The sequence below is a fragment of the Nelumbo lutea genome, chromosome 1, assembly GCF_056320005.1.
Source record: "Nelumbo lutea isolate HS-2025 chromosome 1, American lotus-T2T, whole genome shotgun sequence".
In the NCBI taxonomy this organism is placed as follows: Eukaryota; Viridiplantae; Streptophyta; class Magnoliopsida; order Proteales; family Nelumbonaceae; genus Nelumbo; species Nelumbo lutea.
In genome coordinates, this window is record NC_142684.1 from 211,122,950 (window position 1) to 211,195,038 (window position 72,089).

Genomic DNA, 72,089 nt, shown 5'->3' on the forward strand with positions numbered 1-72,089 from the left:
TTTGTTTTATAGTTTTATTTTTTACATTAATTTTAAATTTAACCTATGAACCGCTGCTCGAGTTAAATGGTTTAATGCCTCGACCATCCGGGCCTATGCCATTCTTAAAACCATGGTTGCCAATGCTAGGGGAGGCAAGATAAAGACCAACAAAGTTTGGAAAAGGTTAAAATGGAAATATTGAGAGAAAGGGAAAAAAATGTTGTTTGCAAAAAATGTAGGAGTGATTTTAGTTATAATAGTAGCAAAGGTGGTATTGGCAATCTGACTTGACACATAGCTAGTCATTTCAGAAAAAAATTAATGAAAATCAATCATAAATTGAGCATCGGATTTTTAGTAATTTTAGATATTCACAAGAAAAAATAAGGCAAGAACTAGCAAAATATATTTTACATGGTAAAAATTATTTTATTAGTTAAAGACCCTAGGCATGGAAGACTTTTCCAACAATCTATAAATCCCCAATTTAAAAACTTTTGTAGAAATATTATTAAAGCATATGCTTTAATTTTTTTATTTATATAAATAAAATTTAACTTCTATTTTTTCAAGTCTTAATTTTATAATTTCACTTACACTAATATTTCGACTTATAAATATAATATTAGTTATATTTATCACAAGCAATGTTTAGGAAATTAGACCAGACCACTAGTTGGACCGGTTGAATTGTGAAAGGTCATGATTGGTTAGGCCACACCCCAAGAACAAGAATTGCTAAAAGCCGGTTGATTGACCAGTTTAACCACAAAACCAATGAATCGATCCTGATTTTAACCCCTCGGGCCATCAAATAATTAAAAATATTTAAAAATTAAACTTGTTAGCATATTTAGAGAAGAGTGAACCTTTAATCCGTTAAGTGGCAATTTTACAGTAAGTACTAATTTTCTCTCAGATGTTACATTAAACAATTTGTGATCTCCAAAAAGTCATTAGACCTTGGAGGTCCATTAACTGCAAATAAATGCCACCTGAGTGTGATTGACTTTTATACTCTCACATAGTATGTAGTATAGATTAATGTTTCCAAAAACCACATGGAAATGAAGCCACTTTTTGTCTAATGGCAAATCCAACCATACAAAGCACGAGAAGTAGGATTGAAACAGTAAGGAACATTGACGCTATTAGCTATTGATTGTTAATTTGTTATTGCTTTTACGATTATCAAGAATGATTTTACTATTCAAGCAACACTAGCTATTAAGTAGGGGTGATCTTAAAAAAACCAAACCAAATTGACGAGACCAAATAAAAAAAAAATCTGATTAAATAAATCGGTCGGTTTGATATTTTTGAAAAAAAAAAATCAAAGGTACCAGTTTAGTTTTTATTAAGCAATATAAAATTCGATAGTTAACTGAATTTATTTTTTATATATATTTTATAAATTTTGATTAAGCAATATATATATATATATATTATATTTTTCATATATATTTTATATGCATTTCTAGTATTTTTATTATATATTCATATATTTATTTAAAATATATATTATAAATATCAAAGAATTGAAAAATTGACGAACCGAACTAGCAATTAATCGAACCATTACAGGGTCTACAATCTGGTTCTGAAATCTAGTTTTACAAAATATATTTATATATTATATTATTGTTTTATGAAAATGGTTTGTAAAAGGTTTTAACCTCGGGATCCATTCGAGTAGGAGTGTGACACTACACCTTGCAGTCAGGGGAGAGGTCCTTCATTGTTAGGCATTGTTCTGACGATTATGAGCCAAGAGGTTAAGTATAAGAGACCATTACAAGGTCGATTATCCGATGCACTTTATCTTACATAAGTCCATTGTCCTTGGGTCTTTATAAGGTGGTTGAATAAGGATTATTTAGGTGTAAATGTTGGGCCTAAGCTAAGCCCATGCAGATTGGCTTAAGGATTTACTGCCCCAAGTAGTGAATTCGGCCCAATCTCTTTCAAAGGTGGGGCCGAACCCTCATGGACTTGTGTGAGACCTTTGTGGGGTCCCACACCATACAATATCATGCCCAATGTGACCATGCTACAGTTAGGAACGTGAGCCTTTAAGATAAATGGGTTTTAAGGCCCATTACTAATATGATTAGTTAAGTGGTCACATGACAACTTTTGGGTCAAAACTGGGTATGGATCTGGGTATGGAGCACTTATCCTTTTAAGGGGATAATGTTTATCAATTAAGAAAAGAAAACCTCTTATTCAAATCATATTTGGATTATTTTCGAATCAAATTAGGAGTTTGCTCCATATAGAGATAAAGAGAAGTGGGCGAACCAGTCTTGGACTTCCACTCCACATTCTTGCTCTCTCTTCTTCTCTCTTGTCTCTCAAGAAACCCTATTTCGACCTAAGCTTTCAAGAATTGATTTTTATCAATTTCATTCTGTGTTTTTGCAAGAAAAACATTAAAGAAATTTAGGATCACTCATCTTGCTCTATCCAAGCCAGTTGGATAGCAAATTTGCTGAAACCAGAGTTGTTGAATCAGTTTTGCCCGTACACTGTGCCATCTTCAGTTGGAGGCTGATTTTGGAACCGATATTGGGCATGAACTTCTACTTTGGGAGCTACAATTTGTGGTCTCTGTATTAGGTATAATCTCTTTTCAATTTATTTTCAAATCTAGTCCGGCTCATCGATTAAAAAAATTTAATTTTCAAATTCATCGGGAAGTCGACTGTCAAAAATGTTAGAAATTTTTTTTAATTTTGCCCAGCCATCTAGTATGGTTCATCCATCCATATGATGGATTCTAAGCCCTTCCAACAGAACATTATTTTATTGAGATTGGATTTATTCTTCACAAATTTGGTCCTCACATTGTCCTCACAACATTTGAAGCGGTACATTGAGAACATCTCCAAACTCATATTTTCATTTAAGGGAAGATGTTCCTAGTGCATGGCTGGAATGGTTGTGAGGACTAAGTGAGGACCAAATTCGTGAGGAAAAATTCTAGATTGTATTTTGTCCTCCTTCAAATCAAGTTTTAAAACTATGCCCGGATTTAGAGAAAAAAAAAAGAAAAGAAAGAAACTATGCCCAAAGGTTAAACCAATTTTTATTCCACGTCAATGGGTCATAGTTCAATAATTTGAATTAATGTATCAACTCATGATATTATATTATAAACAAATTAAAAAATAATAATAATAGAAAAGCCTACAACTGATTAAATGGATCAAATGGATTGATGGTTGAACCATCCACTTTAATGGTTGTTAATTGAGTCAATAGTTTTTCTTGTAATATAGCATCTTAGAGGTCTAGGCTAAGTTTGGAATTACTTTATTTTTATTTTTTCTACAATTATAATTTCAATTGCTAAAAATGTCAAGGAGTACATCATGTGGAGAAATCCAAACATATTCATATTGAATTCCCCTAAACCTTGTAACCAAAGTATGAGAAATCAAACTTAAATATCTATGCACATGAAAGAAACATAAATCACCAAAACAAGCAGCAACGTTCTTAATGTCAAATATAACTAGTTGAGCAGCCCATGAAGAAGAGAGCAATGTCTCTCGCAAGGCAGTAATCACGTTGAGATTGTCATTTATCACATAGATTTTTTTATGATAAAACACCGAGCAATGCTTTAAAGCAAAGAGAATAGCCCATGCTCCCACACCTTCAACATCACAAAGATGAGATGGAGTAACTCCCGCCTTGATGAACCTATTATTCACGCTTATTATTCACCCACATAGCAGAACTGAATTCTTCTTTGATAGCAGCATCAGTGTAAATAATGGCATCCACTTCAGCATGGACACAGTTTGATTCCATACTCCTACACTCGTGTTGAATCCCCACATCCTCATGTGTTGTTGTTGGTTGAATATTACCCCTTGGAAAATGCATTTGTTATGAGCGTCTCAGATCTTCTACAACACAATAATCATGAAAATTAGGTCAGACATCATCTCCTTATCATGACCTCATGCACCAATCACGAAATTCTGAAACCATTGAGCAATAGTTATATTTGAAAGTTGATCTGGTCTCCATGATAAAGAAAACTCAAACCAAATAGTTCTAGAAAATGAACAATACCAAAATAAATGCTTTGGTGATTCAATGTAACACCCAAAAGGGCATAATGCTTCAGGCCCTACACCAAAAAGCTTATCCTGTGTACGCAGTCCTCCATATAAGATTTTCCATGAAAATAATAAAAACTTTGGGTAAATCTTCAATTTCCAGAACCTCCTCCAAAACGCACCATCTTGAGAGTTGATTGAAATAGAGCATAAATATTTGTAGGCAGATTTTACGGAAAAAATACCCTTACACTCTAACATCCACAACCAGCCATCATCATCACTTGATCTAGTAGATATAGGGACTTAAGAATTTTTCGAATTGATATTGGATCAAAAAATCTGTGAAGAAGATCCAATCTCCACTGTTGATTAGGGTCAAGAAGATACCAAACTCTACAAATGCCATCCAAAACATTAATAGGTGGGGTTACTTTATTTTTAAGTGCTAGTTTATTTAAATAAGCATTTATTTTGGACATTACCACACCATTAAGTACTTATTTGTGTTTGGGAAATAAACGACTTTTATCCCACCATATCATTTTAAAAATACTCATGAACACTCATGAACACTTATTATTAGGATAAGCACTCATTTATAAGCACTCCCAAACATTTGGCTTATTCAAATTAAAATTATAAGTGAGTCATTGGGTCACTATTTTGACCAGTCAGATCCCCGATGGATTCAATTTAAAATGTTTCGGCTATACTTATATCATTTTATTTATTTTCAAGCTGTAAAGGAAACCCAAGTGGTTGATGCTTGAGAGCTTTGTTTGTGAATACATGGGTACTTTGGTCAGCAAAAGCTGTTGCTATTTTATCATTTAACTTGTAGCAAATGTTGTCAAGTGGGCCGTGAATGGCAAGTGGCAACCAGTCAAGTTTAGATTTTCAATTTTGAGGGCCATGGTGGCTGTCCAAAAAGATATGATTGCATTTTGATTTGACATTGGAAATTTTGATGAATTAAAACTTAATAGCTGTTTTCTTTTGGGGGAATAGGGGTCTGAAAGATTTCAACTATTTGGTTGGATGGAATCTCATTCTCATTCTCATTCTTAGTAGAATGGCATTCTTCTATTTGAGGGAATGACTATTCCCTCTTTTTTTTGGGAATGAAATCTCATTGCAGGTGATTTCAATCCTCATTTTAATTCCTATATGAACTAAGGAGACTGGGGGAATAGATCATTCCGGTTTCTGATTCCAAGTGATTGTGATTTTGATTCCAATTCTAATTCTAACTATGAACCAAATGGACCCTTATAAGACTGTGTTTCTCAGTAAGATGGACCTAAGAATTTTAGGCTAGATTTTCTAACCTTTCTCTCTCTTGCTCTACCTTTTCTTTTAAGCCCAACACAACCTTATAGTGAAATGTTTTCATCCCTTCTAAGTTATTTAAATGTAAATGATTGTGAAAGGCAGTATTGTTAGAAAACTTAGAATGGTTCTGACTGTCCGCTTTAACCATTACACTCGTTTAAATAAAATGCAAAAAATAAAGGATAAAGAAAAGAAAAATAAGCTTAAAAAATAAATCTTGCGGGATATGAGAGGCAATTTATACATTTATTTGTGCTTGGTTTTATTGGCAATTGATTCCCAATTCTAAAGGTCTAACTGTCTGGTTCAATCCCTTTTTCACATCACCAATACAAAGATAAATGTGTTTAGGCAAAAAAAAAAAAAAGAACAAATCATCTATTTTGATCCATCTGTTCAAGCAAATATAGATGCATTGTCAAAATGTATTTACAAAAGTGTTTAGGCAAAACCTATGGTGTGCAGGAAATACACTGTAAAGCAATAAAACATGGATCAATAATAAAACAATATGTTATAGTTGACATCTTTAATATTGTTGAAGCTTTAATGGTAATCATACCTTATGAAATGTGAAAGGATATCTTGTGAAATGTGAATCAATAAAAGGTAAATAAAGCATATGACCCCTTTAACATAGTTGATTGGAATCTTGATTTAATATGTTGCAAGCATTCATTAATGTGCTTTTTTTTTTAAACAGGAAAATGAGATAGGATTAGCTTAACGCTTTAGCTGTTAAGCAAGCTGTGAAACCAATGATAAGACTTCTAATCTTAAAATACATGGGGTCTACAAGCATTCAATCGACACATGTATTTTATCACTGATATGGAATCTTATCAACAATTAAAGCATTTAGCTAATCTGAATTCCATGAAAAGGGGGCTGGGGGAGGGGGGTGGGGGTAGCACTTTTTTGGCTTCGCAATAGACATGATACTACTCCACATCACCTTTGATCTTCTCAGGCAAAGTTCTCCAGTCCTCAATGATCGGATTCAGTTTCCACTGGAGCTCCAAATAGTAATGTGATTATTGTTGAAATTGAGAGCAACATTGTGGGCTTCCCAAGCAGCCCATGATTCTGCTAAAATAATGGTAGCTGAGCTAATACTATAAACCTTTAAATCAAGAATCTTGCCCATATGGCCCCTATAGCCACACTAAAGATAGAGCCTGATCCATTAATACAAGAAGCATTAAGATTGATTTTAATAGCCTCCAAGCAAGCTCAATCTTCTAATTGGAATCCATGATTCATTAATGCACTATATAAGAGCTATAATTCTAGTGGTGGAGTCCCAAGTCTTGCTAAATCCAGTCAAGCTTAGAAATTTCTAATAATCAACTTCTTGCAATCACTTGACACCCATCTACATAGGATGTGTAAGATCAAGTCTATGAAGCCACGAATTTGGATTAGCCGAACGCACAGGCTGTGTGGAACCAATGGTAATGTCCCATCCCAATGATAAAATATATGGGGCCTATTGTGAGAAATTAAATAATCATTGCAATCATCTAACCCTTGGGCTTTCCTTGAGAATGACCACTAGGCCAATTAGCCAAATGCAACCTACTCTGCTCCACTTTGATTCCCTTTCCCTCGCAATGTTTGTATGTATTTCCAAAATATTCAAGGTTAGATGTTGAAAATCAGCTGATGACCCGTAGCCATTTGACAGAATTTGTTCCTCACAAATGGGCACCTCACAGGCACATCTACCATGCATTAGGAACATCTCCCATGAATAATAATTAATAAATACAAGAGATGTTCTCAATACATGATAGGATATGTATGTGAGGCGTCATGTGTGAGGAGCAGATCCAGTCTCGGTAGTCAGAGGCATGAGATCAAACCTGCAGGCTCTTTGTAGCAACGTTAGTGGACCTCACGTGAACCCATGATGTAATTCATAATACCAAAAAAAATGAAAATATAAATCTAACAGCTTATTTTAATGGATAATTTCTGTATTATGAGAGCTTATATCAAAACAGACGGAACATAACATACCCAAAACATGTATCTACCCTGAAAAACCCTATTTATATTTTGCCATTTTGTGACTAAGGTCTCTAGGAAGGTCCATGACACAAAGTTTGGTGCTTCTTTTGTAATCTTCTTGGAAGTGGTTGAGAGATTGGATTTGTAGATGAAAAGAGAGGGCCCTCATATGATAGGGTACTTTTCACCAGTTCCAGTTGGTTGGTTTCAGCCGGGGCATACGATAATACAAGCCGGGACCTGAGATACCAATTTGGCAGGAAAGTTCTTAGTGTTTTACTTGAAGGGTGTTAGGTATAGTGGCATTGTGTTGATATTGCATTTTCGTTTGATCAATACAAATCCTTGTTGCTACAACATTTCAATTAGAAAAATAAAAAATGCATCTATAGCAATTTGTATTGATAAACTCAAAGGGAGTATTCTTTTTTCGGATTTTTTGAGGGAGGAAAGTTGGTCAATGGGATTTTGTTTCCCATTCACTAAAAATCCTATGTTCTTTTTTTAGATTTATATGGGGATCAGGGAAAGTTTATTTTCTTGGTTATCACTTATCTATGGGAAAGTTGTCAAAATTTGAATGGGACAAAAGTACGCCTTTTAATTATGGATTTTTATAGCTAAAATGGTTATTGCCTTATTTACATGAGAAATAAAAGAATTTGGGTAAATGCACTTACCCGGCTAAGTGTTTTCCAAAAAATACTTACCCAGATAACTGCATTTACCCAAATAAATAATTTATCGAATAAATAATTTACCGAAAAACAAATAAGACCAAAACATTTTTGAAACATTTCATCATATAAATTAATCACTTTCTCACAAGATCAATCCAAAATAAAATGACAATATAACACCATTATACGAAATACCCCACAATTGGGTTAAGAGATTCTCTAAAAACAAAACTCTATACACCCTCTACAATTATGGAAATCCAATGCATTAAAATCATTTCCCATAAATTTAATATACATTTATGGAAGATATTCTAAACGTGTGGCTGAATATTATGTGTATGAAACTTTTGCTTGAGCGAGATAGGGAGGTTATGCATCAAAACCATATTTTATAATTTATATACTTTAACTCGTGCATTGAGTGGGGCTTTGGTGCCCATCAAATGTTGGGTTTCACGCCGTATCCAGAACTTGCGAGATGTCCCCATCCAGCACTTAAATGAGGTCATTTATTTGTGGTCACTTTTCTTCATATACACTTGAATGCATGAGGTGTTAGAATGTCAAAGCCAAAACAGTTATTACACGCTCCAGCCCATGAACACGTGCAACTCTTCAACCACCCCATTCAATACTCAACAGAACAAGCCATGTAGTATGTAGGGAGGATTCAAAATCTCCTTTGTCATGGATTCATGTATAGTTCATTGAACCAACTAAGGACATATGCTTCTGAGTTCTGACAATCTATTCCTATTCCCAAGCGCGTTACTTCTTATATTATATTTCTCTTTTTTCTGGCCTGTCCTTTCCTGATCCATTCCTCCAAGTTTCCAAGCTTCTTTCCCATTCACATACTATTGTTTGTATTTTATTTATAATTAGGAAACCCAATTTGTAACACAAATGACTTTGAAATCATCTCTATGACATTAGTGGTGACAGAAATGGGTTATATAGGTGTTTTGTATTGGTCGTTTTTTAAAAGTGTTTTTTGTGCAAGTATTTTGTTCTTTCCCTTAGCCCACAACCACTCCCTATTTACATAAGGGCTTTTCTCTTCTATTTATTTTCTTTCTATTTCTTAAACATATTATCAAATTCTATGGTGCATGATCTACTCCTGCTCGAGATGAGCTCAGATCTACTATCCACTAGATATTCTCACATCTCTACCCACACGAGACATGACAATTGCACATTGGGAATATCTCCCTTATCATTCATGAGGAGATATATTCAATACATAGTGGTGGTACACTATGAATATAGATGTGAATATTACTTGAGTAACAGATCCCAGGTCGCTTGAGACATTGGAGAGTGTCCAACTTAGGACACGTTTGGGAGGGTTGAGCTGAGGATAAGTTTTGCTTCAGCTGATTTGAAAAAGTTTCTTTGTTCAGCTGCATAAATAACATAAGCAATGTTCACAATTGTGTTGAGTGTATAACATGTCAATAGACCTATTCATGGGCCGGGCTGGGCTTTTACTTTTTATTAACAGAAAAATGTTAGGCCCGAACCCAAGTCCGGCCCGACCTAATAAAAGAAATTTTAATTTTTCCTTATTCAAATGAAGATTATCTATTTTATTTCAGATGTTTTTTCCCCTATTTAAATGAACAATGGGCTTACAAGTGAATCAACAACTTTTAAAATCAAAAAAAAAAAATTATTCAAATGGACATCACATGGGGTTTTTACTTAGGTTTAACTATAGGTCAGGTCGGGTCGGGCTCGAACCGGGCTATTTTGGCAAAACCCGAGCCCAGCTCAAATTTTATACGGGCCGGGATTTTTGGCCCAAGGTTAAGCCCATGGGCCAAAAAGCCTATTCTAGACCATCTGGGGGCCAGGCCGGGCTGACCCATCAGGCCACCCGGCCCATGAACAGGTCTACATGTCAATAACATTGGCAAGGCGTTTCAGATAAGCTACAGAAAAAGGCTGAAACGAACAACCCTTCAATTAGCGCCCTTTTTTTGCAAGGTGGACCCCATACAAAAAACTATGAAATATTGAACTACACAATGTGCATTCATTTAGCCTAAAAGTCGACTTTCCCATAAAGCTATTTATATATCTTCTTCACAGTCGCTGAAAGCAGTTGAACAATCAAAGCTGAAACCTCACAACTGGGCTATTAGCTGACAGACATCCAATTTGACTATAGATTTTTCATCAAACATTGCTTATAGCAACTTCGCAAGATTTTTAAAATCGAATCGGACTGAGAACTATTCTGAAGTCAAGTTTCCGAGTCGAACGGTCCGATCATCCTGTCTTAAAGGATGGCCTGTTCTGACAGAAAAAAACAAAAACGGTTAAAAACCATTATCCGACAGTTCAATCACCCAAGTTAATAGCTTATTACCCAAATCATCGGTTTTTAATCAAAAAGTGATTTGTGTAAAACTATGACCATTCCCGGTTTATCCGGTCTGCTCCAGTTCTAAAAACAATGGCTTCTAGGCCACACGGAAGGCCGGTGCTGAAGAGCCGGTGCTGAAGAGCCCCTACCTGTTGATGAAACGGGGGCTCTTTGGACTGGCACGAGGCCACGAGTTCACTTTCTAGTCCATGTATACCTTCCTGTACGCACTATTAATTAATCTTCCATTCAATAATACTATTGACCTGTGAGCCAGGTGGCAAACAAGTGAGTCTGCTTAGACTGATACCTGAGCAGCTGAGCTGTCTTCTTTCCACACACTGACTTGCCTTGCTCAACTACTCGTACTACTAACACGGGGAGTTTATGGTGAGAAACAGTTTCCTTTTGGGAAGATGGATACGCGGCCAACCTGGAGGATTCCCAGTTTGATGAACAATCTACAACCGTCACATCATAATCACCCCAAACAAGTCGTGCGGGGAAGAACTGTTAACGAAAAGCTTGCTCCTGTATATATGTAGCGTTTTTTTCTTTTTTCTTTTTTTGATTCACAGTTTTCTTATTCTCTGGTTCACAGGTTCATGTCTTCAATTCCAAGCTTGTGCGTTTCATGAAAACAGATTTGCCATGTCGTCTGTGCGGAGAGCAGATTAATTGATGACTCGAAAGGCTTCACATGTTTGCCACATCACCACCCTCTTCCTCACATAACAAGTTTCAATCCCATCTCACGAAACCTAGAGCCCTGGTGGGCAAGGCACCATAAAATTGACAAATTGAAAGAAGCTTGATAGATATCACATATTCCACATGGACATTCAACAAGTCATCTAAGATATTAATTTTGCATTTAATGAAGATCTTGTTTTATATATGTGTAGTACAAGTACGTATAATACAAAGTAAAGAAAGTAAGGGTCCGTTTGGTTTGCAGTCGGAATTGGAATTGGAATCGGAATCAAAATTTTTCGGAATCAGAATTGGAATGGTCCATTCCCATAATTTGTTTGGTTCAGAAATGAATGAGAATGGGAATTAAAATCAGTAAGAATGGAATTTCATTCCCAAGGGAAGGGCAGGGAATGGTCATTTCCTCAAATGGGGGAATGTCATTCCAGCAGGAACGGGAATGGGATTCCGATTCTGCCCAACCAAACAGTTGGAATCGGAATAGTCCATTCTGATTCCGATTCCAGATCCCTATTCCCACGAACCAAATGGAGCCTAACTCTCACTCAACTTTCTTAAGACAAATCCTATAAAACCTCATTATTCTTAAGAGACCCCAACCAATGGTCCCACTCCCAAGTAGATATATGCCCCACTGCATCAAGATTATGCTTATTGCTATCTTGGATGGGTCGAGGGCAATAAGGTAATTACACTTTCAAGATGAGGGGTGGTTGATGAGTCTGAGATCCATTATGGCCGAGGGCTTGTAGGTCAGAGGCCCCAGGTGCTAACTCGAGGCAGTGACAACAACGGTCAAGTTAGTGAAGGTGTGATGGGATGTGGATGAGGCCTGAGTAAGGTAGTTCAAACGAGGTCACAAGGAAAGTAATTGAACTCCAAGTAGCTAAGAATCTAGATGCGTCATCTTAAGGGGCCATCCCCTATTTATACTTGAGACTACCTGGAGGTAGGTACATGCGGATGGCCAAGATGCAGTCTGGCCTTGTGCGCGCGGCTAACCGAGGTCACCGCGTGTGGTCTCACCACAAGGCCCGCGTCACACGCAGGCTTCTGCTTCGCACGACATCCCCATTGGGTCCACATTGTATGCCACCCTCTGCCACGCATGGGTGTGTTATTGGTCTACCATGTGCGCCTATATCATTTGCCCCACACTCTTGAGGCCACAACGATCGTTTGTGAAGTTACCTTGGCCTCGGCCAAAAAGAGTGTGTTGTCTTCGTTGGGAGGCACTAAGTAGCTCATATTGGCGAGGGCCTTGGCCTCAGCCATGACTACGCTAGGGGTAATCCTTTGCTCGAGAACACAAAGGTGTCGGCTTCAACTTCGAAGGGCTTTTATTGGCTATGGCGATGGCTACTTCAACGGCTGCATCTTGGCTTTGGATGGGCTGAAGGGTGGGGGGCTACTAGAGGTCTCGGCCTTGGCCTCAGGAGGTTTCCTTTGGTCACCTCAAGGATAGTTGCTCCTCAGACTGTGGAAGAGTTGGCACGTGGGGGGCATTGGCCTCGACTGCCTAGAGATTGGTGTTGTGTGGGGCTTGGGTGCGAAGCCTGCGTGCCCCCTAGTCACCTGCTCTACTAGTGTGTTGATGAGTTCACGCACGAGTCTGGCGTCAACTTTGGTTGGTGGCTTTCATGTGTGGTACGGGTGACAAATGGGTCTGTCATGGCCATACGCAGGACGGGTGCTACTGTGGCTAAGCTAGGAAGACTGTGCAGGAGACGGGCTCCTCATGCTGGGTGTTGACCGTGTGCGTTATGGATCTTCGTGTCGATGGATCGCAACTGTATGCAAGACAGGTCGCCTGTTGATCTCTAGGTCGATGGGTAAGTGTCATGTCCGAGATGGGGCATCAGGTCATGCTTGTACGCACAATGGGTCATCGGTGTTGTTTTGTCTTCCTGAGGTGAGCGACATATGTCAAGCATTGGCTCGGACCGCTGGGGCAATCGCCTCGTGGCCATTGGATGGAAGGCGATCTGGGCCATCCATTTTCCTTTAAACAGAGGACTTAATGGGGACCACCTTCACCGTTTTCTTCCAAGAGACTTAAACTTCAGAGACCTCAACCTTCTTCTTTGCCTTCCCTTAGCTTTTTAGACTTTGGCTTTTAGGTAACGAACTTCAACCCATGACGATGTCTTACTCAGGTTCAGGTCCTGAGTGCTATGACCTCCCTGACCTCTCGGGAGCGAGCTCCTTCCACACCCCAACATCGGCCAGTAGTGGTGAAGGTTGTTCTATCGAGCTCGAGGTCTCTGCTTTGATGTCCGAGATCGAAGTGCTGAGGGAGAGGGCTGCCCTTGTAGGTGCTGAGTGTAGCCAAATGGGCAATGATTCTTCCTATGAAAGTGTTGGATCCCCAAGGCCAAGAGAAGCCGAGGAGGCTAAGGGGTTGCCTGAAGTAATCGAGAACAAGGAGGTTCCTCCCAATCCGAGGATGGTGGTTGAGTACACGACTCGAGGGGTGTCAGTGGGGCGCCATCCCTACTTTGAGTGGGACAACATCCTCAACATTGGGCAAGTGAAGGTCCTTGCTAAGAAGTACCATATCCCTAAAAACTATAGGCTTAGGGTTCTAGACACCAGTGATCAGTCGTGGACACCGAAGGAGGGTGATATCTATGTCTACTAACATTACCTAGACTTCAACTTCCTCCCCTCATCACCGAGCTACTGAGGTGGTATGATATCTCAATAAGTCAGCTAGCCCCCAATTCCATTTGGACTATAATGGCAGTGCTGGTGATGGCTCAACTCCAAGACGTTGAGTTGACCGAGAAGATCTTCCAAGACATGTTTGTGCCAAGGCCACACCCTTGAGAGGCAAGCATAGGAATGGCAACGGGGCGGGTTTGTGGTGGGGCACCCCCTCCCCGAACCCGCCTTGTCCCTTATGGTGGGGCGGGTTCAGGGCGGGGCATCCATTCCCCATTGGGTACGAGGAATCCCCAAATTTTCCCCACTTCAAGGAAACTACTTAAAAAATATCTATTTTATGGACAATTTATACATAGGATATAGGAATTTTGGGGTATTTTATAATTGAATTATAATACTTTAGGGATAATTCAAAAACAAAATTATGGGATACTAGGATTTTAAAAATTGAGGGAAAACTTAGAGATATTTTAAATATCAATATTAAACCTAGATATATTTTACTAATTTACCTTCAGGTTTGGGGTGGGTTCAGGGAATTATATACAAAACCCGCCCCCGCCTCGTACCCAGTTCGGGGAAAAATTATTTTCCCCACCCCCGCCTCGTCCTTGTTTAGGGTTGGGGAAAACTTGCCCCATTCGGGGTGGGGCCCCAGTTTTACGGAAAAAATTGCCATCCCTAGGCAGGCATATATTATTTCCAAGATTGTCGCGACCAAGTGGTCAACAACCCTATGTTCGTGCACAACTAGAAAAAATTCTTCTTTATTTCCTACCTCGATAGTTGGTCGTTCATGTCAGGTTGGGGGGAGCTGCTCCTAGCTACCAAGAAGGCATTCCCCTATCTTTGGGACGATGAAGTCGAGGTGATTACTTGCATTCGAGTGTCGGGGAAGATCCAAGCCAAGCCCCTGGTGGAGAAGGAGTTACCTTTAGTGATGGTTGGCTTCAGCCCCGCCTGCCTTGATAGGAGAATTCCTACTGTCGGCCTTAATACATCGACTTTGCTCTCCTTTTTCTCTATGTACGAGTACTGATGTGTTCTTTGTCTCTTGCAAAGATGCTTGTTGACGCCAAGCAGATGCTTCTAGAGAAGGCCAAGTGCTTAAGGAGGACACCGAGAGACAACCCATTGCAAAGACAGGCACCGAGGGAAACAGTGCCAATCGAGAGGACACCTCGCCTGCTTGTGCCTTCTGGTGTCGGGGCGGACCGAGGGAAAAGGCTGGTCGAGGGAGATCAACACCAAGAGTTTGGCCAAAAGAGGACAGCTGATCCACCTCAACCCCCCGTGGGGAAGAGGTTGGCACACAAGGACCTCCCAGCCGAGGGCGGCAATAAAGGAGGAAATAAAGTTGGTAACAAACCGAGGGGGCCCCAACCGAGGGCTCCAATAGGGGGTCTCATCCTTTGAGCCCTCACCCTTCACCCGAGCCGCAGGGTGAGGAGTAATTGATGATGCGGTGAACATTTCGCCCCCAGTGGAATGTTAAGGAGGGAGACTACCTCGATAAAAGGGGCGTCGGGAGGGCCCTGGTGACTGGGATGATCCCTCAAGGAGATCATCTTGCAATGACAAACCAAGGCCTGTAGGACCTCTGTGATGGTGCTCTGGACCATGTAGTCGAGGTATGCTGCATTCTTGTATCATCTTTTTAGTGAAACTTTGTCCTTTTTTCCTCTAAGTTATTGACGAAGGTGTTATTGTTGTAAACATCCCAGTACCTCATCAGCTTATGTGACAAGGTTGAAAGTTCTTCTACAATAATTGAATAACTTTGAGAAGAAGATGGGGAAGCTCGAGGTGTGGGTTTCTAAGGCCGAGAGCGACCGCGATTCAACTATCTTGGCCATGAACGAGAGAAAGAGATGAGGAAGGTCCTCGATGAGGACCTTAAGGTGGAGAAGGCTCTTACTACATAGATGAAAGAGGCCTTGAAGAAAGTTGATGACATGCTTAAGCAGTTTGAGCTAAAACGTGTTCAGTTGAACAAGGCTCTGGTTGTTGCACAGGCACAAGTGGTGGAGGCTGAGGAGAAGGACAAAGACGTCATCGAGTTTTGAAAGATGATGATTGAGTATAAGATGGCACTCACTGACTATGGGGCTGAGTCTTACTTGGAAGGCATCAAGGACACCAAGCATCAAGTGTTGCAGTTGATGCATGACTTTCTAGTCCACTAGTTGGGGTTCCCTATCGAGGCCTCTTCTATTGAAGTGCCTGTTGCTGAGGTACCTATCATTGAGGTCCCAACTACTGACATCCCTCCTTCCACCGAGGTTCCTGCTCTCACCGAGGATGTCGCATAAGTTGTTCCTTTTTTCCTCCCTTTTGTTTTTGTTTGAAACATTTTGTAAGAGGTTTGGCCTCCCCCAACCAAGGCCAATTTTTGTAAAGCTAAACAAATATACTCAATGGAAGTATTTTTTTCCGTAACTTGTGCCTTTATTGTTTATGTTCTTCTCTCTCTCTCTCTCTCTCTCTCTCTCTCTCTCTCTCTCTCTCTCTCTCTCTCTCTCTCTCTTTTCACTTAGGGGCTGATGCCCCCTTTCGAGGGGTCACAAGCAGTGAAGGAGTTGTCGAAGTGGCTTCGTACTTTGACGTTCGCTTAGGAAACTAGGTTAATGGAGTTTAGCCAAGGCCAAGTTATGCTGCCGAGGGGCTCGGGGCCCTTTTCCTTAGCGAGAAGGAAAGGGAGGCGAGGGCCTAGCTTGACTTTCCTTGGAGGGTAGTTGGGGTTTGAGCCTTCGAGCGGTTGAGGCAATGGAAGCATGCCTGGCCGAGGTCATGGGGTGCTTCCTGCTTGGAGAAGTACTTAGTTTTATTTTTAGTGCATTTGTTCAAGGTGGGCTGACGTCTTCAATCGAGGTCCCTACCATTCCTTGCCTTAGCAAGAAGGTCAAGTAGGTGTGGCTTACTATTCCAAGTGGCTTATGGGAAGGGGCCGTGGAGGTCCATGCCCCACTTTGAAAAGGGACACAGACTGCTAAGGGCTAAGAGAGTTGAAGAACAAGATCAAATCCCTCATCCATTGTGGCCACCTTAAGGAATACGTGGGTGGCAAGGTCAGCGCCTCATCCTCGGAGCAGCAACAGTAGGTGCAATAGTTAGCCGACATCATCATCGGGGGCGCGGGCTCAGGTGGTGCCTCGGCCTCGGCCTGAAAAGCTTATGCCAGGCAGTTGAACATCCAAGGGTCGAATCCCAAGAAGCCAAAGCAGAGTGAAGCCCTCACTTATACAGATGAGGACTTCAATGGGATCTCCATGCCCCATGATGACACGTTAGTAGTATCAGTCATCGTCATAAACTTCATGGTGAAGAGGATATTGGTTGATAGTGGCTTCTCACCTGACATCCTCTTCTATGATGTCTTTGAGAAGATGAAGCTAGCACCCGAGCGCCTCCTACCACCCGACGTTCCACTTGTCGGCTTCTTCGGGAATGTTATCAGATCGAAGGAAAAAATCACCCTATCTGTCATAGTAGGGACAAAATCTTGGCAGGTGATGAGGATGAATGAGTTCTTGGTTGTAAAGATCAGCTCCTCCTACAATGATTATCGGGTGGCCGACCCTCCACACCCTCAAGTTCCCCACCAAACACAGCGTTGGAATCATTTGGGGTGATCAACAAACTGCCCGCCAATTCTAGGTGGCGGCACTAAAGGGCAAAAAGAATGAAGCTCTACCGTTAGAGGGCCTTGACCTCAGAGAGGAACCAGCAAGCCAAGGCCAACCGGCCGAGGACCTTATTTTGGTACCCTTGGACGAGGCCGAGCCTGAGAAAATGGTGCACGTCAGGTCCAACATTCGTCCAAATAGCCTTTCCGAGCTAGTAAGTTTCCTTAAAACTAATGCCGACATCTTTGCTTGGTTTGCCGCTGACATGCCTAGAATTGATCCTTCAGTCATTACTCATAAGTTGAGTGTGGACTCGAACTGTAGGCCAATTTGGTAGAAGAAGAGGAACTTTTCACTGAAACGTTAGAAAGATATCAAAGGGGAAGTGGATAAAATACTCGACGCTTGCTTCATCCGGGAGTATATTACCTTAACTGGTTGTCTAACATGGTTATGGTAAAGAAGGCTAACGGGAAGTAGTGGATCTAAATTGGCTTTACAAACCTCAACCAAGTTGCCCCAAAGATAGTTTTCCTTTGCTGAGAATCGACCACCTTGTCGATGCCATTGTAGGGTACGAGCTACTCAACTTCATGGATGCCTTCTTCGGTATGATCAGATCAAGATGCACCCCGAAGACAAGGAGAAGACCTTGTTTATCACCGAACATGGCACATACTGTTACAAGGTCAGGCCCTTCGGCCTCAAAAACATCGAGGCCACCTACCAACGGCTAGTGAACAAGGTCTTCAAGCACCAAACGGGAAGAAACATCGAAGCCTATGTGGATGACATGGTTGTGAAGAGCCTAAAGGCCGGCCAACACACCTCAAATTTTGTTGAGACCTTCGACACCTTTTGAAAATACAACATGAAGCTCAACCCAAGCAAGTATACCTTCAGCATCATTGCCAGCAAGATTTTGGGCTTTGTCGTCACATAGAGGGGTATAAAGGCCAACCCAAAGAAGATTTAGGCCATCCTTGACATGACCCCACCTTGGTTGATCAAGGAAACATAGAGGCTTATAGGCCGACCGTTACCTGCCTTTCTTCCGAGCCATCAAGAAATTAAAAGACTTCTAGTGGACGGAAGAGTGACAGCATGCCTTTGAAGAGCTGAAGTCCTACCTCACCTCGCCTCCCCTAGTTACTCAACCACTCCCAGGAAACTTGTTGTACCTATACCTCTTGTCTAGAGATGAAGTGATTAGCTCTATTTTGGTAAGAAAAAATGGAGTGTAGAGGCCTATCTACTATGTCAGAAAGGTCATCTACGATGCCGTGACCCACTACCCCGAAGTTGAGAAATTGGCCTTGGTTTAGTGGTCTCAGTTAGGAAACTTAGGTCGTATTTCCAAGCTTACAACATCACAGTCTTAACCAACCAACCCCTCAAGCCTGTTCTTGCAAAGTTTAAGACTTTGAAACGATTGACCAAGTGGGCTGCCGAGTTGTCCAAGTTCGATTTATAGTATTGGCCGAGGCCTACAACTAGACCATAGAAGAGATGGAGGGCTCTCGTCTAACTAAAGGACCTCAGCTGACCTGGAAGATGTTCATTGACAGATTCTCCAACTCCAAGGAGAGTGGAGCATGTCTCATACTCCTCACCTTGGACAACACCGAAGTAGAGTAGGCATTAAGATTTGACTTCTCGGCCTCAAATGACGAAGCCGAGTATAAAGCCCTACTCGCAAGCCTGCAACTTCCCAAGGACCTCAACTCCCAAAACATTGAAGTCTCTAGCAATTACAAGTTAACAGCAAGTACGAAGCCAGAGAACAAAGCATGACCGAATACCTGGCCAAGATGCAAGAACACGCCCACCACTTCCAATGCTTCACTTTGTTGCTAGTCTCATGGTCCGAGAACATGAGGGCCGATGCCCTATGCAAGCTGTCAAGCACCTCGGGCGTAGCCCTCGACTGCACGGTCCACATCGAGAAGTTAGCACACCCCAACATTTAAGAAGTCCAAGTGCTCCTTGTGCAAGACGAGCCCTGTTGGAAGGACCCGATTATTGCATATTTGCTGCATCAGCAATTGCCTAAAAACAAAATTGAAGCTAGGAGAGTCCGGTGGCAGGCATCCCACTACACCCTCCTCAAAGGAAAGTTGTATCGAATATCTTTTACCCTACCCTACATCCAATGCCTCCATCAGGAAGAGGGCAAGTATGTGCTCCGAGAGATCCATGAGGGCATTTGCAACAACCACCTCAAAGGTAGAGCGTTGGCCCAAAAACCAGCCACAATTCAACATCTCCCATCAACCAGCCACAATTCTCCCAGCCCTCAGCAATCTGTGGCCCTTTGCCAAGTGGGGCATGTGAGTAATGATCGAAGGGACAATTCTGGGCATGTCAGCGGCTGACCAAGCAAAGACATCGACATTAGCTTTGAGGAAACTTACTAGATCAAAAAGGCTGTCTAGAGGAAGGTTGGACCCAACGCGCACCATTTTCTCAGGCTTAGCCTCGTCCAGGGGTACCAAGACGAGGCCATCGGCAGGTTGGCCTCAACTCGCTAGTTCCTCCCTAAGGTCAAGGCCCTCTAACGGTAGAGCTTCCTTCTTCTTGCCCTTTAGTGGTGCCACATAGCACTCGCAGGTAGTTTGTTGATCCACTCGGACGATTCCAATGCCGTATTCGGTGTGGAACTTGAGGGCAAGGTATTAGGAGGAAATGGTTTTCTTGAGTGCATGGAGGGTCGGTCGCCCAATGATGGCATTGTAGGGGGTTGCCAATCTTCACGACCAGGAACTCATTCATCCTCGTCACTTGCCAAGGTTTTGTCCCTACTATGATAGGTAGGGTAATTTTTTCCTCCGGTCTAACATCATTCCCGGAGAATCCGATGAGTGGCACGTCAGTTGGCAGGAGGCGCTCGGGCGCCAACTTCATCTTCTCAAAGGCGTCATAGAAGAGGATGTTGGTTGAGGAGCCACTATCAACCAATATCTTCTTTACCATGAAGTTTGTGATGACAGCTAATACTACTAGCGCGTCGTCATGGGGGACCGAGATCCCATTCAAGTCATCTATATAAGTGATGGCTTCACTCTGCTTTGGCTTTGTGGGAGCCGACCCTTGGATGTTCAGTTGCTTGGCACAAGCTTTTCAAGCAGAGGTCGTGCCCTCGATGATGACATCGATAACACTAGCTAACTGCTGCGACTGTTGTTGTTGTTGCGAGGACGAGGCACTGGCCTCACAACCCACATATTCCTTGAGGTGGCCATAGTGGATGAGGGCCTTAATCTCATTCTTCAAGTCGTAGCAGTCTTCGATGTCGTGGCTAGTGCCACGGTGGTACTTGTAGTACTTCTTCGGGTTAGCCCTCTTGGGGTTCCTCTTCATTTTCTCAGGCCACTTCACATACTCCTTCCCTACTTTCATGAGGATTTTGTTTTTGGGTGGAGTTGAGTAATGTGTATTTGTTATAATCTAGGGCCGAGGCCGGTGGCTTCTTATTGTCCTTGTTGTTGTTGTTGTTGACGTTTCGACCATCTCCATTTCTCCTCTTCTTCTCTGGGTCTCTGTGGTGATGGTCAGCCTTTAGTCCCAGTGTTCGAGTGGAGTTTGGGTTTTCTTCAAAAACTTCACCTTGGATTTGGGTGGTGTGTTGGCAATGGAGAATTTAAGGGTCAAGCCCAACAAGAGGTCGTTGATGGATGCATGCATGGAGACCATGGGGTCGAGGTCCCAGACCTCGAGTTCCTCCTTGAAGCGGATGATATAGGACCACAAGCTCTTGCCATATTTTTGCCAAACGATCATGAGTGAGACGACACTCTTCTAGCACTATTGGCTATTGATGAAGTGGGTGAGGAAGAGACTGGCGAACTGCTCCCATGAGATGATGGATTGATGGGGGAGTCCGGAAAGCTATTGGTGAGCCGCCCCCTTAAAGGTCGCTAGGAAGGCCCGTCACATCAAGGTGTCGGAGTACACATAGAGTAGCATGAGTGTCCTAAAGCTTTCAAGGTGATCATCCGGGTCTATGGTTTCGTTGTACATCTCGAGCGCAGGAGCTTTGAAATGTGGCAGGAGGGGCTTCGAGGTGATGTCAACAGAGAAGGCATCTATTTTCCCAAACAAAAGGGTTTTGACTTGACGAGGCGTCAATTTGGCTCTCCTTGACCATGAAGAGTTCATCCTTGACGGTGTCGAGCTGTGCCTATAAGTCAACAATCTTTTGGTTGATGGGGGACTAGACTTCATCCTGGCTCTCCCGGACGCAATGCGGGTTGGCCCTGTTCCCCGAGTACTCCAATGCGGGTGTGTTTCTATTCCTTCTGGCCCATTGGTCGTTCAAGACTCGAGAGGGAGAGGCATAGCATTGGCCCCCAGCCCTCGTAGGTGGGATGTAGTGGTCCAAGACTCCAAGGCGCGTTTCTGTTCATCCTAGGGGCTTTCCTGTCGATGACGATGTCCTTGGTCTCGGCGATGATCACGAGACCGTGTTGAGTCATCCCCTTGTCAGCTAGGGGTTAGGAGGCCCTCGATGGTTGATTGGTGCGTAGGCTGCTGTTGGACTCTGAGGGGTCGGCCCTGTCGGGTCCGACTGGGCATAAAGCTTGTGGATATGGAGATGATCATCCACTATGGTTCCTTAGGCTCCCAACGAGGCGGCTGCCTCCTGTCAGGCGCTCCACCTTGCCCAATCTTTGTGTAATGTTGTCGAGTTAGTTGAGGACCGCTTGGAATTGGTCCATTGTGACCAAATTTTGAGAATTCCTTGTGTTTCTAGCCATCTCAATAGAAGCCTAAGGTTTAATTTTAAGTTGAGTTTTTTAATTCTAGGAAGTCTTGGTGATGTTTTCCACAAACAACGCCAATTATTGCTGCCTTGGATGGGTCAAGGGAAACAAGGTAATTATGCTTCTGAGACAAGGGTTGGCTAGTGAGTCTGAGATCCACTGTGGCTGAGAGCCTGTAGGTCAGTCCTACGAAGGAAAAGAACACATCAGATGCCCCAGGTGCTAACCCGAGGCGGTGGCTCCAATAATCAAGTTAGTGAAGGTGTGATGGGAGGTGGACAAGGCCTGAGTAAGGATAGCTCAGATGAGGTCATACGAAAAGTAATTGAATTCTAAGTAGTTAAGAGTCTAGATGCCTCACCTTATGAGGGTCATCCCCTATTTATACTTGAGACCGCTTGGAGGTAGGCGCACGCAAACTACCAGGATGCAATCCAGTCTTGTGTGCGTGGCAATTTGAGGTCACCGCATGTGGCCGTGCTATTGGGCCCGCGTCATACACCGGCTTATGCTTCGCACGACATCCCAATTAGGGTAGGACAGGGAATTCAATCCCTATCCCTAGCCAGGCATCACTATCAACCCCATTAGATCCTTAGTCCCTACCAAGGCAATCTCTATCTCTGACCACATATATTGGGTTGAAGAAGCCAAGTACCCAACGGGAATGAAAAAAATTGCCATCCCTAATTAGGGATAACTCATCCCCAAATTAGTGGCATTGGGATCTAACCCAAGGTTTCTACTAAACCAAATGAGTGATTATCGAGACACATTATTTAGTAAATAATAGATATGACACTGAATAGAATATAATTGAATTGAATGGTGAAACATGATTTATATAATGGATTCTATATAATTAGGATTAAGGGTGCCAATGGACCGGCTTTGGATTGAACCTCATCCAATCCAAAATCAATTTGAATGGATTGGATGGACCAATAAGATACATTGGATTGGACTAATCCGGTCCAAAATATTTATTAGATTGGATTGGACCTGGTCTGTCTGTAACAAATTAATATTGGATTCGGTTGGATTAAGCCAATATCTAGTCCATTGATATAAGATAAGAATATACGTATCAATGGACCAGGTTTGGATTGAAACCAATCTAAATCAAAATGAATTTGAACAGATTGGATGGTCTAGACATTGAATTGGACCATCCCAAATTAGTCCAAAACATTCATTAGATTGGATTGGACCTGGTTCATCTATAGTGAACTCATATTAGACTGGATTGGATTGGATCAAATCCAGTCTAATTGACACCCCTAATTAGGATAAGGTTTAGATGATGAAATGATATTTAACATAAGGAAATAGTGAAACAGGTGTGATATATATAGCAGATGCATATAAATAGGGATGAAGCTTTATGGACGATAAGTATATGGTTAGAACGTAGAACATAATAATTAGGAAATGCAATAGATATGGGCAAAGAGATAGATTGGGTCAGATTGGTAAGTATGAACACAGATAACGTAGCCATTTGGCAAGTTTAATTTATAATAAGCAAACTCTAATCAAATACACATTTTCGTGACGTCAACCAACGACCAGTATTCAAATTATATCTTATTGGCGTACATCCGGTGCCATGACATCATAGGCAAAGACTAAAGTCCATAGACCGAAGCACAATTCTTTGGTTCTTAAATAAAAGTTCTTACAACACATTCCACCGCCTCTTCCCGGTTTTTGCCATTTGTTTACAGACGCTCGCCACCGTCCATCAACCCTCCTCCAGTAATAACAAATATCAGTTGGCCCAACCTATGAGACGTAGCACACGTGTAGCCACGTCATTGGTTCTATTAACTTCGTGGGAAAGAAACCGTTGTTTGTAAGGATCATGTTTGTAGGTAAAAACTAAAAAGGGAAAGAGAGAGTAAAAGGGGAAAAAAAATAGAGAAAGTCCACACGTACACAGGTTCGTGGCTCTCAGCCAGTTTTGCTCCATCAGATCAGAGACGGAGAGACCGCACGACTCAGCACGCGTGTTGGACCGCACGTGCCCATGTGGCTTGTAACCTCCGCAGCTTTAAATTAGAAAATAGAAAAATAAAATAAAAATGTGATATCATATTTATTTACATTTTTGAGAGCACGGATTCATAGTTCCAAAATCAAATCAAAACACCACAAAAAGCAAAGCAAAAAAAAAAAAAATCAGAGATTAACTTGTTTTTTCCTGAATTAGAATTAGAGAGAGAGAGAGAGAGAGAGAGAGCGAGACAGAAACTAGAGGGAGAAAGAGAAATCTTCTAAAGCTGGAGGAGGAGAGAGAAGGAGAGAAGAGGAGAGCAAAGCAAAGAACACGCTTATCTGTGTGTGTGAACAGGCGAGGCCATGGATTCTTGGGAGGGGAGCTAAAGATTGGGCTTCAGATCTGTGACAATTCCGTTAGACGGTCCCTGCTGTGCTGATCCTTGTGGGCGCAGTTTAACCGCATACGCTACCACAATTCACAGTAGCATTTTCCCTGTGTTGTTTCCATTAATATCTCCGACCCTATATTTTCGCTCTTTCCTTGTAATCATCTCTCGCATGGGATGAATTTTTGCGAGCGAAATAAACCCTAAGTTCCTTTGGATGAAGACTCAATTCTGGAATTGAATCTGATCGATTGCGGACTGGTTTTAACTTTTAATCTGATCTGTGCGGCAATGACAAGGCGGAAAGAACGGGCAATCAAAGAGCTGTACGATGTTACCGAGAAGATTGCGCAACCGGAGGCATGTAAAGATGTTATCTTTTTAATTTTCAGGCTTCAATTAGGGTTCATGGATTCGTTTTTGAGTGCTTTTGTGTTTACTTTGTTGTTTGATCATGTTTTCGGAATTGTAGTTTTGATTTTTATTAGACTTTGTTGGGTGATAGATGTGAATCTGCGGAAAGCCAGGTTTTTGGGGCTTGATTCATTTGATTTTTTTTAGATAAACTTTCAATATTGGCTTACAAGTTGGGTTTAATTATCGTTCGGATATTAGGGTTTTCTGTGTTGGAGAAAGTCTGCTTATGTAAGACTCATTTTATAGAATTTACTGGCTTTTTTTTTTTTGATCGCTTTGTTTAGGGTTTTTGATTAATTTGGGAATTGAATCTTTTGGTTTTCAGTATATTGGTTGGGGCGTTACTGATTTACTTCTGAATAATGTGCATGCTAAATTAATCATCGTTCCAGTATTTGTGAAACATTCTGCCTTTCAACCATGGCAGCATTATGTTCAGAGACATAGTCTCCTTTTGGTGATACAGTAATTGTATTTGATCCTTGGTATTTAGTTGTCTTGAAGTTGTTATGGTCACGGAATAGGAGATGATTATTAATGGTGAATTTAACCTTCTTTTTAGATTACACCAGTCTTGAAAGGGAGTTGCAGAATACAAGGGCCTGTAGATGAGGCAGAACATGACAATCAGAAGAATACGGTGAGACATCATTGACACTAACAGGGTAATTTCAAGTTCGGATAATCTCATCTATTTGTTTATGTTTTAGCATCTTCAGTTGCATCCAAATGGCATCATGCAACATTTTATTTCAATTGTACTTCGTTTCATGTCGGCATTGTTTTAATTCCAGTGTTTGGTTCCTGAGAACACTTGTTATTTGTATTTCTTCTGTAAAAATTGTTTGTTTGTTTGTTTATGGGTATGCAAGATATGTTATTCTAAAGTTCTTAGTAAAACTGTAGATCTGTTTAGGGAATCCATTAATTTCCCCCAGCAGAGATTAATACATTGGCTCCAGAAAACTTTTGGGAACTTTCAACTACTTTGTTAGCACTGCTTGTGTTATGGTTGGTTGGTGGTTCTTAATACTTGAAGGGCACATATTATTTACTCTCTGCAGTTATGAGGTGTTAGTTGCCAACATTCAAAGATGGGTCCTTATGTTCCTGCTCCCGTCTTTCTTGCTCTAGTTGGCATAATCTCAAGAAGGAACTAAACCTGTCATGGGTATTAATGGCCCCAAGAAAGTTGTACACATTATTTAGAAATATAAGTTTTCCATGCCACCAGTCTTCCTACTCCCACTAGATTTGAATCACTGGTTTGGGCATTAAATTTTAGAATTTTGAGAAAATACTTGAAAATAAAAAATAAAGAATTATAGTCCAACAATGAAGAGATTTCACCTAACCGGTACATCCATATCAAAAAAGAAGATACATCATAAGACAATTATAGTTCTAGAGGGGTTATTAGTTATTACTATTGATACTTATAAAAAAACTAGCTATTACCGTTGATTATTTCATCCTTTCTGAAATTATGGAAAGAAAAGAAAAACGGGGAAGGGGTGACTTTTTATATTCATGGTTTCTTGAAAAAGTAGTAGAAACTGTACTTGCGAATACAAGATCTGGGCAAAGAATTTTCAAAAAACAATTTGGGGTGTAGGGTGGAGAAATATCCAATTAGGTTTTTGGGACCTTGGGTGCAAACCCACAATTTTTGCCTTATTGATATCAAGTAATTGGAAAATGTCAGAGATGGTTAGCAATGTGGAAGAGGAAGTACATCTCTAAACACTAAATGAGGAAGATTTATGCTCAGGCAAATCTCCTGGTTTACTATCTTTTAGTGTTCCAGAGTCCTAATAAGTTGAGGGACCATATTGAACAACTTTACAGGAATTTTTTTATGGGATGGAGGAGGAGAAAAGGAGACCTTATTAGGATTGGTGATCTATGTGCGAGGAGCAACCAAACCTTTGGATATCCTTTATCTACAAGAAATTCAGGATGAACACGAACAGGTGGGACAGTAACATCAACTCACACCATTTTGCAACTACAGTTTGAGCTCCTCTTTCCCATGCATATTTCAGTTCACCTTGCATAAGGATGCTGTAATTTTTGGCTTCCTATTTCATGATGACAATGGTTTGGCCTGGCATTTACATTTAAACATCCTCCTACTAATTCCAAGATAGAGGAATTTGTCTCTCTTATCAGCAGTCCACGGGATGTTTTTATTCTCCATCTACCCTTGATACTAGAATTTGGTTGCCCCAAACCCAATCATTAGGTCTCTTACCACTAAATATTTTCCCCATAGGCCCGGGCTTTGATTTTTAACCCTGATTAGCATGTATTCCTTGGAAAAAAAACTGCTTTTCTTTTGTTCTATCTAGAGTATGCTTCTCTTTATGGCTGGCACCCCCAGGAAAGATCAGCACTTTTGATTCAGTCCTAAAAGAGAAGGATGCCCATTGCCCTTCATGTCTCTCCTCAAGCTTGTATTATGTGCCTAAAGGAATCAAAATTAGCTTCACATTTATGACTGAGTAACAATAATTTCTAGCATGTCTTTGTGGGCCTTATAATTGTGGTGGACTGGGTGGCCCCTCAAAATATTGATGAGTTGTCCTGCTGCAAGAATTGAAATATGTGGGTTAGGCACTAGATAAAACCTGTGTTGGAACTTAGTGCACTAGAAAAAGCAAGCAGATATTTTAAGGTTCTAGTGCCTCTGTTGAAAACTTGAAGCTTTGAGAAGCCACATTATTTTCTTACAAATTCTTAGGCATTGATTTAGTGGCATTTCCTTCAATATTGTACAAAGAAATCTAACAGAAACTCTCCTCTACCAATGATTTTCATCCCTTCACATCCACAAGTAGATGGATACATTACACTTTATTTTAACGGCAGTTCTCTTGGTAACTAGGTCCAATCAGGAGGGGGTTTCCAAAGATCTGAATGGATCTGCATTACTCATTGGTTCAGTAATGCTAAATATCTCCAACCCTCGTATGTGGCAATGTTTTGTGATTCCATTAATGCAATTAGGTTAGGTGGGCCAATAGGGTGCATTAAGTATCATGGAGATTGGTACACTATCTAAAGAAGATCAAGGACATTTTGAATTCCTATCCAGTTGTTATATATTCCTAATTAAGGATATGGGAGAGGTAGATTTATTATGGCTAACTAAGCTATTTAATAAGATAGTGAAAGAAAATGAGATGCCTAATGATTGAGAAACAACAATATGGTGCCTATATTTAAGAACAAAGGTGATATACAAAGTTGTAATAATTATCGAGGGATTAAACTTATGGACCACATTATGAAACTTTGGAAGAGAATAATTGAACAAAGATTATGACTTGAAACAAGTGTATCAGAGAACCAATTTGGCCTTATGCCATGGAGATCAACCATGGAAGCTATACTTCTTTTGAGATGATTGATAGAAAAGTTTAGAGAGAAGAAGAAAGATCTTCATATGGTGTTCATCGATGTAGAAAAGACATATGATAGAGTTCCTAGAGAGATAATATGGTGGATCTTGGAAGAGAAAGGGACTCAAAATGGGTATATAAACCTAAATAAGGATATGTATGAGAGGACAACAACCAATGTCAGAACACCAGTGGGAGAGACTTCAGATTTTACAGTTACTATGGTTCTTCACCAAGGTTCAGCACTAGCCCTTATCTATTTGCACTGATCATAGATGAATTGACTAAACATAAGTAGGAGGAACTTCCATGGTGCATGTTGTTTGTGGATGAGATTGTTTTAATTGATGAAACTAATGAAGGATAAAACACAAAATTAAGCTTATGGACAAATTGCCTTAGAAACAAGAGGTTTTAAAATAAGTAGGACTAAATATGACATGTAAATTTGGTAATAATAGTAGTGTAAATCAAGATACGCTTAGGATTGGAGACCAAGAGAGATAACTCAACGTGACCATTGTCGATACCTGGGTTCAATAATTCATAACAAGGGAGAGATTGAGGAGGATGTCACTCAAAGAATTAAAGCAAGATGGGCAAAATGGAGGGGTGCATTTGGACTTTTTTGTGATAGGCGAATACCACTTAGATTAAAAGGAAAATTCTATAAAACAGTGGTGCTCAAGCTGTATGTGGAAGACAAGAGTGCTTGTCTTCTTCTTTGTAATCATCTTTTTCCTGATTTAATGAAGTTGCTAATGAATGTGTTATTGATAAAAAATATCTATATTTGTTATTTTCTGTTCTGCTAGCTTCTTCTCAACCATAAGTTGATATCAGAACTATAGAACTCTGAGATTTCTGTGCAGTTTCAAAAAAAGAAAAAAAAAAAGATTTCTGTGGATTAAACAACAAAGCAATAAGCTGGGCTCTTGGTGGAAGATGACTCGATGACTGTCATTAGGTAGCTGGTAAGCCGGGATCATGGTGGTATAGACAAAACATGAGAGAGATATAAGGAGGCTGTCAAGGGAAATGAATGCAAGATTCAATTGGATATAGAAATCAACAAATGGCATGATGACTCTTTTGCAAGACCAGGGGTATTTAGGGAACAAATGTATTGGGGGGAAACATAAAAGGTGAAATGTAAAAAGAGGTTGCTTCAGGAAATTCACCTTGTATATAGATTTTTTTCCCAACAAAATAATATAATGCATCAAAACAAATTTCAGAGCAACATAGATTCATGGCTTTATGGTTTCTTTACAGTGGGTGGGGAGATCAGCAAATACTTTGGCCAATGTGTTAGCCAAGCAAGGGGTAAATAGGGAAGAATTGTTTTGGGCTCGGCTGTGATTCCTGTAATTTTTTCCTAGTTTACTTGTAACTTCTAGGAGAGGCTGCCGCTCGCGCCTCTCCATGGGATGTTGTATGAAATCACAATTCTAAATCAGTTTCTGAATTAATAAAATTTTACTAATATTACTCATAAAAAAACATTCTTGATTGTTACTGGATTAACATTTTGAGAATGGGAAGAGACCATGTCATTGGTCAACTTAAAATGAAGTAAGCTTCTAATATTTGGTGGGAAACATTGTTAAAAACCTTTTAGGAATTTTCCGAAGTATTCTTTTGGTTGTCTGAGGTATTAATAGGTGTTTTCTGAGATCAGTTTAGTCTAGCGATCCCTCTGGTGAAAAGGAGTTCATGTTTAGCTCATAATTATTAGGTGATGTCCAAATATGGGCTTAAAGGTTGTTTTGAATGATATGAGAGTTGGGTCTTGTATGTGGTATGCTGATTCATAAATCTATTATGTAATATTGGCGTATTTTTCTGATTATTAATTCTCGGTGATTTTGAATTGGGTGTTGCACATGCTTGATGGTTTTGTTGATTTTTCTTGTTGATTTAACTCTTGCTTAGTTACTTGGTTGGTTCTTAAGTTTGTTGATTATGTTATGGTTCAGTGATTATGGTTGGATAGTTGGTTCTTGTTCGCTAACTCTGGTTTAGGTTTTCTACCTATTGATCTAATAGTTGTTTTAGTTTCGTTGCTTGGATAGTTGCTTCTTCGTGCTTCTCCAACGATCTGATCTACCATCTACCTGCTCAATGCTTCAGTTGGTTTTTTATTGGCCAACAGCAGTTCTTTTCCTTTTTTTCTTTTACTACTTTGGCATTTTGACGAGGTCCAATATCAGATTCACTGTTTCACGGCCAACTCTGATTTGTGAGCCTCTTCCTTTTTTGTGGTTTTTTTCATGAAGTCTTTTCTAACATTCTACTTTGCAAACTTAAGGTGGAGGTTATAGGGGTATATATTAGTAGTGTTGATAAAAATGGGAAACATTTGTGTTTTTATGGGTGGAAGAAATGACCTATTGATATTCCTATTATAATTGGGTTTTTTCCTCATTAGGTTATTGATTTTGTTGGATTAGAGTTGTGTTAGAGAGAGAGAGAGAGATCTGTGCTTCAAGGGTTGTATCTTTTACTGGTTTTCTTAATAGTGGATTAATCCTTTCATCTCCCACGGGTCTAGGCTATCAACGTGAACCATGTTAAGTCCTTTTGTCTTGTTGTTTATTGTTTATTTTCTATTTCATTATCTTCTTCTCCACTGTAGGTTGATACTTAGGAACTTACCACATTTTAGACAGGACTTTGTTTCATTCTCTCCAACCCCATACACCTTGCTCTGAAGGGGTTAAATGGTAGCCTTTACACTGCCTCAAAGAAAACAACACACACCTCAAGTAAGTAATATCAATTGTGAAACATCAGAGAAGAAAACCTATAGTTGTCAAAATGCACATTCAGTCAAGGAGATAATACGGGGAAGGGCTCTCCCTAGTGCATTTTTAATTCCATGTATATCTCCTTTCTTGTTCGAATGCATATGTTGCCTTTTCCCAGGAAAAAGAGAGCTCTAGACATTTAATTGGACATTTTGTGCTCAAATTATGTTATTTTGTACCAAATATACATCTGTCTGACCCATATCTATAGAGGACCTAGCATTTGGCAAAATGTTTCAGTACAAATCAGTTTTCAAGTCAGTTTGGTTGAATATTTATGTGATGATTTTTGCAAGGAGTTTCAAATAGTAAAAGAATCCTAAAAGTCTGGTCAAAATTTTCTCCTCTCTGTATGTCCACATCAAGTGTAGAATGAACACTGAAGACTCCCTTTTAAGGTTGAATGATAAGTCTCCTTTATTTGTTCTCTTGGTTAGAAGTGATAGACTCCAAAAATATCTTAAAGTACCACTTTAATGTATATTTAGTTTTATATGTATGAAGGCATTGAAATAAAAAAGAGCAAATTCATAAGCATACCCTTGGATTCATTTTAGAAAGCACACATTATGAACCACGAACCTGAATTTGAACCAGTGATTTAAAAGGCACGCCTAGACGCACAGGCGAGGCGCATTTCAGGGTATGCAGCTCGCCTAGGTCCTAGGCGCAGTCCTTTCAAAAGGTGCATGCCTGGTGTGCCTAGGCTTGCGCCGCACCAGGCGTGCACCTTGCGCCTTTTGAAAATTTGGTGCTTTTTTGCTTTTTTTTGAACATAACGGCTGGGTCGGGAGCCCCCAGACCCCCGTGCCATGCCCCTCGAAGCAAGCCCAAACAAGTCCACATTAGGTCTTAAATTCTTAGTTTTCACACAAAAATAATGATTTTATAGTTTTAATTGCTTTTTAAGAAGACATTTTATTAGGATGAATGAATGAACTACATTACAAATTAATGTGGACTTGTTTGGGCTTGCCTTGAGGGGCGTGGCACAAAGGCGGCTTGTAGAATCGGGAACGTAATATGTTTTACATTACATTAGCTATGTGAAGTACTGCATTGCAATTGGGTGAAAAAAGAGATTAGAGGTTTTACATGTTTGAAAATGTTTTATATGTTTGATTTTATTTTTAAATTCTCATTTGAATATGCTTTACATCTTATGTTTATGTATTTTAATTTTAGACAATAGGTTTTTTAAAACATTATTTTAAAATTTAACTTTATATTTTTTAGTAATATTATGTTTAATATTTTTTTTTGATTTTTTTGTCATTTCTTGAAATTTCTGACATTTTTTTGATTTTTTAGCATTTTTTTTTGTATTTTTGCACCTTGCTTCAAAAAGGCACGCACCTCGCCTTGTGCCTTGCGCCTCAGGCGCAAATTGACCCCTGCACCTTTTTTGTGCCTTGCGCTTTTAAAACACTGATTTGAACAATGAACCAAAAACTAGTTAACTTTTGTCACATGGAAATTGTATTTGTTGAAAAGATAGTAAAGCTTCATGTAGCGTGGACATATTCTTTTTAATGCCATGTCCATTGTTAAACTGTGAGTGCTTACTTCATTTCTTACTACTTTGGCACATTTCCTTTTTGGTCTGCCCCCTAGTCCTTCTAGCCCCTAGTTGTTCTTTAATTTTATAACTTTTCAGTATCTTTATTTTATAGTGCACAATTGTTCTTTGTCAAAAGTTAGCATATTCAAAGCATAAAGGATATTTCTGGTTACTGCACGCTTGCATTAAGAAAAACATACTTTTGTAGGTTGTAGCTATGTATATTATGCTACCTAGTAACTGATTTCCATTCACTTGATATTATAGTGCTCCTTACCTAGCCATCCTTGGGACAACCATCTAGGATGCAAGCATGCTTAGTTCTTCTGGTTATTGTTGGGCTCCTATTTGCCTGGAGCTACCTAGTAACTGATTTTCCATTCACTTCATATTATAGTGCTTACCTAGCCATCCTTGGGGCAACCATCTAGGATGTAAGCACGCTTAGTTCTTCTGATTATTGTTGGGCTCCTATTTGCCTGGAGCTACCATTGACAACCATGTTAGGAGCAACCATTCTAAAACAAGGTTTTTTAGGAAGAGCTCAATGTGTTTTCTACAGAAAAATCTTAGAATGTATAATATCTCATCCGTTGCTCTTATGTTAGGGCGTTTACTTTTATATTATATAAATAAATTCTCTTTGGTCTGTTTGTGATCAAAATATTTTGAAAAAAATGTCAAGACCAACATCTTAAAAGGCATCCCTAAGCTCACAGGAAAGGTTTGTTTGATGCAGTGTGCCTGCCTCATCTGTCTTTCTCTATGGTTTGATGAATTAACATTGCATTTGATGCTGAATAGGTAATTATATATATAGAATATGCGAGGCACCTTTTTTAGGTAGCTACCCTTGCCTATCCACCACCCACACATCCTCTTTGGGGCTGAAGCCCTACTACATCTAATTGTAGATTCCATCAAATACTATTAGTACACTTGCTGAAAAACATTAAACTGTTGTTTGACCTTTATGCCATATGTTTATGCCTATTGCAAAGAAAAACAATACTTTGATATACTTATGATGAAATGATCTGTTAACAGTTAAAAGACTTTGTGCTGTGCTGGATATTATTTTCCTTTCATTGAACTACTTGTGCTGTTTGGACCTACTATGTTAATGTCATATAAGATGATTTGTTAGTAATAGGTTGGTACTTTTTTGGTCAATTATCTATAAAATTTTATTTGTTAGGGTTCATTTGAAGCTCAAAAAGGATTTGGTAGGCATTATCCAAGTGGGGAAGTTCGTATGAGAGCAGGATCTGGGACATGCAACGTCTGTGCTACTCCTTGCTCATCCTGTATGCATTTTAACCAAGCCGCATCCTTCATGGAATCAAGACCTGAGTTTTCGGATGAAACATCTCGTGGAAAGGCAGTTAGTCGATGTTCTTTTAATGATGGTGAAGTTATATGCCCATTCAAGAGAAGCAGCAGAGCATACAATGACAGGCAGCCTACAGCTAGTGAAACAAGTAATTTGCTAAGTACCAGTTCAAGTCATGATTCAATCTCTGGAAATGCTGACAGCAAAGCAACTTTGAGAACTTTTGATGTATCTGATGCATCTGAAGATGTTGATATGCTTCTGAAGTCCTCTTCAGGTGGAACTAGTGGAGATGATCAACCTCTCTCAAAGTCACAGAGTATTGTTGATCAGACTGGCATAACATCCTCACACAGTCATTTTGCATCAGACCTGGGTCAGAGAACCTTGTCAAACCAGGACGAGGAGCAGAAAGTTTTAGAATGTCATGGTGATAATATTTCATGCGTTAGTAGAGCTAATGATGCAAATGTGCAGCTTGTCAATCTGAATATGGCTATAGATAGGAAGAATGTGTCATGTAGTTCAGCTTCATTTAACAGTTCTCCTCAGGAAGGAATCAGAAAAGCACTTAATATTGAAAATGCTTTGAGTTGTGTGGCTGATTTGCATTGTGAAATACAGGATAGTGAGAATAACACTAGGAGGCCAAACATAGTCACCATGGAATCTGTGCAAAAGAGTCTTAACTTTGTAGCCAGTGTGGTACCAACCCGCAAGTCAGATTCATTGGAGATGCCTTCCTCAAAAGATGTCTATCCTAGCAGGGTTTCACCAAAAGTACAGAGTCCATATTCTCATTCTCAAACTGGTAACTCAGTCTACCATGAAGCAGATGTGAAGGATTTGGAAGAGAATTCCAGTTCACATGTCCAAGGGGAACCATCTGAATGTTCCATGGAACATGTTGAATCTTCATCAGGAAGAGGAGTAGAATCTGAAAGTTTTGCTGGAAAAACTACTGAACGTAACAGTGCTAACACTGTTCCAATGTCGGAAAACAGTGAAGCTAGTCTTACCAAAAGTAACTCTTTTCTGGCTTCGGTGAAAATTTATCCATGTCTAGAAGGTGAAACCAACTTAGATAATAGTAGGGATCCATCTGCTGAAACTGTGAAAAGTTCAGACCAAAATCAAAATGTTGAGAAATCCTGTGCATCACGTGAGGTACCTGACATGCATGAACCTGCTTTGCAGTCTGAGCCTGTTGATGACAGTGCTGGCTCAGATATCGTGGAGGATGATGTAAGTCCTTGTTTTGATCTTTTACTGAGATATGCATGTTTTTGCATTAATTGCTATTATTATTCTTTTTAAACTGGAAACTTCTTAGATAATGGTATATTATTTTTTATAGCAATTATCTTCATTAATTTGGAAAAGCACTAATGTTAAGTACAGAAGGTATGTTTTGATAACCGTATCTTGTTTTGATCTCCTCATATTGCTACATCTATCCAGTTCCTTTCTGGAACTTGTTAATCCAGAGTTGGTATTTCTGTATTTTTCCCATCTACAAGCAATCACAATGTAGTGAAGTTACTTTCTTACTTTCTAATAGAAAAATAGGGAAATGGAGGGAAAGTCTGAAATTAGGTAAATGATGAAGATGAAATTTCAATGACGAAGATATAATCATTCAATATTTATACTGCATATCAAGCTTGCTTTTGGTACAACTTGAGCTGTATGAGAGACATTTCTGATTTAACAATTAAATTTCAATTGGACCAGGTTATATATGTTTAGTGTTTAGATTTCTCTGAGCTCTTGTTTCGAATTTATAAAACGAAGTATTGAGATTTTATTGACTAAAGAATGATAATCTTTTGCTTAGATTTATTACTAAGAATTTTCTTACACAATGCACTTATGGTGGCATGGCCACTTTAATTTTGTATCCTCATCTGACTTACCTGTTGTTTTGCCAAAGTTCACTTTTCTGTTTCTATTTGACTTGTCATATTTATTTAATAATTTTGCCAAAGTTTATCTAGAACACATGAATCAATAAATTTTGACTGTAGCACTGCATCTATCACATGATCTCTCTATTCTCTCTCTCCATTTGCCCCAATTGAATTATTATACACATAAAGGCAGCAATGAATCACACTACTGTTATAGTTATTTTCCATAACAGTACAAAATTTTGTTGTTGATTTTAGCAGATTGTTAGGGACACTAAAGATATCCTTTTTCCCTTGCAAAATTCAAACAGCTGTCATTCCGTTCATAAGAAAATTCACGATCCTTCTAAAATTCCATAATGCATATGGAAAAATAGAAACCCCTACCCTTGGTATCTTGCAAATACCTACAAATAAAAGGGATCTGCATTTACTGCAGAGATTTTTCTGCAACAAATGATTTAGTTCCTCAAGATTGTACTAATTTGTCCATTTCTTGTTTCCTCTCAACTTGGTGGAACTACATTTGTCATCTACATAGGTTACTGATTTTCTTTATGCCATCTGGAAACAGGTAAAAGTTTGTGATATCTGTGGCGATGCAGGTCGGGAAGAGTTGCTTGCCTTTTGCAGTAGGTGCAGTGATGGGGCCGAGCACACGTAAGCACAGTAAATCTATCTGTTGTATTATCTTACAATATGTTTTTGTTAGTTATCTATTATAAATGTGAGAGGATGAATCCTTAAGGTGATATTACCAATGTCTTATTTGCTGTCATCAGTTACTGCATGCAAGTAATGTTGGATAAGGTTCCAGAAGGTGATTGGCTGTGTGAAGAATGCAAGATCAAGGAGGAAACTGAAAACCAAAAGCAAGATAAGGTTGAAATTGTATTGGGGTCTTCTAAAGCACCATACTTAAATGAAAAGACTCAAAATCCTGGAGGCATTGACACAGTCAGTTCAAAGGTTTCACTGAAGTTGGATGTGAAAGAGACAGATACCGAGGGAAACAGGATAACCAAAGTGAGCTCAAGTTCATTTGGGTCTGTTAAGAGGCATTCAGACAATCTTGAAGCTGCTTCACCAGCAAAAAGGCAGACGCTTGAGACAAGTGTAGCCTCTCCAAAGACATCCAGCCCTGACAAAAATCCTGTATTGTTGTCTCGGGAGAGTTCATTCAAGAGTTTGGATAAGGGGAAAGTAAAGACACCACATCAATTAGGTCTGCCATCAAGTCACTCTGCTAATAGTTCTCATGAAAATGTACACTCACCTACTACTGGTCCTAGCTCATCAAAGAACCAATCACAACTTCAGTCACCGCGGGGTAATTCTTTAAGAAAAATCTTTCAAGTAAATTTGTTTTTCATCTTTTAGAAACATGCATTTCTTTTTGTAGTGCATCAATTTTCTCATGTTCAAGAATATTTAAAACATGTTGTCTTGTCAGGTAATCTTTTGAAGTCAAATTCATTCAACACCCTAAACTCGAAACCAAAGGTCAAACTGGTGCAGGAAGATGTTTCTCAAAAGAAAAAGGTAGCTAGAGACACTGTGATCAACGATGCGAAAAAGGAGGGTCCAGTCAGAATGATAGGAAAATCTATATCATTCAAAACACCAAGCTCAGGCCGCTTTAATGTGACTGAGTCAAAAGTTAAAATGCTCTCTCATAACCTCTCCTGTGTTGAAGAATTAAAAGGGTTAAAACAAGCTAAAGAACGGGGTTTAATTGAAAGGAAGAATTCCTTCAAATCAGATCGCCCTTTGATCAGCTCTCCGACAGCTGTTTCTAGTGTGTCTACTCCAAAGACTGATCAAAAGGTTACATCTCGTGGTGAAACAACTTCATCACTTACCTCTGCAACCAACTGCCGTGATATGAAGTCTGTTCAGGCTGATGGAAAATTAAATACCTCAGCCAAACCAACCAGTCTTGCAAATAAAGGATCAGAGAATCGAAATGTTTTAGGTAGAATTTTTCTCACTCCTATGAGGATGACAAATAGTTCTTTTTTATGTTACTCACTTTAGTTTTACACTCTCTTTAATAACTGGATTTCCATTTTTGTGCCCAGCTGGATCGAGCGAAGTTAAGAGGCAGAGTGTGGTTGGAACTCCATCATCCAACGGAAGGTGCAGTTCTACTGAGCAAAAGCCAATCCAAGTTAGTACTCAGGATGGAACTACGTCAAGTTCTTGGACTGCTGATAAATCATGGAGTAAACATGATGCAGTTCCTCATGATGGCTTGCCACAGTCTCCGGAATCCTTGAATCAGGATGCCAAAGCCAGGGAGCTTTTTCCTACAGGTCGTCCAAGGCAGGGTGTCTCAGTAGGAGGTCAAAGTATCCGCTGTCATAAATGTAAAGAATTGGGTCATACAGCCCAATCTTGCTCAGTTACTAAGGTTTCTGTTTTTGAAGCTTCTGCAGAAAAAAGTTCAAAAGAGGTAACAGGCAAAAGTTGCAAGTTGAAAGAAGCAGTTAAAGCTATAATGCTGAAACCACCTGGAATGTTTAGAAAGAATAGGTTGCCTGAACGGTTGGATGAGTTATCCATGTCAAGTGCTGATTTGAGCTGTGAAATTTCTAAAGATCAATTACCAACTACATCGAATTGCTCGAGGAATTTGAATTCTGGTGAAGTGACTAATGATGGACAAGAAATTGTCAGGAGTTCTGCTGCTGACATCAGTAAAACTGCAGTTAAATCTGTAATGTTGAAACCACCTGGAATGTCTAGAAGGAATAGGTTGTCTGAACAGTTGGATGAGTTATCCATGTCAAGTGCTGATTTGAGCTATGAAGTTTCTAAAGATCAATTACCAACTCCATCAAATTGCTCGAGGAATTTGAATTCTGGTGAAGTGACTAATGACGGACAAGAAATTGTCAGGAGTTCTGCTGCTGACATAAGTAAAACTGCAGTTAAATCTGTAATGTTGAAACCACCTGGAATGTCTAGAAAGAATAGGTTGTCTGAACAGTTGGATGAGTTGTCCATGTCAAGTGCTGATTTGAGCTGTGAAGCTTCTAAAGATCAATTACCAACTACATTGAATTGCTCGAGGAATTTGAATTCTGGTGAAGTGACTAATGATGGACAAGAAAGTGTCAGGAGTTCTGCTGCTGACATCCGTAAAATTGCAGTTAAATCTGTAATGTTGAAACCACCTGGAATGTCTAGAAGGAATAGGTTGTCTGAACAGTTGGATGAGTTATCCATGTCAAGTGCTGATTTGAGCTGTGAAGTTTCTAAAGATCAATTACCAACTACATCGAATTGCTCAAGGAATTTGAATTCTGGTGAAGTGACTAATGATGGACAAGAAATTGTCAGGAGTTCTGCTGCTGACATCAGTAAAACTACTACTGTCAACAATTTAAATCAGGATATTTTAAAGTCAACAGAAGCAACATGTTCTCCTCGAGGAGAGTCAGATGTCACCATTTCTTCCATCTCTTTGGATGAAAATAAGCTGAGTTCTTCCATTACAGACCTTCCTCGTGTAGAATCTTCTGTGGCCATTCCCTCAAGGATTTCAGCCATTCCAGAACATGATTATATATGGCAGTATGATCCTTTTCTCACTGAAATTCAAATTTTTGCCAGGTTTGACGACCTTGTCATACTTTGTAGAATATATCTGATGATGAGGTGTTTGCATGCAGAGGTGGTTTTGAGGTGCAAAGAAGTGGAATACTTGCCGACCTTTGTGATGGAATTCAGGCATATTTATCAACTTGTGCATCACCTAAAATTCCTGAGGTGGTTAAAAAGTTACCTCGCAAAGTGCTGTTGGAGGAGGTACCCCGCTTGAGTACATGGCCAAGACAATTTGATGAAAATCGTGCCACAGAAGATAATGTTGCTCTCTATTTCTTTGCCAAAGATCTTGAGAGGTCAGTTTTAATAGTCTTTTTTTTTGTTTATTATATAATGTCTTTCATACCGATAGAGGGCTTATTACCTAATTTTGGTGCCAGTTATCCGTGGTCTTGTGTATTTGGCTTAATTTGATTTTGTTTTAACATGTCACAGCTATGAACGATACTACAAGGGCTTGTTAGATAAGATGATCAAGAATGATTTAGCTCTGAAAGGAAACTTTAATGGAATTGAACTTCTGATATTCCCATCAAATCAGTTACCGGAAAAATCCCAGCGTAAGAACTGATGACAATGTACTTTTACTGTCATTGAAAAAACAATATCATTTTTTAGGGTAGAGGCTGTCACATGCATATTTTTCCTCTTATGGCACAGTTTTCCTTCAGAAAATGAAATTTTTGGGTTTCCCTGTTTTTAACTCTAGTCTTTACCTTTCATGACATGTAACCTTTTTCCTTTTGTTGCATGAGTTTGTGTGGAACTTTTATTTGTGCTAAAAATGCATGGTTTGGCAGGTTGGAACATGTTATTTTTCCTCTGGGGCGTTTTTAGAGGAAGGAGGTCAAATTGCTCAGAACAGATACTAGGCACTCAAAAGAAGGTTTCTAGAAGCAATCCAGATGTCACAATTGCTTACCAAGGTTTTGCAGCTGGTGTCACGTCTGTATCTCAAGAAGTATATTTGCCTGGTCATAAAGAGGATCCAAATCCTCTGCCTAGTGTCATGCCTGCTTTTACTGGATCATCTAGTGGGATGGAAGTATCCAAATCCATGGCCTCGATGGAATTGCCATTTATATCATCTTCTGGAAAAGTGAATGGCAATGGCAATTGTGACAGTAATATGTCTTCTATTGATTACAAGAATTTAAGTTCACAGACCAATTTTAATCAGCATGGTAATGGACTTGATAGTGATCCTTTGTCAAGGCTTCCTATTAGCAATGTGCAATTGTCAACAGAAAAGAAAGTCAACAGCAATACCCTGGTAAAATTTTATTTCCCTTTTCTTTAGTTTGAATGCCTGTATGAAATTGTTTTTTTTTTATGGAGATAACAAAAAAATCTTGGTGGCTAAATACTAAAAGATTTATTATTATTATTATTATTATTATTATTATTATTATTATTATTATTGTTATTGTTATTGTTATTGTTATTGTTATTGTTATTGTTATTGTTATTATATGTACTGTAGTGTTTATATTTAGAAACTATGTAGGGCATTTATTTTGGTCATCTTTCTGCATGTAACTAGTAGTATTTGGTCAGTTATTAGCTTGTTGAATCTGGCTCTGTGGCAGCCTAAAACTGTGTTTAATGTACACCATGATAGATTATGCTTCAGTATTTAGGATCTTATAAACAATTCTCCCAGTTTAGCAGCTTTTTACAAAGTCATGTATTTTGTCAAATTAAATTTCTTCTTGAGTTTTACTTCAAGCATGAAGGAATTTGTCATGAACAACACTTTCTAATGGGTATTTGTTTGCTTTTGCCTGTAGAAAGAACAGACAGATTTAGAGGGTGGGCAGGAAGTGAAGGTTCAACCCTGTCTTCCAGCAACTAGACAGAATGGTAATCTTTATAAGGGTAAAATGGTGCCAATGCACTTGGATAATTCACTAGATAGGGAGAATAGTTCATCTTGTTCTTTCAAAACACCTCCATTTGCTACATCTGCTCAAGGTTTAGGTGGTTTAAGGGTGAAAGATGAAGAAAAGATCCAGGATAAAATGCAGGATGGAATCAAAGATGAAGTGAGAGTTCAGAAAAAAATGAAGAGTGAAGAGTGCTTCATGGACATTAAAACTACTTTGAAGAGTGAGATTCAGAGTGACCAGAAGGACAAAGAACACGGTGGCTGGGAGTTCAACAGCAAGAAACGGCTACACATGAATTCTGCACTCATGATTCCACAAGTTCCTGGTGAAACCTTGAGCTCCAGAAGTCAAGAAACCACATGGATGGAGAAGGAATGTATGATAACTAATGGAGAAAGTGAACTGAAGAAGACAAAGGGATGTTCAAGTGTAGTGTATGATTGTAATAGTTCTTGTGATCAAAGTTCTTTCAGTGAGAAATTTCCGCCCCAGATATGTGACATGGGTACTGGCTTCTCTATCACTGAGCAGCAGCAACAGCAACAACAACAATTCAATGGATCTTATGAGGCTGTGGAGAACTTGAGGGCTACTGAAAGGCACTTCTTTCCCATAGATTTGGGACCTGCAAAGGACTGTAAATCAAGAGGCACCTTGGAGCCATTGCAAGTACTTTCATCAACCAACGAGGATATAATGGGATCTGAAGTCCCAAATCTGGAGCTTGCACTAGGTGCTGAAAAGAGACCACGGAAGCAGGCAATCTTCCCGTGGCTTGTTGGGATAGCAGACAAGAGAAACAACAGAGACAAATTTCCAGATCCTGTGACGAATAACAATGATGATGTCTCAGCATCTCTGTCTCTTTCTCTTGCTTTCCCATTCTCCAACAAGGAACAGACTGTGAAGCCTGTTTCAAAAACAGAGCAGCTCTTACCTGACGGTCGCCATGTGAACACTTCTCTTTTCCTCTTTGGTGGTTTCTCAGATGCCTAGATCTGGTTTTACACACCTTGTATATTACGCCCCCATGAATATGTTTGCACTATACTAGGATCATAGAGGATGATCCATGGGTTTAATCAGTAAACCCATTCCCCATCTGTTCATAACCACACACACATTTGTAAGTTTTCCTTCTCTCTATTCCCTTTTTGTTTCTTTTACTTTGTTTTCGGGTGCATAGTAACGGCTACTTGTATATAAAGAGAATGAAAGCCGCAGATTGTTTAAAATGTCATGGGGAACTTGCAAGTTAATGTCTGTAAGTCATGGGGAGTCCTCTTTTTCTATTTACTTCATTAGTGTTATACAAATTACAGTCATTATACTGTTTTTAACCCGGATAACATACACTGTCTACTAGAAATCTGACCGACTGTAAAGCTAGGGAAGAGGCTGCAAGCTCGTCAAGTAAGGAAGCTATATCCTATACCCTTGCCTATTCTAATTTCTAGCACGTTGCATGTAGATTAAAGCTAGGATCAAATCATTTTGCAACTTTCTTATCTTATAATAGAACCAGGATTCGCTCTAGTTCAAACCCGTAGATGGCTTAAACCCTGTAGACTGGATTTAACCTCGCCTATACAGGATTGGGGTGATTGTATTCAGGGTTTCATCCATATGGACAGAATTTAAGACCAATGTAAATTGTTCATAATAGGAGTTTCAATTCTGTTATACAATTCTGTCAATGGAAACCTAATATCGTTCAGTGTGCTATTTTCTAGAGTTGTAAAATGGGCCCTGCACGGCCTGCGTGCCGTCCTGGGCCGTGTTGCCCTCTCCTGGGATATTTTGGGGGTTGGCTTGGCATGGCCCTCGGCCTGAGCTCGTGTCGATGGGCTGGGATGGTTTGTGGGCCAAGCCTTAGGCCAGGTCAGGCCGTGGACCAAGCCTAAGCTATTTATTCAAAAATTAAAAAATCTTAAAATTTTTATTTTATATGAATTTTGATGTATACAATTGTTTATATATACAATAATTAAATAAAATAGTATAAAAAATTGAAATTAATTGTTTATTTTATTAATATATTATATATTATATATTATTATATAATTATAATTTGTATAATATATTATATATAAATATATATGGGTCGTGCTGGCTTGCCCGTAGGCCTAAAACCCCAAGCATGGCACAGCCCATACAGTCATGCTGTGTCCGGAATGGCCCATAAACCATCGTGCTCTGCACGACCCTATTTACACTTCTACTGTTTTCTTTTGCATATCTTATATGTGTTGGAGGAGCGGGTGTGGATTCTAGTTGGAGTTCGTTTACGGTGGATTCTAGTTGGAGTTCGTTTATGGGGGCTCTCACCGAATCCTAAACTGAAATATGGAATGTGAATGGGCCATGTCTAGGAGTGCTTAAAAATAAGTGTTTGTTTGGGCGGGGACTATACTATTAAGCACTTATTGGTGTTAGGGTAATATGTCTGAAATAAGTGCTTATTTTAAAAACAAGGATTTATTTTTAAACCCAAATTTCTAATTTATTTTTGTAAGTGATTAAACAATAAGCACTTGTTTGATTTTTTCTATCAAAATTGTCCCCATTTAGTTTTTACAATTCCATTTATGCCCTTTGAATGTAAAAACATTGAGTTTCTTCTTATCTTGACCCAGTTCTATCCATTGTGACTCGGCTTTTTGCACGATGTAAAGCTTTATCTGCAATGCGCCATGAAATAACACTTTTTTCTGCTCTCGTCAGAAGACATCCCGAATTGAAAACCTCGTGACATGTCTCCAAAACCCTCTCTGAGTTCAACACTTGGAACCTCGACGGTGATTTCATCCCACTCTGTAAATTCTCTTCCTCCAAGTCCTAATAAACTTCCAACATCTGGAAGATCGATTTTTTTAGATGGGCTTCTTGCAGGCCTGGCTACATACACTCTTCCCGTATCTACTCTTAGATCTTTCAGCCAGATTGTCAAATTGGGCATCTTGACAAACTCCGTTCTCTATTGTCTTTGATGAAGGGGGATGATGCTGTTGGTTCTGCAACTTTCTATCTGATCATTTTGTTTTGATTCGACTATTGAAATATTGAATCTCATGGAAGAACAAGGAACTCGCTTGAATCCCCACATTTATAACTTTGTTATTGTTGCGTTGCTTAGAAAAAACCAGTTGGGCATTGCTCTTTTCTATGTTTAACAAGCTTCTGAGGGGGTGAGAATGGTGTCACTCTTAATGCACTCTTCTGCAATGATTTGCTAGTTGCTTTGAGGAAAGCAGACGTGAAGGCAGAATTCAAAAGGGCTTTTGAGAATTTGAGAGAGAGAGAGAGAGAGAGAGACTACCACCTACAAGGTATATTTTGAAATTTTGAAAGAAAATGAAAGACTAAATAGTCACAAGTGCTTATTGGAGAAAAAAAACTATTAAATGTCCAATATGAAATAAGTTTTTGTTTTTTTAAAATAAGCACTTGAAAAGGTTGGGTGCCAAATACAAATAAATGCTTATTTGAATAAGCACTTGTGTACTTATTTTTAACATAAGCACTCCCAAAAGGAAGAGGTATGGTGCAAGTCTTTTTCCTTTCTCTTCCTTCCTAGTTTGTTCAGTGAAAGGATCAACAAAAGGGGAAGTGTCTATACCAATGCAAATCACTAACTAACCTTAGCATCAGAAGAGGGTATTGACAATAAAGCATGTCAATAACTCGATAACATATAGTGAAAATGATAAAGGGCCATTACCCAATGTTATTCCAAGATATTTAGGGCATGAGTGTTGGGAGGGGTAGGCTGGATATGGATTATAATTCCTAACCTTCAAAATTTTCTTGCACTAGTGTTTGTTCTTAGACTTAAACTCAGACCCAAAACCTATGGACTTGTTTGTTTTTTGGATTTTCAGAGGGGGGAAAGTTGGTCAACGGGATTTTGATTCCCATTGACCAAGATACCCATGTTCTTTTTTCAGATTTATGTGGGGCCCATAAAAAATTCTCTCTCTAAATATCACTTACCCAAGTAAAGTGATATTCATGGGTGGGGGAAAATTTGCCCAAACTTGGATGGGACAAAAATGTCCCTTTAAATTAATGGCTTTTTATGACTAAAATGATTATTGTCTTATTTACTTGGGAAATAAAAGAACACGGGTAAATGCACTTACCCGTGTAAGTAACTTCCTAAAAAGCAAACGACACCTATATTTTATCATTGTATCAACCAATAACCAACGACCCTCATCTGTAATCTAATCCATATACTTTTGCCTTTTGACTTCTAAATGGAAATAAATTTATTCACCATCAAGTCTATCAAGTCTGTAACCAATCTTTATGCAGCAAATTTCAAAATCTAGAAATGAATTAGTCGTGTTTTTAAACTGATAAAAAATAGGTCTCAAATCAACGAATGTTCGAGGTAACTGCATTCTACATATCTAAAATTCAAAAATTATGGTGACTGGTGAGGTAACTACATGTTTGAGGGGGAAGAAGATGCTGAAGCATTGAAAGCATTATATTCAACAACGATTTACTGGTTTAGAAGATTTTGTTTAGTCTTGGCCCCAAAGGAAAATTTTCTAGGTCCACCTCTGCACTCATGGGTTCCAGTTCTTTAAATATGGATTTAAAATTACAAAGTACTATACAGTTCCGAATGATTTACGAGGCACTTAGCTTCAGAAAAAAAGTTGGAAAAATTCACAAAATCAGTTTACTCTGAAAAAATTAACTAAAAACATATGAATTTAAGTATACAAGATTACAAGTTTTAGGTACATAGTGCTCGCTCAGTCCATCAAAGTAAATAAGATACTAAATAGATACCAAACAGATACCATATGGACGCTTTTGATGAGACCATAACTCATCAGTTACCTGCGATGAGCTTATAACTCATCGAACGTTTATGATGAATATACGATACATTGCATGTTCTTGATGAACTTGTACTCGATGTGATTCAAGACAGATTTTAGTTAGCGTAAACATGTGATAAACCTTGATGAGTGCAGTTCTGCGACAAACATTGGACACACGCAGTTTTGTGATGAACCTCAGAGGTGCGCAATCTTGCGATGAACCCGAGACCATTATAGAACCGCGGATTGCTGTGAACCAAAGTTAAATATTGGCTACACATGCAACTTTGAGTTACGCACGTGATAAGGCATTATGTAGGTTTAGTAAAAGAACGTGCCCCGCTATACAATGACGTCACCAGTGCTACGTCGGTTAAGTAGGTCACGAAAGGAAGTAGCACATGCGGATTATGAAAATCTGCGGATGAAAGGAAAGTCAATCCTTGAGACACGTGATAAGGCATTACGTAGGTTTAGTAAAAGAACGTGCCCCGCTATACAATGACGTCACCAGCGCTACGTCGGTTAAATAGGTCACGAAAGGAAGTAGCACATACGGATTATGAAAATCTGCGGATGAAAGGAAAGTCAGTCCTTGAGAGATCTCATAAGATACGTGGTAAAACCTTAGCAGTGCTCCTTAATGACCAACACCGAATCCAATATTCCCTTTCCTAATGGGAATCAAACTCTTTCAATGCCTTCCTTTTAGGACCTCAGGATCCCTCCTTATAAATGAGAGTCCATCCCATGACGAGAGATCACCATTTGAATCATTCGATCTTCCTATCCTGCTCCTTTATCACTTCCATTTACCCTAATCTCCAAACCCTAAACCTGCACCCGATCTTCCTTCGTTCTTCAAGGAGATCCCAAACATAGCCTGACCACCACACCTACACAAGTCATTGCCTTAGGTAGGAAAAATTGTAAACATCAATCTTGATTATAGAAAATGGAAAAGTTGGGATCTAATCCTTTTGGTGTTTTCCCCATGCCCCCTCCTATATTAGATTCATCCAATCGTTATCCTTGAAATTTCCGGCAGTTGATAAGTTTTGGTATTAATAGATACGTTTTTCTTTATTTTCTCAAGGCAAACAAATAAGATTTAAATTAACAAAAGCCCCAAACTGAGTGATGGTTGCTTGGATTTCCAATTTGCCACCTACATTCCACAAACTACTTATTGGGGATATTTGAAATACTTTTATTTTGGATTATCTTTTGCATGTGTATTTTGTATTGACTGTTACTTGTTTCCGATGTTTTACAAATACCATCTTCTACAATAATATTTTCAACTTGCGATTAGTACACAAATTCTAATCATCCTTCCACACTACAAAAGTATGGGATACTTGAGATAGACACAAATGGAACAATTAACCAAAAAATAAAGAAGCTAAAATATATCAAAATTAACTACATCAAAGTTTTTGAATTTTCAAGTAAATTATCAATTAAATTTTTTTACAATTTTTTGTATTTTTTATACTTTTGTGTGTTTTCATCTTGTTTCTTTAATTTTTATCATTGTTAAATATAAAAGTTTAATTGTTGACTCGCCACCAATAAAAAAAACAACTCCATCTTTTGTTTGGTTTTAAATGTGTATTTTATTTTTATCATCAATAACACAATTATTTTTTGTCACACTTATTTTTGCTTAATTTGGTTAATTAATATAATATTCAATGAAATAATGAGAATTGATACCTTATATATAAGACTTAATGAAAGGGGATTGAATGAGGAGAAATGTAATAATGCTAATTACATTTTGTGCAATCACAATTAAAGAGGGACCGAATTCATAAATAGGAGCATTCTAGTTAAGAATAGGATTTAGTAAATGTTAATGGGAATTAATAACTTAAATATAAGGCTTAATGAGAGGGATTTGAATGAGGAGAAAAGAGGTTTAAATAACACTTATGTCCTTACAATTAGAGAGTAACCAAGTTAAAAAATTTGAGTATTTTAGTCAAACAATATTTCCACACATCATTCACACTTAATAATAGTATACACAAATATAGATTATTGTTTTTTCTTTGGTTCATGGGGCTACACAACAAGGTAGCCCATCCTCCTCCCCTCAACTCCCAATCCTAGTGACAATGGAATTTGATCCCTACTCTCCACTCTAATATTTTGTTGGATTTGGATATCACCATTTCATATTTTCGAATCAATTGGATTCAGATCCCCCCATTCGATCCGAAAGGATACACACACACACACACACACTCACACACACACACACACACACACACACACACACACACATATATATATATATATATATATATATTGTTTTTTTTTTGTTTTTCTTTATTTAAACTGATATATTTTCTTTTTTTTCAATAATTTATTATTATTTTTTTAAATTAAATCGGATTAGATATCCAACATCCTGATCGAATTTAAATTTGAACCAATATTTATGAGATTTAATCGGATCCTCGAATCAAAACAAATTTAAATATAACCCTAATTCAAATTTTGTTCAATCCATTTGCATTTAATAATTTAAATACACTATAAATTAGAAAAAGGGCTCTAACAAGTTGGAGTGGTTATTTATTAAGGGCTGTAATAAGAATCATAAGTGAATTAAATAGATTATGGAATGCATCTTAATCCCCATCTTTCAAAATGATAAAAAATGCTATCATGAGGACATTTACGATTTTTTTCCTTAATCCTATGAAAAAGAAAAGAAAAAGGCAAATCTTGGATGTGTTGTAAGTTAGACTTGAGAAAGTTTTATAAGAAATTGAATCGGAAATTTATAGGAGTCTACCACAAGAAACTACATTTCATGTTAAGTAGATTAAATGGATCCTTAGTTCAAAGAACTGTCCAATAAGCACCAGAAATTATTTGTTAATCTTTTGGGTATCCTTATTTCATTAAAAAAACAGAAAATATTTTGGGCTACCTATCATCCAAAATTTAAAGGTATGGACCAAAATAAGTTGGGATGGAATATTCTTATGGTCCAAAATAATATTTGGACCTTCGGGCCAGGGATATAAAAAATGCTAGTTTCTATGATATTAAGCCAACAAAAGGGATTCACTCTATTGGAAGCCAAAATGATTTAATGATATTTGGGCAAGGAGAAAATTATATCCTTTTTGGGTAGGAATGGCAATTTTAACCATTTCAGGAAGGGATGGGGATGAAAAATTTTTCATCTCAATTGGCGGGGATGGGAGAGTACTCCCCTGATCCCTGCACCGTAGGGATTCCCGCTTACATGTATGTACATATGTATCTATATTCATATCTTTAAAAATATGATTGAATATGTTTGGACATACTTAGATCTTTTTTTAATAGGATTGTAAATTTTTATTATTTTATTAAATTGCATATTAGTACCCTATACTTTGGGCCTAGTTTCACTTTGGTACCCAATTTTCAAAATGTATTAATACAATACTTGAACTCCCCAAACATCCCAGTTTAGTCATTGTTGTTAGCAGTTCGTCAATTATCCATATCACATGATGACATGTAAGACTTAAAACTTCTAAAAATATCAAAATTACCCTTCAAAATAAGACATTGTTCATCATCTTCTTCCTCAAAAATCAAGGTTGAACTAAAGCAATGGTGAACAACTTGAAGGATATTTGGGTTTGGGCATTTGAATGGTTGATAAAGAAAATTAGAAGACACCTGAAGGGCATTTTCATCCTTTCACTTGCCACTTAGTGGCAGCTAACGATTTTGAACTAAAATGAGATGTTTTGGAAGTTCAAGTATTGGATTATTAGCACATTTTGAAATTTGGGTACCAAAGTGACACTAGGCCTTAGTACAAGGTACTGATTTGGAATTTACCCCTTTTTAAATGATATAAAAAACAAAAACAAAATGATTGACTATAAAAAATCACTGTTAGAGGTGTAAATCGAGTTGTGCCAGGCACTACACGATGGTTCGGGCTGTGCTGGGCATGGGGTTCCAGGTCCATGGGCTTGCACGATTGTGTGTGCCGTGCCGCCCATGGGCCCGTAGCTATATAGGGTTTTTATTTATAGAAATACCCCCAATAGCTATAAACAAGTATATAAAGGGTATTTAGTTTATTTGATATTTTTTAATAATGTAATTTTTTATTTTCAATTTGTAACTATATTGTATTTTTTATATTTTATTAGTTTATTCCATTTTCCAATTTTCATATTTCATTCATCGAATCATTGTATGCTTTGTATCATTCAAATTTAAATGAAATAAAATTCCTATTTTTCTTTTAAGTTGTTATTCACTTTAAGTCTTTGTCTCTTAAACTTCTTATTTGGTTAAGTGTTTTTTTTCATGTCTTTGTTAGATTTTTTTTAAATAGTTGCCAAAGGAAAGTAAAATATTTTTTTTACTTAGCAAAGAAATCAAAAATCAAAAATGTCAAAAAAAGAAAACTAGTCTTGCCTGGTTTGGCCCACGCCCAAGGCCTGGCCTATGGCCTAGTCCATCCCGACCTATATCTCGCCCGTTTTACACTTGGGGATAGGGATAACCTTGTCCCCACTAGCAAAGACAGGGATAGGGATGGAAATAGGGATTTTTGTGATAACAGATATGAGGAGTGGCTCCTAGTCCCCACTCGCCCCATTGCCATGGATAGATACTGAACCATGTTGGAATGACATAGTAGATAATATAATCTGTATGTGCATAGAAAGAAACAAATGCAAATGACAAGAAAGCCAAAGAAAGAAAGAAGAGAGAGAGAACACCAGATTTAACGTGGTTCGGCCAAATTGCCTACATCCACGGGTAGCAGCCGGAGCTTTACTTCTTCACTATAAACAAAAGAAAATACAATACTAAAATGACCTCACCAAAACCTCACTTGTACCCAACACCACACTCCTCTCAACACACTGTATACAATGTATAGGTGGGCTCCTACTACAGGGCCACTGATTGTGATATGGTGGGCTCATTCGGTGAGCCACCATTTGTAATATGGTAGGCTTAGTTAGTATGCTATACTAGCCCACTGAATCTACTTTAACAAACCAAAATGATCCATTACTGAATTTCCTCAATAATAGTAGTGAAAATAACTATGAATTATGTCTTATTATGGAAAAACAACTTATCAAAGAGACTTAAAGTTGGGATATTAGTAAATTAAATGGCATCTAAACTATAGTTCTTCTTCAAATGGAAATCAATTCTTATATTTTGGAGTCGGGTCTAGTTGATAAAATGGGGTTGTGTGGCAGCCCTAATGGGAAATCTACCATCAAATCTGCTTACATGGTTGTATTCTCAAATCAGAAGTCTCTTTGGAAAGCTAAAAACTTATCCTAAAGTCAAAATCTCCTTGGTTTCGTTGATGCGACATAGATACAGTTTGTATAGTCTATTGAGAATTCACTGAATCAATCGATCATGTATTCATTGATTGTAGATTTTCTAAACAAGTGTGGCAACTTGTGAACCATCTTGATTTTATGCCAAAGATTAATGAATGAATGAATAATTGGTCCAAAACAATTGAATCTTAATGGGTCTTTTTTGTTTGGAGTATTTGGACCTTGGAAGCATAAAAGCAATGTTGTTTTTCAATCACAACATTGATAAGCCTATATGTGTACATATTTTCATACCTCTAACTTGATGATTTTGGGTAATAATGTTTTTAGAATTAGAATGATACTGCACTAATTATGATGAAATTGTCTTGTAAGATGATTTGAAACTTAATTGTGCAATTTTAAGGAGGATTTTGATTTAATTGATCAAGACAATCATAGAGGAAGGACCATGCAGCAATGATTCTCCATGATGTAGCCATGAAGGAGAGAATCCATTGAAATCGGATTTGATATGTATGCACAAAAATCGGGAAATTTTCAGTTTTGATATATTCCTATTTTGGGCATAACTTTTTGCCTACAACTCAGATTGAGGTGATTCAAACGGATAATTAAATCTAAGAGATAGGGCTACAATTCTTGTGTTTATCACTCAACCAAATTCCACCACTAACTAAGTAAAATTCGAGCTACAAGTTTCGGGTCTGGCAATAGGTAGGAAGAGATAAGAATTCAATTGATATAAAGACTAAGAGACCTAATTTGTATTGAATTAGGAATCTGCACTAAGAAGAAATTGAGGGGAGGTTGCACTATAAAAATGACCATAAACTCAAGGCAAAGGGGCACATCCTTAGAGAGAATTTAGTAGAGAAGAGAAGAAAAAGCAGTCTCAACACATCAGAAGAGAAGAGGAAGCAATTTCAGCATGCCAGAGAAGGAGAGGAAGAATTCGAATTCAAGAGGGAGAAAGGCTTAGTTGCTGCACTTGCCTTCTACCTTCAAAGGCTAAAGTTTTCTTGTTATTCTATTCATTCTTTGATGTGTTCTTGTTGTGTTTCCCCTTAATTTTCTTAAATATCTTGAATTTAATGATGTCTAGCTAAATTCTCTTAGTTAAGGTTTAGATGGATTTTGATCTTAAGATTATATAGTTACTTGCTTAATTCAATTCAAGACTTTTATTATTTGCATGATGAATTTTTATTGTTATGCTTAATGCTTCAAAAGAATTGGCCAATCTTTTAATGATTTGATGATTTATGCACGATTGATCAAAGGATTGTTATGAATTAGATCCCTAGGCAATGAAAATCTCGTGATAGACTATGATATTGAAAGATGATTAGTTCATTTGTGGAAATCAAGGAAACTTAGTGAGTCAAATCCCCTTTTACGATTAGAGGTTTCCAAAGAAATTAATGCTTATTTTTCCTTTTGACAACCACTTAGAAATTTGATGGTAGAATTGGATTAATAAAGTATTAATATGACTTGAGAAAGCTTTTTAATTAATTTAGGGAAATCCACCATCACATGCAAATAACTTTAATATACCTCAAGGTAATTTCGGTCTTGAGTTGGATTAAATAGATAATTATATAACCTTGATTTAATGAAATCTAAACCCTAGCTACATTCGTCCATTAATTCAGTTTTTATTAAGTTCTTGGATTTGCATTAATTCTTTTAGTTTTTATTCATTCAATTGATTCACGAGTTCAACTTAGGTTAGTTTAAAATTGATTTGGTATTGTGACCTAGTCTCTGTGGAATCGACACTTTTCTCATCATTATACGCACATTTGACTAAGGTACACTTGCCTGAATTAACTGTGCATAAATCACACAACAAGTTTTTGGCACCGTTGCCGGGGACTAGTTTATTACATATCAAAATTTCCTGTATTAGCCTTAGATTGAACATCTATTTGTTTTATTTTCGGATTTAAAAATTTCCATTTCAATTTTTGTTGGGTTTGGCTTTATAAAATTTTTTAGGAAATTTTTAATTTTTTTTTTCTTTTCTTTAAAGTTTCCTCATGCATGACATGCACTAGTGGTGGAGAATTAATATCCCTTGATCAAGAAATCGAAAGGACTTTGAAAAAGCGAACGAGGGAGAGAAAGAACAAGATTGCTCAAGACCAAAATAACCCAAGGACATTGATCTCCTACTCTATACCTATTCTGGGTGATACTACATCAAGCATTAGGAGGCCGAATGTCCAAGCAAACAATTTTGAGATCAAGCCTGCAATTATTCAAATGATCCGAATGAGTGTGCAATTTTCTGGCCCCAATGATGACCCTAACTCTCATATTGCTAATTTTCTTTAAATATGTGATACTTTTAAGTATAATGGAGTTAGTGATGATGCCATTAGACTTAGATTATTTCCTTTCTTCTTAAGGGACAAAGCAAAAGATTGGCTTAACTCTTTTCCTACATGTTTGATTACTACATGAGATGACTTGGCACAAAAGTTTTTATCTAAGTACTTTCCACCTACTAAAACGACTAAATTAAGGAATGACATAACAACTTTTTCTCAATTTGATAATGAAACTTCATATGAGTCATGGGAGAGATTTAAGGAACTGCTTAGGAAGTGTCCTCACCATGGTCTACCTATTTGGATGCAAGTGCAAACCTTTTATAGTGGCATTAGTCAATCTAATCGTTCAATGTTAGATGCAGTTACACGTGGTACCCTTATGAGTAAAACTCCCGAATAAGCATATGAACTTTTGGAGGAGATGATGGCCAATAGTTATCAATGGGGCAATGATAGAGCAAATAAAAAGGGAGTTGGAATTTATAATGTTGATTATATCACTGCTTTATCGGCTCAACTTGCTGCATTAAATAAGAAATTAGAAAATTTGGGGGTTTCAACTGAGTATTTCTTCTGTTCCCTTCCCTTCTTGTGAGCTTTGTGGGCAAGGGAGACACACTAGTGTAGACTGTCAAATAGGAAATCCATTTTCTTCTTCTTCTGAACAAGCTAATTTTGTTTCTTATGGTGGCAATAGGTCCAATTTCAATCCCTAATCCAACACTTACAATCCAGGATGGAGAAACCATCCAAATTTTTATTGGAGTAATAACCAACAAAGAGCAGCTCCCGACTTTCAACAGCAACAACAATAAAATCCACAAGAGAAGAAACCAAATTTAGAGGATATGATGGCAAAATTTATCAACAATACGGAGAAGAATTCAAGGCATAGAAACTCAAATTGGACAACTTGCTCAAGAAATTTCGGCAAGGCCACAAGGAGGATTACCTAGCAATACCGAGAAGAATCCCAGGGAACAAATAAAGGCCATCACTCTACGAAGTGGAAAAGAACTTAGAAAAGAAGAAAAAGATGATGAGTAGGTAAAAGAGGAAGAAAGTCAAAACCTTGAATCCAAAAAAGGAGATTACGAGTCGTTAATGGAGAAAAAGGGAAGTTCTTCTACTCTTAATTTAAAATCCTACAAACCCCCTCTTCATTTTCCTAAAAGATTTCTTAAGGCTAACTTGGATAAGCAAATTGCTAAATTTCTAGAGATGTTTCAAAAGTTGCATATTAACATTCCTCTTCTTGATGCTATTTCTCAGATACCAAGTTATGCCAAATTTTTGAGGAAATAATTTCAAACAAAAGAAAGTTGGAGGAGTTTGAGATGGTAAAACTTAATGAGGAATGCTCAGCAATCCTACAAAATAAATTACCTTCAAAACTCAAGGATCCAGGGAGCTTCTCTATTCCACGCACCATTGGCAAAATTAATTTTGATAAGGCTTTATGTGAAGTTAGTGCAAGCATTAATTTGATGCATTTTTCTGTCTTCAAGAAGCTTGGGTTGAAGGAGCCAATACCTACCGTTGTTTCTCTACAATTGGCTGACAGAAGTATCGAATATCCAAGGGGAGTAGTGGAAGATGTTTTGGTAAAAGTAGATAAATTTATTTTTCCTATTGACTTCATCATTTTGGATATGGAAGAAGATTATAATATGCCCATAATTTTAGGGAGACCTTTTCTTGCCATAGGAAGAGCTTTAATTGATGTCCAACAAGGAAAATTTAGCCTTAGGATTAATGATGAGGAAGTTATTTTTAATGTGTTTAAGGCTATGAAACATTCTAATGATGAAAAAGAAGTATTAATGATATATTGCATTGATGATTTGGTAGAAAGAAAATTTCATGCATTTAGGTTAGATGATCCTATAGAAAATTGCATTGCTAACTCTTTTAATGTAAAGGAACAAATTTTAGATGAGAAGCATAAGGAGGCCATAGGCTATTTGGGAGAAAAAGAGAATCATGACAAAAAGAGAAAAATTTTTGCCTTTGGATATTTCTTCCTCTTCTTCAAAAGCTAAGCCATCAATCGAGAAGCCTCCTACTCTTGAACTTAAATCTCTTCATTCGCATTTAAACTATGTTTATTTGGAGAATTCATCTACTTATCTGTGATTATTTCTTCATACTTGACAGATCTTGAAGAAGAAAAGTTGATAAGGGTGCTTAGAGAATACAAAAGGGCGATTGGATGGAGCATCGACGACATTCAAGGAATAAATCCATCAATTTGCATGTACAAAATCATGATAGAAGAAGGAATCAAGCCTATAGTGCATCCCCAAAGGAGGTTAAATCCTAATATGAAAGAGGTAGTAAAGAAAGAGGTGATAAAATGACTTGATTCAGGTATTATCTTTCCTATCTCTAATTCTTCTTGGGTAAGTCCTGTGCAAGTTGTGCCAAAAAAGGGTGGGAGCACTGTGGTCAAAAATGAAAATAATGAATTAATCCCTACAAGGACAATGACAGGTTGGAGGGTATGTATCGACTATAGGAAATTGAACGATGCTACTAGAAAATATCATTTCCCCCTTCCCTTTATTGATCAAACGATTGAAAAACTTTTTGGTCAAGAATTTTATTATTTTCTTGATGGTTATTCTAGTTATCACCAAATTCCTATTGCTCCTGAAGACCAAGAGAAAATTACCTTTGCATGCCCTTATGGAACATTTGCATTTAGGAGAATGCCTTTTGGTTTGAGCAATGCCCCTGCTACTTTTCAAAGATGCATGATGTCTCTATTTTCGGATTTCATTGATGATTTTATGGAGATATTTATGGATGACTTCTCTGTTTTTGGATTTTCATTCGATGCATGCTTGAGATAGAGCTAAAATTGAACTAATTGAAAAACTTCTCCCTCCAAAATCATTGAAAGAAGTTAGAGGTTTTTTGGGACAAACAGGTTTTTATAGAACGTTCATTAAGGACTTTTCTAAAATTGCTACGCTTTTAACTAATCTTTTAGTGAAGAATGCACCGTTTGTGATTGATAGTACTTGTTTGCATGTATTTAATTGTTTAAAAGAGAAATTGATCTAAGCTCCCATAGTTTCGGCTCTCACTTGGAATTTGCCTTTTGAGATCATGTGTAATGCAAGTGATGATACTTTAGGTGCAGCTTTAAGACAAAGAATAGGTAAGAAATTTCATACCATTTATTATGCAAATAGAACCATGAATGATGCACAAAGAAATTATGCAACTGAAAAAGAACTACTTGCTTTAATATTTTCTATTGAAAAATTTAGACCTTATTTGATCTGGTCTAAAGTGATTGTCTATGCTAACCATTCTGCATTGAAGTATTTACTTGCTAAAAAAGATGCAAAACCTAGGTTGATAAGATGGATTTTATTGTTGCAAGAATTTGACCTAGAAATCAAAGACAAAAAAGGCATCGAAAACATGGTAGCTGATCACTTGTCTAGATTGGACGGGGAGTATGTGGAGAGCATGGATAAACACCCTTCGCAAGATGTTTTTCCTGATGAGAAATTATGTTTTGTGCATGATAATGATGAACCATGGTATGTTGATTTTTCTAATTTTCTTGTAGGTGACGAATTGCCCCCTAACATTTCTTTTCATCAAAAGAAGAATTTTTTATCTGATGTAAGGCACTATCTTTGTGAGGAACCATATCTATACAAGATTTGTGCAGATGGCATGGTGAGAAGATGCATACCAAAGGAAGAGGTGCGAAGTATACTTAGTTTTTGTCATGAAAAAGAAGCAGGTGGGCACCATGGACCATCCAAGTTGGCGGAAAAAGTTTTACAAAATGAATTTTATTGGCCTATATTATTCAAAGATGCTTATGCCTATGTAAGTTCTTGTGATTGATGCCAACGGACAAGTAATATATCAAGGAAAAATGAGATGCCCCTAAACAATATTCTTATTTGTGATATTTTTTATGTTTGGGGCATTGATTTCATGGGTCATTTTCTAAAATCCTTCAATAATGAGTATGTACTTGTTACTGTTGATTATGTGAGTAAATGGGTGGAAGCAATTGCATGTACCATTAATGATGCTAAGGTTGTAATCAAATTCTTGAAAAAAATTATTTTTACTAGATTTGGTACACCGAGGGCTATCATTAGTGATGGAGGTAAACACTTTTGCAATAAACGGTTTGATAATTTATTAATTAAATATGGTGTTACCCATAAGATTGCTACCCCCTATCATCCCCAAACTAGTGGACAAGTAGAAATTTCAAATAGGGAATTGAAAAGTATTTTGGAAAAGACTGTGAGCTTATCTATGAAGGATTGGTTAATGAAATTGGATGATGCACTTTGGGCCTATAGGACAGCTTTCAAAACACCCATTGAAATGTCTCCTTATAGGTTGGTGTTTGGTAATGCTTATCACCCCCCTGTTGAATTAGAGCATAAAGCATATTGAGCAATGAAACTGTTTAACTTTGATTTGCAAGTTGCAGGTGAACAAATAAAGATGTAATTGAATGAACATGAAGAATGGTGGCTCCATGCTTATGAGAATTCTAGAATTTATAAAGAAATAACCAAGGCATGGCATGATGCACACATTAAAAAGAAAGAGTTTACAGTTGGAGAAAAGGTTCTTCTTTATAATTTTAGATTGAAGCTTTTTCCCGACAAACTAAAGTCAAGATGGACTGGTCCATACATAGTAACTAGAGTTTTTCCTCATGGTGCAATTGAATTATCTAATGAAACTAAGGGGGCTTTCAAAGTCAATGGGCAAAGATTGAAGCCTTACATTGATGGTGGACATAATCATTTCTTCAAGTCCACCAATCACTTGAAGGATCCATGAAAATGGAAACAGAGTTAGACTAATGACTATAACTTAGAACTATATTTTTCATTTATGCATTTTAGTAATTCTAGTTGTTTCCTGTTTCTTTATTTCCTTTTAAGTTTTGCTTTTGATGTAACCGTTTCTAGTCATGTACCGATTTTTGTGATGTATCAATTTTTTTTAGCTAAGTGCCTCATCATTTGACCTGCTCCCAAGAGAGTATGGTAGAGCTCCCTGGTGGTGAACTGCCTGGTGGTGAGCTACTTGGTGACAAGCTCCCTGGTGGTGAGCTCCCTGGTGACGAGCTCCCTGGTGGTGAGCTACCTGGTGACGAGCTACTTGGTGGCGAGCTCCCTAGTGGTGAGCTACCTGGTGACGAGCTTCCTGGTGGTGAGCTACCTGGTGACGAGCTCTCTAGTGGTGAGCTCCCTGGTGGTGTTCTACCTGGTGATGAGCTCCCTGGTGGTGAGCTACTTGGTGACGAGCTCCCTGGTGGTGTTCTACCTGGTGATGAGCTCCCTGGTGGTGAGCTACTTGGTGACGAGCTCCCTGGTGGTGAGCTGCCTGGTGATGAGCTCCCAATTCCTAGGCGACCTGTGACTCACAGAATGGTGGAGCTCCCTGGTGCAGCACAACCCGACTGCCCTCTGCATGAGGTGATCTTCTCTCCTTTGTAGGCAGTGGGAGCTGAGGGACCTGCGAGAACTCCATCTTTTCCTCCTCTTTGTAGGCAGTGAGAGCTGAGGGACCTGCGAGAACAGAATCAAAGGACCCCGGGGGTATTTTCCCGGCGGGGACTCTCTGACGCTTAAGTTAGCACTCTGATTGTAGAGAGCTTGAAGATGATATCGAAGAAATGAGAGAGCTAGAGAGAAGGGATTACCTCCATTTTTTCCATCCCTTTGGCTTTGGGGGTTGGAGTCCTTATATAGTGGTGTCCTATCAAATCAGGCGTAATAGCCTCTGTCAAGTCAGGCATAACCGCCTCTGTCTCTCTGTCGCTGCCATTACTGCCAAAGTTGAAGTGGCGGGTGCAGGCAGCTGTTGCAGAGTATGGCTCTGCCAGGCAAGGGACAGCTCTCAGGGCTGGCAGGCATGGCGCCGCTTGGCGAGAGACGTGGGCGCAGGTCTTCGGATCTATCAGGTATGATTGTCAGGCAGGAGATCTTCCTGCGTTATGCCGAACTGCTCTTCTGTACCGAGGTACCCCGCAAGTGGCGAGCTATGCCAAGGTCCCTGAGCTATGCCGAGCTGCATGTGGTGAGCTATGCCGAGCTGCCTGTGGCGAGCTATGCTAAATCCGCCCTCATCATTTGCCCCCCACTCCCAAGATGAGAGTAACTTAGCGAAGGGAGTAGATTTCTTCTTTTGGCCCGTAAGTCAACGAGCCAGTAAGTGTTGATCCAATTCCTTAGACTTTGGGAGCTACCTGTATGTGGAGAACTGCATGTATGTGGCGAGCTGCCTGAAAGTGGCGAACTGCTCATAAGGTGAGGAAGTCTCCGCTAGTTCAGTACTGTATCCCTTAGGCTCTGGGAGCAACTTATAGTTCACTTTTGTTGATTTTGCCCATGATGAGAAAGCGACTAGGTTTTTAGCAATAATGTGGCCTGTAGCGACTCGTACTCCACTCTTCTTGACTTTGCCCATGCCGAAGAGGCGGCTGGGTCTTAAGCAGTAATGTGGCCCGTAGGATTTGGGAGCGACTCGTAGTCTACTCTTCTTGACTTTGCCCATGCCGAAGAGGCAACTGGGTCTTAAGTAGTAATGTGGCCCGTAGGCTTTGGGAGTGACTCGTGATTGCACTGCATCAGCCTCGTAATGCCAGTCACACACTCCTACAAGAAGCTACTAGGAGCTCGACCTTCGGGGGTAGCACTACTAACTTTAGGTCACCAGCTCACACGGGAGCCTTGGAGGGCTCGACCAGCAAGGGTGCCTATGTAGTCTGTTTGCCACCAACTCCCGCGGAAGCCATGAAGAGCTCATCTTTGTAGAGGGGACCTTGTGGAGTGGACTGATGTGGTTTTATCTGAATTGAAAGTTGGTAGAGCCACTTAGTCTACTGGCTCCCTGCATAGTCTTTGAGTTCATAAAAAATGTAAACTATAAAGCGAGAGCTTCAATTTCTAAAAAGCAAGGACTTAACTTTCTGGGAGAAGAGGACTTAGCTTGTGTAGGATGAGAACTTAGCTTTCCCATAGATGGTGCCAATTAATGTAACCATTTCTGGTTATGTACCATTTTTTTGTGTTGTATCAATTTTTTTTTGCTAAGTGCCTCGTCATTTGACATGCTCCTAGGAGAGGATAGTGGAGCTCCCTGGTGGTGAACTGCCTAGTGGTGAGCTACTTGGTGATGAGCTCCCTGGTGGTGAGCTACCTGGTGACGAGCTCCCTGGTGGTGAGCTGCTTGGTAATGAGCTCCCTGGTGGTGAGCTGCATGGTAATGAGCACCCTACTCCTAGGCGGCCTGTGACTCACAGAATGGTGGAGCTCCTTGGTGCAGTGCAACCCACTGCCCTCTGCATGAGGTGATATTCTCTCCTTTGCAGGCAGTGGGAGTTGAGGGACCTGCGAGAACTCCATCTTTTCCTCCTCTTTGTAGGCGGCGGGAGCTGAGGGACCTGCGAGAACTAAATCAGAGGACCTCGGGAGTATTTTCCCGCTGGGGACTCTCCGATGCTTAAGTTAGCACTCTGATTGTAGAGAGCTTGAAGATGATATTGGAGAAATGAGAGAGCTAGAGAGAAGGGATTACCTCCATTTTTTCATCCCTTTGTCTTTGGGGGTCGGAGTCCTTATATAGTGGTGTCCTGTCAAATCAGCATAACCGCCTCTGTCTCTCTGTCGCAGCCGTTACTGCCAGAGTTGAAGTGGTGGGTGCAGACAGCTGTTGCAGAGTATGGCTCTGCCAGGCAAGGGACAACTCTCAGGGTTGACAGGCATGGCGCCGCCTGGTGAGAGACGTGGGTGCATGTCTCCAAATCTGTCAGGTACGGTTGTCAAGCAGGAGATCTTCCTGCGATATGCCGAACTACTCTTCTGTACCGAGCTACCCTGCAAGTGGTGAGCTGCCTGGGGGAGAGCTATGCTGAGCTTCCTGAGCTATGCCGAGTTGCTTGTGGCGAGCTGTGGCAAGCTCTGTCGAGCTGCCTGTGGCAAGCTATGGTAGGTTTTGTCGAACTGCCTGTGGTGAGCTATGCCGAGCTGCCCAAGCTGCCCAGTTGTCAAGAGGCTGCACTTGGCTTGCATGAGGTGCCAGGTGTCACAATTTCACTGGAGGAACTTGGCTTGCATGAGGTACCAGGTGCCACAATTTCATTGGAGGGCCAAATCCGCCATTATCAGTTTTAATTTTTGCTTTCTCTTGTTATTGTTGTTTCCTTCTTATAGGTTGCAATTTTAGAGTCTATGGACAGGAAATTTCAGCATGTATAGCTGAAACCAAAACCAACTCGAAAGGAAGTTTATTTCCCTTCTTTTCATCCTTTAATTTACTTAACATCGAGGACAATGTTAAATTTAAGTTTGGGGGGGAGAAGATTGCAAATATTTTGAAAATTTTTGTGAACCCGAGAGCATGGTATGATTGCACCAAAAAAATTTTCGAAATATGCTTTAGCTTAAGTTTGTGATTTCTGAATTTTTTATGATGACTAACAGCCTATGATAAATTCTTGATTGAAATCGAATATGACTTAGAAAAGGAAGATAAATGCTAATCCTAAGGATTGATTGATTCTCATGTTAATTCTCTTGTATCATGAAAGTTGAAATTCTTGAGCACATTATGCTATGATCTTGTGAATTGTGTGCAACCTGGTGAATGATTATGTGAGATATATGGAACAATATGATCATTATGTGATATTCTAAAACTTGTTTGATTAACCTTTGAGGCGAAATTGTAGACAACATATTACTTTGGAGATGATTTAGGCCATCTTTAGATCGTTTGAGCCTTTTCAAGCCATCCTTGATATATTTGAATCCTTAGTTACCCTTTTGAGCCATTTCAAAAGAATGACATATGCAAAGCATATGATTAACCACACTTCGAATTTTTTTCTTTAACACTGATTGTACTTAACCTTTCAAACCCGAAAAACCATGATCTACCCTTCAAGAGAGCTTAATTTTGCACAATGATGTTGATGAATGAAAGAAGGAAAGAAAAAAAAAGTTTTAAAAAAGAAACAAAAGAGGCATAAAATATATATCATGAGCCAAAAATTATGTGCTGAAAAGTTTATTAACTACCCAAGGAGATCAAAAGAAATAAGTTTGGGGGTTGTAATACATGTGAAAAATAAAGAATATGGGGATATCTGGAAAGTACATTTTTATGTGCATACCCTTCTATGCTCTTTTGCTTTGTAATTCCTTATTCTTTCTTTGTTAGTCCCTACCTAGGCCTCACACTATAAGCTTAATAAAGACCTATTGATCTAAAGTTTTATGATTGGTAGTGGAGGACTATGAAGAACAAGCATATGGAATATCTAAAAATTTCAAAGATCCATTGGTTTGCATAATTTGAGCTAAAAAATATGTAGGACACTCGAAAATTGGCAAAACACACACACACACACACACACTTCAATTTTCATGATGAGATTTTGTTAGCATAAGATTCATGATAATTATTGGATGGTATTTTGAATGATTTCTAAGTTATATACCTTATACAATCTTTTAGGCATATACTTTGGAAAATCAAGATAAGCAAAGCATGACCAATCTAACTTGATGATTTTGGGTAATAATGTTTCTGGAATTAGAATGGTATTGCACTAATTATGATGAAATTGTCTTGCAAGATGATTCGAAGTTTAATTGTGCAATTTTAAGGAGGAATTCAATTTAATTGATCAAGATAATTATAGAGGAAGGACCATGCAACAATGATACTCTATGATGTAGCCATGAAGGAGAGAATCCATTGAAATCGGATTTGATATGTATGCACAAAAATTGGGAAATTTCCTATTTTGATATATTCCCGTATTTTGGGCATAACTTCTTGCCTACAACTCGGATTGAAGTGATTCAAACTGATAATTAAATCTAAGAGATAGGGTTACAAATATTGTGTTTATCACTCAACCAAATTCTTCCACTAACCAAGTAAAATTCGAGCTACAATTTTCGGGTCTGGCAATAGGCAGGAAGAATAGGAATTCAACTGAGATAAAGACTAAGAGACCTAATTTGTGTTCAATTAGGAGCCTGCATAGAAAGTAAATTGAGGGGATGCTGCACTATAAAAAGGACCATAGATCCAAGGCAAAGGGCCACATCCTTAGAGAGAATTCAGTAGAGAAGAGAAGAGGAAACAGTCTCAGCACATCAAAAGAAAAGATGAAGCAATTTCAGCACGCCAGAGAAGGAGAGGAAGAATTCGAATTCAAGAGGGAGAAAGGCTTAGTTGTTGCACTTGTCTTTTGCCTTCAAAGGCTAAAGTTTTCTTGTTATTCCATTCATTCTTTGATGTATTCTTGTTGTGTTTCTCCTTTAATTTTCTTAAATATGTTGAATTTAATGATGTCTAGCTAAATTCTCTTAGCTAGGGTTTAGATGGATTTTGATCTTAAGATTATATAGTTACTTGCTTAATTCAATTCAAGACTTTTATTATTTGCATGAGGAATTTTTATTATTATGCTTAATGCTTTAAAAGAATTGGCCAATCTTTTAATGATTTGATGATTTATGCATGATTGATCAAAGGATTGTTATGAATTAGATCCCTAGGCAATGAAAATCTCATGATAGACTATGATATTGAAAGATGATTAGTTTATTTGTGGAAATCAAGGAAGTTTAGTGAGTCAAATCTCCTTCTACAATTAGAGGTTTCCAAAGAAATTAATGCTTATTTTTCCTTTTGACAACCACTTAGAAATTTGATGGTAGAATTGGATTAATAAAGTATTAATATGACTTGAGAAAACTTTTTAATTAATTTAGGAAAATCCACCATCACATGCAAATAACTTTAATATACCTCAAGGTAATTTTGGTATTGAGTTGGATTAAATAGATAATTATATAACCTTGATTTAATGAAATCTAAACCCTAGCTACATTCATCCATCAATTCAATTTTTATTAAGTTCTTGGATTTGCATTAATTCTTTTAGTTTTTATTCATTCAATTGATTCACAAGTTCAACTTAGGTTAGTTTAAAATTGATTTGGTACTATGACCTAATCTCTGTGGAATCGACACTTTTCTCATCATTATATGCACATTTGACTAAGGTACACTTGCCTGAAATAACTGTGCATAAATCACACAACAAACACCCAAAATCCTAGATGATTGGTGGATGAAATTGATATTAACCCTCCTTCATATCGCGATCTAAGTATTGTTTCTCATGCTCATTCTCGTATAGTTCAATTCATCAGGTTGAAGCCTCCAAGAAGATCTCAAGTCAACTTCAAGTTTGATTTGTCACAGTTGGGAGGTTTGACATTAGTCCTCACTGGTGGTGTTCAAGAGGGTAAGCCATTCAAATTTTGGCAAAAAAGCTAAGCATCCAATTCGGTCTAGTTCAATACAAGTCCATTATAAATGGAATAGGTCCAATCCAATTTAATGTTTGGACCGTCAAATCCATTCAGATATATTTTAATTAGATTGATTCCAAATTCCTATCCAAACTTGGACCATTGACATCTATATTCTTATCTTCTATCAATGGATTTTATATTGGTTCAATTTGACCTAATCCAATATAAATCCATTATGGATGGACTAGATCCAATCCAATCCAATCCAATAAATACTTTGAACCACTAAGTTTGGATTGGTCGAATTCATTGTCTTATTGGTCTATCCAATCCATCCAAATTGAAATCAATTTTGACAAGATCCAACCCAAAACCAGTCCATTGACACCCCCAAGCTCAAGCCCATAGATCTATTCAACATCACATTGGGAATGTGATATCTTGCAAAGCATCACATACATACATTTTGCACTCTACATATTTATAATTATTCCCCCTTCTAAACTCACCTTAGTATTAAAATTACATCCATTGAAATATGGATTCACACCAATCCAATACAATAAAATCCGATTTTATTCCAATTAAATGAATATGATTATATTTTCTTAAAATTTATATTATTGTTGTGTTTTTACCAAGCAGTCATTGGTACAAGTTTCATAACATTTATTTTCAACATATTTTTTCATCATATAATATGAAAGGTCATTTTTAGTTTATTTTATTAATGATATATAATATTTTGACTATTTTAATTAATTTATTAATGATTATCCGATTGCAATGTATTCATTAGACCGTTATAAATTGTCTGTAAGAATTGGCTGGATCAGAATCCGAGTATAAACAAAGCAAATTTGTTTGGATATATCCAATATCCCATTCGATCCGATCCACTTTCAGCCCTAATTATCATAAATCGTAATATATCATAATAATGCTTCTCCCCTCTTCCACCGAACAATATCATTTTTTGGGAAAATTCCCGATTAGTGCCATGTACTTTGCGTCTAGTGCCACTTTGGTCCCCGAACTTTAAAATGTGACAGTATAGTATCCTAACTTTTAAAATGTGACAATCCAATACTTGTTGTTAACTAGTTGTTAACCAGTCGTTAAGTGGCAATTGAAAAAGACACAAATGTCCTTCGAGTGTCATCTAATTTTATTTATTAATCATTCAAACCTTGATAAAAAATTAACAGTTTCAGATCTTTGCCTCTTTTATTCAAGAAAGTTGGGGTCACCAGAGTGCCCACTTAAAGGTGATCCCAACTTTCTTGAATGGAAAAGGCAAGTAGGATTTGGGATTGCTAATTTTTTGTCAACGTTTAGATGGTTGATAAAGAAAATTAAATAACACTTGAAGGGCATTTGTGTCTTGTTCAAATGCCACTTAACGATTGGTTAATAGCTAGTTAACAACAGGTATTGGATTGTCACATTTTTAAAGTTTGGGTACTGAATTGTCACATTATAAAGTTTAGGGACTAATCGGGAATTTTCCCTTATTATTTAGGGGTTTCTTTAGCCAGCTCTCCCTTAGAAATCGGAATTTCGATTGGAGACGTACGAAAATCAAAGCTCATTCCAGCCCCAACCAACAAATTTAAAATTTGTTTCGGTTCTTCCCCTCCCCCCGTGTCAGCATAAGTTTAAGTATTATACCCGTTATACCCCTCTATGAAACGTTAATCATCTTCCCCATTCCAAATTTACAACATCTTCTCCATTTTGAATTTACAGTGTCTTCCTCATTTTGAAACTTTTAAGAGTCATTTAATCACATGAGTTTTTCATCTCTCATCATTAGAGCTTCATCTCTTACTCATCACCAGAGCTTCATCTCGATGTTTCATCATCGGAACTTCATCTCTACTTGTGTTCACCATTTCATTACCGGAGCTTCATCTCTACCTGTGTTCATTGTTTTATCATCGATCTTCCTTATTTAAGACATTGAAACATTCTTAGATCCCCCTGTGTTCACCGGTCATCGGCCTTGGACGACATTCAATGTTCACCATTCGGAGGAAGCTAGAGCATCGATTTACTGTTCATTGTCTGTTGGAGGAACTTTTTGTTGACCATTGACAGGATGCTCTAAGCTGGTCTTAGTGCCCATTGGAAGGTTTCTCAGGCCCCTGCATTCAACCGCTGTAGAGGTGCTTCCTTCATGTTTCCACCACAACCCCTGTGTTTTCAATTCATTCTAGTTTGGCCACCCGTGCATTTGTTGACGTTGCTCGGCCACATGCAATTTACTTTGTTGCATTTTTTTCCTTAATTGATTGCCATAAGGACCTCTTTAAATGAATATTTGAATGTTGCTTAGTTCAATGCTAATGAAAATGAAGTGTTTAATGTTGATTAAGATAGGGATGTTGTTATCGTGGGTTATTGAACATTTGTAGGTATGAATAGCCAATGGAGTGTCAGGAATCAATCTCCGAGTAGTTTGCAGTATGATACTAAGTATTGCTATTACAAGCAAAAATGCATCCTTCGAATCTCAACAACTCGGAATAACCCACAAAAGTTGTTTTATAGCTGTCAATTAAAATACAAGGTAATACTTTTAGTGGGATGATATTATTTGTTAGCATTGATATAAGGCATGTATATTGCTAATGACATGTGTTGCACTTGTAGGAGCAGGTGATGAATAGCCCAAAGACTAAAAGTGATTCTATTGGTTGTAAATTTTTTGAGTGGGTGATTCCTCGAGGTTGGTCGGTTGAGGTTACATTGGGAAATAGTCATGGTGATGTTTTGGAACGCCTTGAAAATGTGGAGAGAGTAATCGATGTTTGCATAAGGTGGATTAAGTCTATGAAATCAGTCCATGAGTTAGGTACTGAAGGGATGACTACCATTAGGCAACTTGTTTTTCTTCTTTTTGTTATTATTCTCTTTATATTGATCATTTGGAAATAGTTTATCATTATTTGCATAAGGCAGATTAAGTCTATGAAATCAGTCCATGAGTTAGGTACTGAAGGGATGACTACCATTAGGCAACTTGTTTTTCTTATTTTTGTTAATATTCTCTTTATATTGGTCATTATCATTATTGGTGAATACATAGGTTCAGTGTTTTTAATATTGTGTTAAAAGACTCCCCCCCCCCTCCCTTTCATTTTCATGTTGGTGAACTATTTTGGTGTCTTATTGTAGTTATTTCGATTTTTAAATATAAGAATATAAACATAAATTGCTTAGAAGATTTTTTTGTTGACTAACAAATATTTGTAAATTCATCGAAGATATCTTCCAACAGGAGGCAGAGAAGCCCAAACTCATAGGGAAGGCCAACGAAGCGGCCTCCGAGTGATTCTGCCATTTCTGAGAAGTGGTCTCGAAGGGAGATGCGGGGCTAGACGGGTGGCAGAACCACCTCCACAGGGTGGGGAGAGGTCTATTGGATGTCCCCAGAGGAGGTGGAGATGCCTCAGGCTAATGAGGAAGGCCAACGGTGGGAAACGGTGCTATTGCAAAACCACTATTTCCCACCGTTGGCCAGGGCCATTGGGACGATGGGTTATCGGAAGGTGTCGGGATGCTCGGTGAGTGAGTGGTAGTAGGAGGGAGTGGGTTTGGTGGACATCGAACCCCTCTACACCCACTAGAGCAACCTTTGGGTGATTTTGACATTTCTGAGAAGCGGTCCCAGAGGGGGGCGTGGGGGTAGATGGGTGGCGGAACCAACTCCACGGGATGGGAAGTGGTCTTGTTGATGTCCCCAGAGGAGGCGGAGATGGCCCGGGCCAATAGGAAAGGCCGACGATGGAAAACAATGCTTTTGTGGAACCTCCATGAAAGCACCATTTCCCACCGTCGGCCTAGGCCATCGGACCGAAGGGTGATTGGAAGGTTTCAAGATGCTCAGTGGGTGAGTGGTAGTAGGAGGGAATGGGTTTAGTGGCCATCGAACCCCCTTCGCACCCGTCGAAGTGGCCTCCGGGTGATTCTGCCATTTTTGAGAAGCGGTTCCGAAGGAGGCACGGGGGTAGACAGGTGGCGGAACCACCTCGACGGTGTGGGGGGAGATCTTCTGCATGTCCCTAGAGGAGGCGGAGATGCCTCGGGCCAACGGGGAAGACCAGTAGTGGGAAATGGTGCTTTTGCAGAACCATTATTTACCATCGTCGGCCCGGGCCATTGGGCCGATGGGCTATCAAAAGGTGTTGAGATGCTCGGTGGGTGAGTGGTAGTGGGAGGGAGTGGGTTTAGTGGCCATCGAACTCCTCCGCACCCACCGTAGTGACCTCTTGGTGATTCTATCATTTCCGAGGAGCAGCCCTAGAGGGGGGTGCAGGGGTAGACGAGCAGCGTAACCACCTCCACGGGGTGGGGAGAGATCTCCTGGACATCCCCAGAGGAGGCAGAGATACCGCGGGCCAATGAGGAAGGCCAATGGTAGCAAATGGTGCTTTTGTAGAACCATCGTTTCCCATCTTCGGCCTAGCCATCAGACTGATGGGCGGTCGGAAAGTGTCATGATGCTCGGTGGGTGAGTGAAAGTATGAGGAAGTGGGTTTGGTGGCCACTGAACCCCTCTGCATTCGCCGAATCGACCTCCGGGTGATTCTTCGATTTCCAAGAAGAGGTCCAAGAGGGGGCATGGGGGTAGGCAGGTGGTGGAACCACCTCCATGGGGTGGGGAGAGGTCTCTTGGATGTCCCTAGAGGATGTGGAGATGCCTTAGACAAACAAGGAAGGCTGACGGTGGGAAACAATGCTTTTGCAGAACCACCATTTCCCACCATCAGCCCGGGTTGTCGGGCTAATGGGCGATCGGAAGGTGTCAAGATGCTCGGTGGGTGAGTGGTAGTAGGAGGGAGTGGGTTTATTGGCCATCGAACCCCTTTGCACCCACTAGAGTGGCCTCCTAGTGATTCTGCCATTTTTGAGAAGCGGTCCCGGAGAGGGCACGGGGGTAGGTGGGCGGCGGAACCACCTCCATGGGGTGGGGAGAGGTCTCCTGAATGTCCCTAGAGGAGGCTAGAGGTGTAAAGTGGGTCGTGCTAGGCCGGCACAGCACGGCCCTGTTAAACAGTGTATGCCCTTAGCTCCAATCAGAATGATGTACCTTATGACATTTAATGTAAATGAATAAAGTACATATTTGATTCAAGTTATTATGGTGTGTTTCTGTGTAATACCCTTAAACTGGACACATATGAGACTCGTGTTAGTTTAGAATCCTCACAGCCATTGGATAGATCTGGGGAGATTTATCTTGCCAAGGCTGACACTGATGTGCCGCCAAGTCGGTTGGGGTAGCTTGTCTCAACTACTAGGGTTAGACGTGAGGTACATGAAGTGTGGGTTTTCTTGAAACCCTGAATCAGACTAGAATTCCAGTATTGCCCTGAAACTTGGAGATTGATGGGCAAAACTGGAATGTTACACCTGACCCCTAGACTCGATTATGATATTGCACTAGGTGTCAGATTGGGTTGTCTTTGATATGCCAATCAATGAGATCCTTAGAGGGGGTCAAAACCTGGGTATGTTGGGGCAGTCTGAGAATTCATCTAAGTGGGTGATCATAGTGATAGGATCAGCCCCTTTGTTGGACAAAGTGAATGATCGGGGATGCACTCTCTCTGATGGAAACCAAAGCTATCGGCAGCCGATTTCAACTGTTGAAATTTGTTTTGCAAAATATATTTATATACACATATATATATATATATATATATATATATATATATATATATATATATATATATATGTTGAAATTTGTTTTGCAAAATATATTTATATACATACATAAATATATATATATATATATATATATATATATATATATATATATTATGGTTTCAAAATGTTTGCAAAAGGTTTTAATTCCCGGGATCCATGTGAGTAGAGAGTGCAACACTGTTCCAAGGGAGAGGTCTTCTCTTGTCGGTTAGTGTTTGATCATTATAGGCTGAGAGGTTAAGTGTAAGACCATTGAGGGTAATACCTGATGGGCTAATCTTGCATCTGCCCACAATCATTGAGTTTTTATAACGCGGCTTGACCCAAGGACCATTTAGTGTAAATATTGAGCCCATTAAGAGCCCACGGTGATGGACTCGAGGGTTCACTGTTTCCTACAGTGAATTCGGCCAAGCCTTGTAACAGAGGCTGGGCTTAACCCATGTGGTTGATGTGTAGATCAATGTTTGGGTCCCACGCGATACAAGGATACCCAACTGGGCAGCAGTTTGGAGGATAAGTGAGCACATGGAATTAATGGGCCTAAAGCCCATTTCAAATTGGTTTAATATGACTAATTAAAGAGGGACGGTTCTAGGATTTGGATCAGTAGATAGGATAAAGGATTGTCCCTACCCACTCAGAGAGTCCAGATCCAAATAAATATTTGGATTAGGAAACTCCTAATTAGATTAGGAGGGCTAATCTTTATTTGTAGATAAGATGAGGGATTATCCTTACTTATTAAAGAGAGTCCAAATCCAAATACAAGATTTAGATTAGGAAACTCCTAATGGGATTAGAAGAAGCTCTCTTTAAGGATATAAATAGAAGAGAAGACATCTGCACTTGGACTAACGCCATCTTCTACTCTTGCCTTCTCCTGTTGCTGCCGCCATTGCCAGTTCGATCTCCACCTATAGGAGTGATCAATAAAGGTTCTTGATA

The 72,089-nt window shown here is 38.9% G+C and overlaps 1 protein-coding gene and 1 non-coding gene across 10 annotated transcripts; one reads left to right on the forward strand and one right to left on the reverse strand.

Annotated features, from left to right (window-relative positions):
• The first annotated feature begins 24,453 nt into the window (after positions 1–24,453).
• LOC148880802 (uncharacterized) lies at positions 24,454–42,893 on the forward strand. 9 transcript variants are annotated; one of them, XM_088962836.1, is made up of 11 exons: positions 24,454–24,981; positions 25,597–25,674; positions 34,008–35,387; positions 36,627–36,712; positions 36,835–37,382; positions 37,506–38,027; positions 38,134–39,631; positions 39,730–39,960; positions 40,100–40,224; positions 40,465–40,937; positions 41,455–42,893. In XM_088962836.1, the coding sequence occupies exons 1-11, from the start codon at positions 24,949–24,951 to the stop codon at positions 42,547–42,549; spliced, it is 6,069 nt and encodes a 2,022-aa protein (XP_088818962.1). In that variant the 5' UTR covers positions 24,454–24,948; the 3' UTR covers positions 42,550–42,893. The 9 variants fall into 9 exon arrangements, with proteins under 9 accessions (XP_088818962.1, XP_088818966.1, XP_088818965.1 ...); XM_088962840.1 differs by having other exon boundaries at positions 24,474–24,977; positions 25,607–25,674; XM_088962839.1 differs by having other exon boundaries at positions 24,479–24,977; positions 25,597–25,699.
• An 11,372-nt stretch (positions 42,894–54,265) lies between these two features.
• Positions 54,266–54,372, reverse strand: LOC148880803 (small nucleolar RNA R71). The gene has a single exon (XR_016106055.1). It is a non-coding gene; the product is annotated as a small nucleolar RNA R71 (small nucleolar RNA).
• Positions 54,373–72,089: the final 17,717 nt, after the last annotated feature.

What these genes read in the sequence shown, in the direction of transcription:
- LOC148880802 (XM_088962832.1), top strand. Translation starts at nt 24,909, where the DNA reads ATGACAAGGCGGAAAGAACGGGCAATCAAAGAGCTGTACGATGTTACC. An exon ending in ATGACAATCAGAAGAATACG is followed by an intron (nt 25,675 to 34,007) that starts GTGAGACATCAT and finishes TTTATTTGTTAG; the next exon opens with GGTTCATTTGAAGCTCAAAA. An exon ending in AGTGATGGGGCCGAGCACAC is followed by an intron (nt 36,713 to 36,834) that starts GTAAGCACAGTA and finishes TGCTGTCATCAG; the next exon opens with TTACTGCATGCAAGTAATGT.